At 35.8% G+C, this 72089-nt stretch overlaps 4 protein-coding genes and 2 long non-coding RNA genes across 13 annotated transcripts in view; 2 read left to right on the forward strand and 4 right to left on the reverse strand.

Annotated features, from left to right (window-relative positions):
* Nucleotides 1-27915: 27915 nt before the first annotated feature.
* LOC130465406 (protein FAR1-RELATED SEQUENCE 5-like) lies at nucleotides 27916-30554 on the reverse strand. The gene is made up of 3 exons (XM_056834148.1): nucleotides 29773-30554; nucleotides 28226-29684; nucleotides 27916-28128 (listed from the first exon to the last, which is right to left on the reverse strand). Exons 1-3 carry the CDS (start codon nucleotides 30552-30554, stop codon nucleotides 27916-27918), a joined length of 2454 nt encoding a protein of 817 aa, XP_056690126.1.
* A 913-nt stretch (nucleotides 30555-31467) lies between these two features.
* LOC130465910 (uncharacterized) lies at nucleotides 31468-35612 on the reverse strand. Its single transcript, XR_008925929.1, has 4 exons — nucleotides 35372-35612; nucleotides 35115-35192; nucleotides 34139-34899; nucleotides 31468-32345 (listed from the first exon to the last, which is right to left on the reverse strand). It is a non-coding gene; the product is annotated as an uncharacterized lncRNA (long non-coding RNA).
* Nucleotides 35613-50921: 15309 nt separating this feature from the next.
* Nucleotides 50922-54777, forward strand: LOC110776897 (uncharacterized). 3 transcript variants are annotated; one of them, XM_021981469.2, is made up of 6 exons: nucleotides 50922-51127; nucleotides 51947-52051; nucleotides 52751-52863; nucleotides 52950-53071; nucleotides 53342-53487; nucleotides 54134-54270. In XM_021981469.2, exons 2-6 carry the CDS (start codon nucleotides 51952-51954, stop codon nucleotides 54145-54147), a joined length of 495 nt encoding a protein of 164 aa, XP_021837161.1. In that variant the 5' UTR covers nucleotides 50922-51127; nucleotides 51947-51951; the 3' UTR covers nucleotides 54148-54270. The 3 variants fall into 3 exon arrangements, with proteins under 3 accessions (XP_021837161.1, XP_056685590.1, XP_021837159.1); XM_056829612.1 differs by lacking the exon at nucleotides 54134-54270 and adding an exon at nucleotides 54760-54777 and having other exon boundaries at nucleotides 50927-51127; nucleotides 53342-53658; XM_021981467.2 differs by lacking the exon at nucleotides 54134-54270 and having other exon boundaries at nucleotides 50930-51127; nucleotides 53342-53827.
* Nucleotides 54778-57597: 2820 nt separating this feature from the next.
* LOC110776898 (uncharacterized) lies at nucleotides 57598-62446 on the forward strand. Of its 5 annotated transcripts, XR_008921771.1 has the most exons (9): nucleotides 57598-57626; nucleotides 57732-57800; nucleotides 58034-58354; nucleotides 59211-60008; nucleotides 60117-60487; nucleotides 60907-60941; nucleotides 61379-61440; nucleotides 61553-61744; nucleotides 62092-62446. It is a non-coding gene; the product is annotated as an uncharacterized lncRNA (long non-coding RNA). The 5 variants fall into 5 exon arrangements; XR_008921768.1 differs by having other exon boundaries at nucleotides 60117-60941; XR_008921769.1 differs by having other exon boundaries at nucleotides 60690-61440.
* Nucleotides 62447-62679: 233 nt separating this feature from the next.
* On the reverse strand, nucleotides 62680-65649 carry LOC110776896 (calmodulin binding protein PICBP). The gene is made up of 2 exons (XM_021981464.2): nucleotides 64142-65649; nucleotides 62680-63851 (listed from the first exon to the last, which is right to left on the reverse strand). Exons 1-2 carry the CDS (start codon nucleotides 65289-65291, stop codon nucleotides 62869-62871), a joined length of 2133 nt encoding a protein of 710 aa, XP_021837156.2. The 5' UTR covers nucleotides 65292-65649; the 3' UTR covers nucleotides 62680-62868.
* Nucleotides 65650-66766: 1117 nt separating this feature from the next.
* LOC110776895 (uncharacterized) overlaps nucleotides 66767-72089 on the reverse strand; it is an 8434-nt gene continuing 3111 nt past the window's right edge. For both annotated transcript variants that reach the window (XM_021981463.2, XM_021981462.2), the window contains exons 7-10: nucleotides 71535-71627; nucleotides 70168-70226; nucleotides 68013-68106; nucleotides 66767-67233 (exon numbers count right to left, since the gene is read on the reverse strand). In XM_021981463.2, the coding sequence (XP_021837155.2) occupies nucleotides 67015-67233; nucleotides 68013-68106; nucleotides 70168-70226; nucleotides 71535-71627 (465 nt within the window). In that variant the 3' untranslated portion in view covers nucleotides 66767-67014. The remainder of the gene's footprint in view (nucleotides 67234-68012; nucleotides 68107-70167; nucleotides 70227-71534; nucleotides 71628-72089) is intronic.

Below are 72089 nucleotides of genomic sequence, written 5' to 3' on the forward strand. Positions count from 1 at the left end.
AAGGACTGAATAATTTGTAGATTATTGGTGCCCTTGATTAATTGCTGCAAATGTTTATGTGATGCATAATGTGATTTACTAACCAGCTATGTGGGCCATTCATGTTAATGAATGGGTGAATGGTATATATATTGTATATGTACTATTTTGCAGGTTATGAAGTGACTAGTATGGCCCAAATAGGATAGAAAATATGGTCTGCGTACCATTAATTTGAATGTAATTGGTCTAAAGTACCAAAGTTGTTTTTCAATTCAAATATGGTCTGCGTACCATCAAATAGTTGTAATTAGTTTTAATTGTAGCTTATTCTATTTGAAGAAAATGGTGCCTCCCACGGATATTTTCAAGACGGACTTTGAAGTTAAAGCTTCAAGATGAAGTCGGGCCATACTAGATCACATTTATCTTATGCATGTTTTAAGTTATTTATTGCTTTTAAATATGTCTTAAAATGCATGAGATCAAAGCTTGATTATGTTGCATGATTAAGGATTTTAGTTCACTTAAAATCTAACCAACATAGTAAGAGCCTTAAGTTCCAAACTTAAAAATTGAGTTAAAAGGTGTCATGCCAAAATATACACTTGCTTGGATATCCTTTACATCAATCTAGTAATAGTTTTCGCTCAGCGAGGTGTTACTTATTGGTCCTAAAGGGGCAAGGTACACAAATAATTGTGAGTACATGTTAGTTTTGGTGAAACTCGACGATATAAGTAAGGAGTCCTTTTATGTCGTGGCAAAATCGATAGGTTTACCTAATAAGTTCTTAGACGTACCTATCAACCAAGAATAGTTTCTAGACTATTAGCAAAAGGTTTTTGCTTACCTAAGATGTTTTAGGATTAAGTCGATAAACTGTGCTTAGTTCTTCAATGATTTTAGGATCTTGGAATCATTTTATTCACACCTGCCGGACCACATAACTTGAATAAAATGCTTAATGAACATTGAATTATGCATGTATAGAATTTAAGTTTATTAAGAGAAACTGTGAATGGTTATTTATTTGTTTATTCTTTTCAATTGTAGTTTTAATTATGGCAAACAACAATTCATTCAACATTTGGTCAATTCTCGAAAAGGAGAAGTTGAACGGGAAAAACTTCCTTGACTGGCAAAGGAACTTGCAAATAGTTCTTATGCAGGAAGAAAAGGAGTATATCCTGGAAGAGGCGATGCCCGAAGCCGCAGGCGACGGGGTCACTCAGGCAGCCCTCAATCGTTGGATTGATGCCAACAAGGATGTGAAATGTCTAATGCTCGCCACCATGAGTGCAGATCTGCAGAAAACGTTCATCAACTCAGATGCTTTCACAATCATCAGTGAGTTGAAGAACATGTTCCAAGATCTGGCTCGAGTCGAAAGATTCGAGACTCATAGGCAAATTCTTGAGACCAAGCTTAAGAAAGGCGAGCCCGTAAGTCCACATGTTCTCAAAATGATTGGACTCATTGAGAATATGAGTCGGCTGGATCAGCAATTTTCTCAGGAAATTGCTATAGACACCATCCTCCATTCTCTTCATAGCGGGTATGATCAGTTCAAACTGAACTACAGTACTAATAGTCTGGACAAAACGCTCACTGAGCTTCACGGTATGCTGAAGACCGCTGAAAAGACGCTCAAAAGTGATAAGCATGATGTGCTTATGGTGCGTGGGGGCAAGTTCAAGAAATCTGGAAAGAAGAGGAATGCTAAGAAAGGTGGCAACAAGGCCAGCCAGACTAAGCAACCAGCTGGCGCCAAATCTGAAAAGAGGAAGGTCAGTCAACCCACTTCTGAATCCGAATGCTTCTACTGCAAGAAGAAGGGGCATTGGAAGAGAGATTGCTTGAAGCTAAAGGAAGATCAGAAGAACGGAATAGTCGTTCCATCTTCAGGTATTTTCGTTATAGACTGTATACTTGCTAATTCAACTTCTTGGGTATTAGATACAGGTTGTGGCTCACACTTATGTTCCAATCCACATGGACTAAGAAGAAGTAGAAAGTTAAGCAAGGGTGAAGTCGACCTACGAGTGGGAAATGGAGCACGGATTGCTGCATTTGCTGTAGGAACTTATTATTTGTCGTTGCCCTCCGGGCTAGTTTTGGAACTGGAAGAATGTTTCCATGTTCCAAGTCTTACTAAAAACATCATTTCAGTTTCTTTCTTAGATGCTAAGGGATTTTCCTTTTTAATAAAAGACAATAGTTGTTCGTTTTATTTTAAAGAGATGTTTTATGGATCTGCTAGATTAGTCAATGGACTTTATTTATTAGATCACGACAAACAAGTTTATAACATAAATACCAAAAGGCTAAAAAGGATGATTCAGATCTCACCTATCTGTGGCATTGTCGATTAGGCCATATAAACTTGAAACGCTTAGAAAGACTTCAAAAGGAAGGAATTCTAGAACCATTTGACTTAGAGGATTATGGTAAATGCGAATCATGTTTACTTGGAAAAATGACAAAGCAACCTTTCTCTAAAGTTGGAGAAAGAGCAAATGAACTATTGGGTTTAATCCATACAGATGTATGTGGACCAATGAGTACAAATGCTAGAGGTGGTTTCAGCTACTTTATCACTTTCACTGATGACTTCAGTAGATATGGTTATGTCTACCTAATGAAGCATAAGTCTGAATCCTTTGACAAATTCAAGGAATTTCAGAGTGAAGTAGAGAATCAATTAGGCAAGAAGATTAAGGCACTGCGGTCTGACAGAGGCGGTGAATATCTGAGCTATGAATTTGATGACCATCTGAAAGAATGTGGAATTCTATCAGAATTGACTCCTCCTGGAACACCACAATGGAACGGTGTGTCGGATCGGAGGAACAGAACCTTGCTAGACATGGTCAGGTCAATGATGGGTCAGGCCGAACTTCCATTAGAATTTTGGGGACATGCACTAAATACAGCTGCACTCACTATAAATAGAGCTCCGTCTAAAGCTGTCGAAAAGACTCCATATGAGTTATGGTTTGGAATGCCTCCAAAAGTGTCTTTTCTTAAGATTTGGGGATGTGAAGTATACGTCAAACGATTAATTTCAGACAAACTTCATCCAAAATCTGACAAATGTATCCTTGTGGGCTATCCAAAGGAAACAAAGGGGTATTACTTCTACAATACATCTGAGAACAAGGTGTTTGTTGCTCGAGATGGTGTCTTTTTGGAGAAAGATCACATTTCCAAAATGACAAGTGGGAGAAAAGTAGACCTCGAAGAAATTTGAGTCGAACAACAAACTCTAGAGAATGCTCAAGATGACATTCAAGATGAAACTCAGAGATCTTTAGAAGAATCTGGTGAGAATCATGGTCAATCTAGAAATGTTACCCCGCGTAGATCGCAAAGATATAGATCTCAACCGGAAAGGTACTTAGGTATTTTGACGAACGAGAGCTATGACGTTCTATTACTTGAAAGTGATGAACCTGCGACTTACAAACAAGCTATGACGAGCCCTAGCTCCAAGCAATGGCAAGAAGCCATGCAATCTGAATTAGACTCAATGTCTGAAAACCAAGTATGGGATTTGGTCGATTTGCCAGATGGCTACCAAGCCATTGGAAGCAAATGGGTTTTCAAACTGAAAAATGACAAGGATGGGAAACTTGAAGTTTTCAAAGCTAGATTGGTTGCCAAAGGTTACAGGCAAGTCCACGGCGTGGATTACGATGAAACCTTTTCACCAGTTGCAATGCTAAAGTCTATTCGGATAATGTTAGCAATCGCTGCATATTACGATTACGAAATATGGCAGATGGATGTCAAAACTGCTTTCTTAAACGGCGTTTATGACACAGCCTGAAGGTTTTGAGGATCCAAAGAATGCTAAAAAGGTATGCAAGCTAAAGAAATCAATCTACGGATTGAAGCAGGCATCCAGGAGCTGGAATATACGTTTTGATGAAGCAGTCAGTGACTTTGGTTTCATCAAGAACGCAGACGAATCTTGTGTATACAAGAAGGTCAGTGGGAGAAAAATTGCTTTCCTAGTATTATATGTCGACGACATATTACTTATCGGAAATGACATTCCTATGTTGAACTCTGTCAAGATTTGGCTTGGGAAATGTTTTTCGATGAAGGATCTAGGAGAAGCACAGTACATATTGGGCATCAAGATTTACAGAGATAGATCTAAAAAGATGATTGGACTTAGTCAAAGCACTTATATCAATAAGGTGCTTGATAGGTTCAAGATGGCAGACTCCAAGCGAGGCTACCTACCCATGTCTCATGGAATAACTCTAAGCAAGACTCAGTGCCCAAAAACACTTGATGAGCGTAGACGAATGAATGGGATTCCATATGCATGATTGATTGGTTCAATAATGTATGCTATGATATGTACACGCCCGGATGTTGCGTACGCACTCAGTGCTACGAGCAGATACCAGTCAGACCCAGGAGAGGCGCATTGGACTGCTGCCAAGAATATTCTGAAGTACTTGAAAAGGCACAAAGATGACTTCCTGGTCTATGGTGGAGATGATGAATTAATTGTTAAAGGTTATACGGACGCAAGTTTCCAAACCGACAAAGATGATTTCAGATCACAGTCTGGGTTTGTCTTCTGCCTCAACGGAGGTGCAGTAAGCTGGAAAAGTGCTAAGCAAAGCACCATTGCGGATTCTACAACTGAAGCGGAGTACATTGCTGCACATGAAGCAGCAAAGGAAGCTATATGGCTAAGGAAGTTCATAGGTGAACTTGGTGTAGTCCCCTCCATTAAAGAACCAATAGCCCTGTATTGTGATAATAACGGAGCTATTGCACAGGCAAAGGAGCCTAGACACCACCAGAGAGTCAAGCATGTACTTCGTAGATTTCACCTTCTACGAGAGTTCGTTGAAAGAAAAGAAGTCGAGATAAGCAAGATTGGAACTGATGACAACATATTAAATCCATTGACTAAACCTCTGCCGCAGGCGAAGCACAACTCGAACACTGCAGCTATGGGAATCAAGCATATTGGAGAATGGCTTTGATATCCTTGTTTAATGTTTTAAAGTTTTAGAGTTTAAATCTTTGTAAAACATTATTGGTTAATCATTCACAATAAATGAAGAGAATTCATTTTTCCATTTAATTTGTGGTTTATTAAATGATGAGTCCCTTCAATTTGACGATATATTCAAGATAGACTGTCAGGACCAGTCCTGTGACTAAGAAATGTCTATCAAGTGAACTTGAATGTCAAAGGTTGAAAATGGTCCCTAGTCGGAGTTTTCTATAAAATTGGACGCATAGAAAACGTTAGACGATTAGAATGCAAGATGACTAGTAGTTTTGTTTCTTGAACTATGTGGACATGGCAATGTCATAATCATTTGCATAGATACTTACTTTGGGAAGACTAGTATCGGACAAGACCTATGAAACTTTACTGTAAGAGATGAAAATCTGTCATAAGTAAATTTCATTAAAATTATTAGACACTAAATCCTCAATACCTGAGTGATTTGAGATTACTTGTTTGAGAACTGGTTGCTTTGACGTTGACCAATCGTCGCACCTTAAAAGGAGGCTATAAAGGCAACGCTCAGGTAATCACCTATCAAACGAAGTCTAATCTCAAGATCGCAAGATTGGGATTGTCCTCCCATAAATCGGGTTGAGATGCTTAAAAGTTGTACAAGGCCACTCGGAGAGCTAGAAACTGTGAAATGCATGGCCGTGCTCGGATGAATCATAGGCTATGATTATCTGTTTATTTGATCAGTTGAACTCTGAAACCGAGAAACACCTCTGGACATAATAAGGATGACAACTCTTACCTTATATTCAAGAGCAAGCATCGAGCGACAAAGGAATTAGGAAATGCACACTTGTCCCTAAGGACAAGTGGGAGACTGAAGGAAATAATGCCCTTGGTCCAAGTATGCATTCTATGTTAAGTCTAATAAGTGCGGTTCAGTATTAATTAACAAGTTAATAATTCAGTGAGATCAAGTGAGCTGAATGCCTAGCTAGAGACCGCTTCAGTTCAAGTGGAATTAATGATATTAATCCACAGCTTACTCTTGACTGAACCCGTAGGGTCACACAAATAGTACGTAAACGGATCAAGTATTTAATGGCATTAAATACTCTATCTATGGATATTCAGAATCGACGGATCTTGGTTTCAGTGGGAGCTGAGATCGTCACAAGCAAGAAATGAATACTCCGGAAACGATGATATTGCCGGAAACGGAAATATGGATCGTATCGGAAATATAAATATTATCCAAATCGTAGATGTTGCCGGAAACGGAAACATGGTACGCATCGGAAAATATTATCGGAAATGGAAATATTGCCGGAATCGGAAATATTGCCGGAAACGGAAATATTGTCAGAATCGGAAATATTATCGGAATCGGAAAATAATTCCGGAAACGGAATATTAAATATTTGTTCGAAACGGAAATTAATTCTGGAATCGGAAATATTAAATATTGTTCGTATCGGAAATGAATTCCGGAACCGGGAATTTAATCGGAAGCGTATCGTACGAATAAGCATCGGACGAGGCCTGCCGGACGAGGGCCCAGCACGAAGCCAGGCCATCGCCCATCAAGCCAAGCGCGCCACACGAACAGCCAAGGCCACGCCAGGCCCAGCGCAAGGCCAGGCCCAGCAGGCCATGGCAGCGCGCGCAGCACGCGCAGCAATGGGCTGCGAGCTGTGCTGCTGCTCGCATGGGCTTGCGGCTCGCGTGGGCCGAGCGGCCGTGTGGGCTGTGCGCGGGCATGGCCTGCACGCTCGTGGGTCATGTTCGTGTAGAGTTTGTGTTCACATACGAAACCTAAATTGTATAGGATTTGTTTGATGATTAAATTCCTAATCCTAAAAGGATAAAATTAATTAGTTAGAGTCCTACTAGGATTCTAGTTTCACTAATTAGTATCCTAATAGGATTCCAGTTCCTTTTTCATACCTCTATAAATAAGGGCCTAGGGTCATTATTTGCAGGAACAATTGAAGTATTAAAAGGGTAAGTTTTTGAAAGAAAAATCAGCCATACACTTGCAAACACATAGCCGAAATTCCTAGTAACCTTAAGGGCGATTCTAGTTGGTCTAACTTGAGGCGGATCCAGACGTACTGTGGACTATCTACGGAGGGACGACATTTGGAGTCCTAAAGACTTGTTCTTGTTCGGTTCGGGCGCAGCTAGGGAAGGCACGCTGCAACATGTGTGCATCTATTCTATGCTAAATGATTATGTGAAAATAATATGCTTTCCTGGCTTTATGGTTTTTCCGCATGATTTATGAATTGTCATATGTATCATAACCTAACATTAGCAGCAACTGATTATTTCTCTAAGTGGGCGGAAGTCGTCCCTCTCCGCGAGGTCAAGAAAGAAAATGTCGTCGATTTCATTCGTACTCACATCATTTACAAGTACGGTATACCTCGACGGATCATCACTGACAATGGAAAGCCATTCTTCAACACATTGATGACAAGTCTTTGTGAGAAATTTAAATTCACGCAACATAAATCGTCCATGTACAACGCTCCTGCAAACGGCCTAGCGGAAGCCTTCAATAAAACACTTTGTAAATTATTGAGCAAAGTTGTTACAAAATCGAAGCGCGACTGGCATGAAAAGATAGGGGAAGCTCTTTGGGCTTACAGGACGTCATATAAAACAGCAACACAGTCAACCCCATATGCTTTGGTGTATTGTGTCGAATCTATTTTGCCTTTGGAACTTCAAATTCCATCATTGCGAGTAGCTATTCAAGAAGGGTTGACTAATGATGAAAATGACAGACTTCGTCTAGCAGAGTTAGAGGCACTTGACGAGAAAAGACTGCATCACAACAGAAATCGGAATGCTATCAGGCTCGTCTGTCGCGCGCATTCAACAAGAAAGTTCGACCTCGCTCTTTTCAAGTGGGGGACATAGTCCTAGCAGTGAGACGGCCTATCATTACTTCTCGTAAGACTGGAAGTAAATTCACTTCAAAATGGATGGTCTATATGTCATACAAGAGGTATACACTAACGGGGCGTACAAAATTGTTGACGCAGAAGGATTGCGAGTAGGGCCTATCAACGGCAAGTTTCTGAAGCAGTACTACTCATGAAAAGTGAAATCTTTGTAAACTCCTAAGTAAGAGGATAAACTGCTCGCTCGAAAAAAAAAAAAAAAAAAAAAACTGTTGAACTACGTTGGCTTGATCTTGCAAGGTAACCTATCAATTATTTTGCAAGTATATAGGCAGCTTGAATAACAAAAAAAAAACTATTCAAGTGCAGCCACACCAAAAATAAAAAATAAAAATTATTCATTACTACACTCCTGGCCCGCAAGAGTATAAAATGTGAACGGCTAAATAAATAAAGAAAAAAATTCATAAGATGAATAAAAAACCAAAACTAACCGAAAGGCATAATGTTCTACAAAAAGAGAACTAAAAATCAAAGAAAAAACTATGATGAGTTCATCCACTCATAAGGCTTGATCATGGACTGTAGCTCTTGCAGTTGCGCTCTCTGTTGATCAAGTTGAGCAATATCGTCAGCACTCAGAAAGGGAATTGCTTCTAGCTCATCAAGAGTCTGCTTTGCAACCTTCACGTCTTCTTCATAGGATGTCAATAAGGTTCTGCTAGTTTTTATCTCACTTAACAAATGACTTTTCTCATCATGAGCTCCTTTTAAAGCAGCTTCGAGGTCGTCTATCTTCCTCCCAATCTCAATGTCTTGCTCCTCAAGCAATCTCTGCTTCTCTTGCGCCTCAACAAAAACTGACTCGGCTTGCTTAACCAGTTCAGTTTGAGTCACTATACTTTGCTCCACTTCCTCTGAACGTCGGCGCCCTACAGCTTCAGCTTCCAAAGCAAGATATGACCTAACAGACCAATAATAGGAGTCGACTTGACGTTTTAGTGGACCTAGATCACCCTTGAGATGTTCTATACCCCTGTACACCATTGGAGCCTCTTCATATTTTTTTGTCACTTTAGAGAATGGTGATTGTTGCAACATTCCTAAATATTCTGCACCTATCTGTCGTATTGCATTGGCAAAGATGAAAGAAGAATTAGGGCCTGGGCAAAATGTACTAGCAGATACAGCTGGAACACGCACACCTCTTGTTGCGTTGTGAGAGATATCTACCACCTTAGGTTGAGCACTAAGAGCTCTAGAAGCAACCTCAAGAGAATTAGGACCATCAACCGACTGCTGACTTTGAGTTGGAGAAGACAAATCGACAGTCAAATCCTTCTTCAACGGGATCAAAGGACCATCGTCATCCATGTCCTTGGTGATTTTTGATTCTTTCCCTCTCCTTGGAGTCGACTTCAATGGAGGTAGATAAGGGTGATCGTCCTTTATACGCAAATCCTCGTCGATATGGAGTAATATGTCCTCTCCCATGTCGAGATTGACATCCTAAAAAAAGGGGGGGGGGGAGAGTGTGAGAATATACATATAAAAAAAAAGGGAGGTCAAATAACATGGTTTGTTTACTTTATGCATGCTAAACAATATTTATAAAAAAAATGGACCATGTCTCACATACTAGTTGCAAGTCAGTGGGAACAGGAGGGAAATTAGCTAAAGTGTCTCCATCCAAGCCACTATTCTCTGAATTTATGAGGGAAGGCCTCTGTTTACCGCCTCGTTTATGCTTATAGTTAATGTCAGACTCCGCATCACTAGAACTTTTGTGGTCTTGAGAAAAGGCATCAATCGACCGTTTTGAGGTTGGTCCACTTCGACTATCGTCCGCACCCTCAGAAGGTAAAGCACCTTTTTTGGGTTTAGACGGATCTGGTTCAACACTGGAGCAAAGGAGGCTGACACTCTTTCTAAGGTCGTTAACAGTCACGCGAGACCACCACTCTTCGAATTTCGGAGTCACAAGGTAACGCCAATCCAGAGAATAACTAGGAGCCCACACTCGAGACTGGCTTCCCACATATAATAACATCTTCCAAAATCTTAAGGCTTCATAACTCGTGACCTTTCGATCAGCAATGCCACGATGAAACACAGTCGGTATACCTTGACCAAAACCAAATTGTCTAGCAAAACGGTAAGGAGCATAAGGTTCGATATAGAAAGAATCGACACAACGCAAAGGGAGATAGCATGAACGAAGTGAAACAAGATAGCTGAACTGGAGGAGTTCAAGTTTCCCATCGTCAAACAAAAGTTCATTCTTATTTTTGTTCAGAATGGTACAACCAACTTTCGCTTGCTCCCCACCATGAATGAGATCGCGCGCCTGCACATCAGTAAAACACTTTGAACTTTTAGCTCCCGAAAATAAAACCATCAAGGGACCCGGAGGAGGGGGTTCTACAGCATGATGAGTGCTAAAATAGTGACCAAGCCAGCCATACACATAATGAGTGGGAAAACAAGATCCAGAGTACGAAGGCCTTGAAGATCTCGAGATAACGTTCAACCCATGATAGATGCTAGCAAGTACTGGTACCCCAAGACTGTAAGTATCACCGCGCGCCATCAAAACAGCAATCCAAAAATTCTAGGTCGTATGGGTCTATCTTCGCCCTCAGGAAGTATAAATACGTATAACCAGCAAGTAAGAAAAGCCGCAGTATAAAGAACTTGTTTCCGGTTGGCTCCAGAGACTCCCAGAGAAGCGAACACAGCTTCTTCCTTTTTGGTCCACTCAAGAGGTCGATCCTTTATTTCACCATCAGGATTATGTGTGGATTTCGGGCAAGATTTAGTATACCTTCGTCGCTTTGCGGGAGCCTCATAGGTTATGGCCCCTTTGTACCAAAAGTTGATCCATTGTCGAGCTAACACACCCTTTTTAGACTCAGGTCGCTTCGCTAGATAGTGGTAAACTCCATATAAATGATCACAAGCTCGGGAAATGACTCCATTACCTTGGTCATCTTGTTTCAACAACTCGTTATGATGAGGGATTGTTTCATCATAGATCTCTCCAACAATAGGCAAGCCACCAAGCCTATAAAGATCCCAAAGTGATATAGACAACTCCCCAGCCACAGTATGAAGCTTGTTTGTAGTAGGACACCAGCTCTCACAAAACGCACGCATTACATTTGGGTCTTTGGAATAGGAATATAGGGAAGCGTAAACAGCATTATGCACTGAACATGCGATAAGATCTTCCTTAAAGCGAAATAAAACATCTTCAGTCCACTCCCAATATCCTACAATAAAACGAGAATCTCCATGGAGTTTATGAACATGTGACCCCCACCTCACTGATTTAGAAATGATTAAACGACCGAGCATAGGGTACAACTCACCAGTGGCTGACTTTTCTTGAAGACTGTTTCTAAGAGTATAAAATGTGGAACCGCCTTTTGTAAAGGGTCCTGCCCTCTTGGACATCTCACTCAGGAAATAGTTCGTACAAAAGGAGGGTTCTGTACCCCCCAAACGGCGCAATGAAGGACGAATGGTTAACCAAGTACCAGACTTAGGATCATTTTCCTCCTCGTTAGTAATGCATAAGTAGTTGTGCCTTTTATCATGAATTTCCTTGATATGCACCATGCTCGCGGATCTAACAAAAAAAAGAGGTAAAAGTAGTTAAATAACATGACAAAAGGGGGCAAAGGAAGAATTGTAACAACATTTGTTAATGTTTATCGCAAACTCAAAAGAGAAAAGAACTATCATAAATAAGATGTCAAGTTCACTGAACAAGCCATGTGACCTAACATCCCCGATAGGTTCATCCGGAACGGCCTGGTGACCTATCGTGACAGTATCATCGTCGTTGTCTCCTCGCAAACACAAGAAAGGACTGTCATAAATAAGATGTCAAGTTCACTGAACAAGCCATGTGACTTAACATCCCCGATAGGTTCATCCGGAACGGCCTGGTGACCTATCGTGACAGTATCATCGTCGTTGTCTCCTCGCAAACACAAGAAAGGACTGTCATAAATAAGATGTCAAGTTCACTGAACAAGCCATTTGACTTAACACCCCCGATAGGTTCATCCGGAAGGGCCTGGTGACCTATCGTGATAGCTAGTATCATCGCCGTTTGTCTCCTCATAAGCTCAAAAAGGGGACCGTCATAAAAGATGATAAGTTCACCGGACAAGCCAGGTGACTTAACATCCGATAGGTTCATCCGGAACGACCTGCTGACCTATCGTACCATTGTTATGCATCTCGCCTGCAAGATACCTCAAAAAAAAATATGCAAAAAAAAAAGCTTGGACAGAAAAAATTGTTGAGAAAGTGCAAACACAAGTAATTACCTCAATAGTGTAGAGCTTGTTATGTTGTTGCCACGACGTCAAGGTACAAACGAAGGCTTTACTGTTTCAAAAAAAAATCACTCAAGGATTCGTTACCCTCCAATTTGTGGCACCAAATTTACAAGAATTCAAAATTGACTATCAAAATAAAATGCGACGCTATAGTGCTGCAAACTGAGCAAGAAAGATAGCAATCATAACTTGCTAATTAAACCCCACTATACAATTAGACACAGACAAACAATTTGCAATAAATCAGTTGTTGGATCATAGTGCATCATATCATGTACGCCAAATCTCGGTGCTAATCAGCAATACTTAAACGCAAAGGCTACACATACCTTTGGTGTATGTGGGCCAGCTATACCTTGCTCTCTTATTTGCCAGATCCAACTCAGCAAATCCAAGTCAGCATCCAAAATTTCAGCCAAATTTCAAATCTGATTTGAATTTGAAATTCGAATTTTTTTTTTTCTTATCTCTTTTTTTTTTCTTCGATGTTTCCTAAGTTTTCAAAAAATACCAGATCTTCCATGCTTGATTTACACATATCGCGATTTACCAGATCTACAAATATCATTTTATTTTCTGACATTTTTTAAATTTGTTTCCTTTGTAGACTTTTTTCTCGTTTAATTTAATTTCCTAAAAAAAATGATATTTTGATTTTTGATGATTGTTAATTAATCATAAGTATTGTCAATTGGTTATTTATTTGTTTTTTATCAACTTAATTTTTTTATTTTTTGATGAATTGATGTTGCAGGTAGACGAAGGTAGACGAAGATGAAGACTTCACAGCTGGGCGGACATTACAATGTTGGTTTGAGTATTTTTTTGTAACTATTGTAGTTAATAAATTTAAGTACTGTATGTGTGTTTTGACATATTGTTGCTTATTAAAAATACTACTTTTGTAATTATTAATAATTTGCAATGAATTTTCAAATGTTTGTTTTTAATGAATGAGTCTTACTCCATAAGCCAAGTTATGACACAAATGTACAATAGTCATGTGTTTTTATTTTGTTTCACATCTAAAAAGTCATGTGTTGAATTATTTGCCCACACAAGTCAAGTGAATATACTTTGATGATTTAGTTCACATTGAAAAATTGCAAAAAAAAGAAAGAAAAAAAACGGGGGGGGGGGGGGGGGGTAGCAGAAATTATTTATCACCCTTCAATTCAGCGGAATCGAACCAGTGACCTCCAAGACCAAGTGAAGCGCTATTTTAAGGCATAAGCAGTAACCAAGTTGACAGTGAGGCTAATCCATTGGCAATTATAATGATTTAATTTACTTAAAGGCTATTATTGCTATTGTTGTACTCGAAAAACATTTAAATGTAAACCAAGTAGACAGTGAAATAAGAGAAGTGTAATTACAATTAGCTTAAGTAAAAAAAACACAGAGTAATTAGGACTAAGAAACTCTATCCACAAATGAATAAAACAAATCAAATTTTTTAGTTGATCAATTGATTTTTGTAAATACGCAAATAATTGTATTGACTAAAATCAAATTGTTTACTCCTATAGTCATAACACGACATTATTTTTCTTACATGCAAGTACATAATTGTACCTTGTTCACTACGGAGTTCACTGCGGAATAACTAAAATTAATTTGCACCATTACATTACTTTCAAGTATGAAATGGCTTTTTAATCTATTGTGTTATACGGAGTATACATTACTAAAATTATTGTATATACCAGGATTCTGTTAAATAAAATAAAAGACCGAGTTGTTAGGATTCTGTGAACCAGGTCGGGACTCGGGAGTGGTGATTCTCGATAGGTATCCCGTATTCATAAAAGACCTTATAACTTAACGGTTTAGGGTAAGTTTTTATAAATGTTTGTTTTTTATGAATGAGTCTTACCCCATAAGCCAAGTTATGACACAAATGTACAATAGTCATGTGTTTTATTTTGTTTCACATCTAAAAAGTCATGTGTTAATTATTTGCCCACACAAGTCAAGTGAATATACTTTGATGATTTAGTTCACATTGAAAATTTGCAAAAAAAGGAAAGGAAAAAAAACGGGGGGGGGGGGGGGGGGTAGCAGAAATTAATTATCACACTTCAATTCAGCGGAATCGAACCAGTGACCTCCAAGACCAAGTGAAGCGCTATTTTAAGGCATAAGCAGTAACCAAGTTGACAGTGAGGCTAATCCATTGGCAATTATAATGATTTAATTTACTTAAAGGCTATTGTTGCTATTGTTGTACTCGAAAAACATTGAAATGTAAAACATTAATTAAACCTTTTTACTTGGTTTAAGCAAGTTAATACTACTATATAAAGTTAAATTAGAGTCGTTACCAAAAGTAACACCAAAAAATTACACATTAGTAGTTACGTAATAAGCCGAATAATTGTAATAATACTACATCGCCCCAAAACTAAAAAAAGTCGCTTATATAGCCTTCAGTTGTTGAAAAGTCTATTGAAAACCTCGTCGTTTGGTTGTTCCGGGTCTCCTCCAGAAATCTGTTGGATGATCGTTCCGATCACCCGGATCAGCTTGATAATTTGTCATTATTTAAAATAACCGTTAAAATTTTATTTTTATTTAGTAAAGTTTTAAAAGAAAATCAAAAATTAATGTTAATTTAACATGCAATTGTTTCATAAATCTAAGTACAGTATATATTACTTATTTTTTATCTAAAAAAAATTACGATAAAAATTCAATTTTGATTATGTTGTTGAACCAACTTAGAACACGGAACAAAACATGGTCAAAATATATAACGCATTATTTCATTTAAAATATATTCAAATTTATTAAATAACGCAATGTTGTAAATAAATAAGAAAGAAATCCATCCTAAAGTTTGTGTGGTCTGTGGAAAAGCAAGCAAATTCGCACCAAATAAATAAAATTTGCAAAAAAAAAAAAAGACTAAAACAAGAGAAATTACCAATTTGAAGATCATCCAAGTAAGATAAAGTGCATAGATGACATTTTCAAGCAATTTGATGGGCTTCATTGTTGAACAAAAGCAAGGTAGAATTCTTGTTGTGGAAGAGAAGAGAAGTTTGTGGTTTTATGAGGAAGAAGGATGGACGTTTGAGTTTGTGTGAAATGAAAAAGAACTTTGAGTATATATAAAGGAGTACATAGAATGTTGTGTAGCAAGTTTAGTTGAGTAAGATATGTTTGCATGTCTACTGAATTTAGAGACTTAGCCTCTGTTTTGTTTGACGTTTGGAATTCCCAATTATTTTCGTAAAATTTGAACTGAAATTTGAATTAACTGTATATTATTTATACATTGAATTATATTATTTATGCTTAGTGTTGTGTTACAGATCAATGCGTTTTTTAAATTGTCATCTGGGTTAAAAAAAAAGGAAAAAAAATTGAAAATTGCATGTCATCATTACATAATGGCGTGTGCAGGTAAGTGTGGGCTTGATGTTTTTTTCGATTAACGAGAAAAATTCAGCAAAGCTACTTTAGCTTAGTTGTGTAGGTTTAGTAAATTATCAAGTGCATATGTTCAAGGGGTTTAGTAGTAGATTCAAGGGCAAAAAACAAGCACAATATTGGCAACGAAATGTTCCAAAAAAATCGTATCCCATATACGATCCCATTTTCCGAAAAAATAAAAGTTATCGTTCTTTTTTATTTTTACGATAATTATAACATAATACAACCATTTTTTCTTTAAATTTGCAAAGTAACCTTCGTTATATTATTGAACGATAAGTACAATCCCAAACACGATACCATTTTCCCTACACAAATCTTTTAGTATGTAGTGTGTTAGTCAAAATTGACTTAAAAAAATGATACGATAAGTTGCACAAGACTCATAAAACTGAGATAAGGAAACAAAAGGGGTCTAAGTTATCAGTTTCTTCACCGTTTGGGGCCTATGTTTTATTTTTTCACCCATTAGGGTCTATTTTCAAATTTTAGGCAAACTAACTTTTATTTAACTCACCTTAAACCATACATGATTTTTAAAATAATAAAAAAAGTTATATAATTCTATCTTAATTAATTACAAGACGTTTTTTTTAAAAAAAAGTTATATAATGCTTAATTAATTAATAAATAATGAAGTAAGCCTCCCATTAATAAATTACTACGTATTTACCAAGGGTCAATAATGCCATGTAAGCAATGATAAATAGAGCTTATGGGTCGAGCTTAACTAAATGGGTCAGCACGATATGGCAAGTTTAATTAAAATGGATCGGGTTATTGTTGTATTACATAGTTGTTAACCTACCTATGTAATACTTTTCAAAAATGAAAAATAAAAAAATTTACCAAATACTCCTATACTTTATGAAGCACACTTTTCTTCAGCAAATTTAATTAAAATAATTGCGTAGTAGTACTTTTTTATTTACTTCATAAATATATTACTTACCAAAAAAGTTAAATTAAATTAAATTAAGAACCTAATTAGAGGGAAGAGTAGGATATTGGTAGATTTGTCAAGAACAAAAAGGGAGTCACTGGAGTAACTCAAGCCAAAAAACGAAGTATAATTGTCAAAAGATTTTTTCGTAGGTAAGCCATTTATAAAATTCAAAGTCGTATATGTAGTCATTATACTAAGTAGTTCTTTTGTTTTTAAAAAAAACGCGGTAATAATCTAACTATTACTCGACCTATCAGAACCGAAAAAACCCGATACCCGAATAAGAGGGAAACGGTAGTTCTAGATACTGTTTAGGGTGGGCAAAAGTGTAACTCGAATGAAATTGTTACCCGAAATAAATTTCTATTGGGTAACCGAACTCCTATATGCACACCCGTGGGAAATAATAAAGCTAATTGAAGGCAATGTACCCTTTAGAGACTCAAACTTGACTTTTTGTGGAGCATTGTCAGTTACTTGAGAATTATTTTTGTCCTTGAAAATCACGTGGAATGAACAACAAATTATATAACACAAATCAAAATATTTTAAATAAAATGAGATATTAATAGGATGCAATGTTAGTGAGTCCAAAGTTAAAACTTAAACGAAATATTGTGTCATTCATTTAATTGGAGACAATTCAATGGTAGTTGACTAATCGTACATCTTTCCATAATTGGGCACTAGATCAACATAGTACATTTACCACTTGTACAATGTAAGAATGATGAAAAAAATTGCCACACACAAACAATTCTTATAAATCAACTTTTCGTTATTCCTTGCTTCAAACATTTCTTGCGCCATATTATTCTTCCTATTTTCAACAAGCTGAACCCTTTCATTCATCAACAAATTCTCCAACTTGAGTGTTTCGTTCAAGCAAGTCAACTTCACTAGTTGTTCCCGGAGTGTGGAGTTCTCTCTTTGCAGATTGTTCATTATGTTGCTGTTGACCTCGTCTTCCCAAAAAAAAAACCGCAAGTATCGTCCTGCATACAATCGGGTAAAGAAATTCTGAACAAATCATAGCAGCAAAAATTTCTTAAAGACGTGTAGAAATTAGGTGCTCACCTTCCAAACAGGGCACGAATAAAATCTTAGGCCCTCATTTGCAGTGTGTTTGCAAGTTTGTAACTTCGCCGGGTAACCATGATGACAACAAACATTAGTTTCACTTACAGGGGTGTTTCTTGTTGCGCTTCCTTGAGTTCTTCTTGTTGATGAAGCTTAGGTTGGAGTGCTTGGTTCCCTCGCCATATTTATTTTTTCTGAAAAATGTAGCTTACAATTGATAGTATGACTATGTGTTGTGTTTGAAATGATCTGTTTTGTGTCAATATTTATAGAGAGTAAGATGTTACCGTTAGACAATATGGCCAGTCAGGTAATTGCTGATAAAAATAGTATAACGAAACTTCAAATAAATTGTAAATATTTGGCTTGGAGGGAAATGATTAATAAATAAATCAACCTCAAATAGTTTAATTTATTACAATTTTTAAAACAAAATAATTGAAATAATTTAATACAAACTACATAAAAACATACATTGTAGTGTTTATTAAAAAAGAGTGAACTACCTACAAATACTACGCACGGTTAATGGTACGTAGTTCTCTTTGAAGTGTTCATTAACTTACACAAGCGACTAAACAAATATTCAACTAATGTTACAAAAACAGCAACGAGATGTGCTGTTTATATATCTCCGTACACAAGGTCGTGTACAACGTCTGCGTATCCGTAATCACCATCCGGACCTTGATCGGATTTTAATGCCCTGCCAATGCTCTCTTGATCCCAAACGCGAAGGCGACAAGCGTTTGGCATGATGTTCAAATTCAGTGCTGACGATGCGAGCCTATCTATGTAGATTATCTGTTCACATGACACTAAATCAGTTAAAATAGTTCACAACACTATATTGGCATAAAAAAAATTGTACAAGTTTGAGTACTTACGAGCAAAAGTATTGTGCATCCACCGTACCCCTCTTTTGATGTGTCCATTTTTTTTCACGGATTTCACCAGCCAGTCTAACACATACCTCGCCCAATTAAACTATGCCGCGTTAAACGCTTTGTCTAACATGTAGACATGCAACGGGCTTATAAAACCACATCTTTCGACTGGGCAAAGGATCGTACCAAGGACGTACAACAAAAAGTGTTTGGTGAAGGTATTCTTATCTTGTGGCTGTTCTATTAGTTTCGCAAACACAGCATCCTCAGCCATATGACTGCACAACGTATTTTGGTTGTACTGTCTAATGGTTTATAAGGCAATGCTCCTTTCTGATTTCTTCGGGATTGCCAAATTATCACCGGAACGTAACCCTAATACCCAACCTACCATCTCCTCGTCTATTACTACCTTATAATCATCTCTAATTTCAAGTTCTAATTTGCCAGGATCAAATCTAGAAGTAATCCAATACCCGAAGGCGGGATCAATATTAGTGATCTGCGTAAACAACAGCTCTTCGAATCCCATTTCCTTAATCCACTGTTTTTGCTCATTGGATAAATTCTTAACAAAGTATGAAAACTTGTTCAGACCACAACCCACTCCAGAAATCTGTATTAATGTGAAAACGGTTTACTAACTTAAACTGATCAAATATACCTGATAAGTTTGCAACATATGTGTCCGTGACTATCAATTTACTGAAAATTGTCAATCAGATAATTTGTCAAATATTTATGATGGCATACAATTGAGGTGTTATTGAACTAACCTTTGTTGAACTTTCCCCTTTTTTTGACTGGCCCGTACTACGTTTATGCAATGCAATTTTCTGGAAAATATTTTGGTATATAATTTTAACATTTTGTAAAATAAACCCAATAATAAATGAACATAGATTGTGTCACCAATATTAAAAATTAAAAGGGATAAACATACCTTTCCCTTTTGTTCTTGAGGACGGCTCAAGGACGAACGCTTCCGATTTGAAATCGATTTCTTTTCCTCTTCAATTTCGTCATTGCAACAGTGCTGGAATATTACGTTTAAATAGTTCCTATTGACCGCTAAATCAAAAACCCTATCAAATTCGGCTTCAGATTCTGCCAAAAAACCTTCCTCCCCAAATCGAGTTATATTGCCCACAGACCAGATCTTGTAATTTTTGTGACCCAATTTGTTAATGATTTTGACTATTTTCTGCCAGGAGATTAGACTTCGCCTCATAAACATCATCATAGTCTTCCCATTTTCGTATTCCCTTTTTGGATGGAAAACAATTTTCCCTTTATGCCAAAAAGTCATAACAACCAGTTTATCATCCTTCTCTGTCCTATTAGAAATCAAATATAAACAATTTCAATTTAATTAAAAGGGGGTAATCTAGAAAAGAAATCTAAGTATGAATCACTTACATAGTTGTGGTTGTTGTAGTCGCCATTTTCAGATTTTTTTCGTTGCCACGGATTGTAGATCTATAAAAATGCTGTTTATTTTATTTTTTTGAGTATGTGTTTATCTGGTCTTTGTTGAAGATGGCTATGTCTTTGTTGCTAAAACCTAATTCTTTGGTTTGCTGGTGATGTGAACAAAGTTAATGACTTAGAAAATAAAGTACGGATAAAAAAATAAAACTTAAATATAAGTCGAATATAATACTGAAAATATTTTGGTGTTGTTACCAAAAGTAGATAAAACTTTTTAATACATAAAAAAGAAAGTACATAGATTGAAATACTAAAAATGACAAGAGGAACATTAAACACAATCACATTTTAATACAACATCATAAGCTAGTCATCAATGGTTAGATCTATAAATGTGATTTTCTTTTGTTTCCCATTGCTAATTAGAGATTCATCCTCTTCCATTGGCTCCCGTTTCACTAGTCGATCGTCAGCTTTAGCAACAACAACTATACGTTCACCGTTTCTGTTTGGTTCAATGTCGTTGTAAGACCAATTTTCCAAAATATACGAGTCTCGCTCTTCCATGAACACTTCGCTTACATTTGGAGCGTAGTATAGTTCACTTAGCATTTTTGAGGTTTCGGAAGGGCCAAGTCGTTTGACAACCAATCTCATGAATCTCCTCCAGTCCACCTTGAACCTCTCTTGTTGAATTTCAACAGCCATGTACTTAGACCACCTCCTTGTCGGGATAACATCTGCGTATCATATACAATGCAAGGATTTTAGTAGTTAGTTTCGTTAATCGGATAGCATAGTTCTAAAAGGGACAACGCCAAAATGTAAGTACATCATACCTTTACCATTCACTGTAATTGTTGAATTTTGACTTGAAGATGATGTGGATTTGCCTTTGGCTGCCCTCTTAGTTGCTCTAGTAATTGCCATAGTAAGATTTGTATGCCTTTGAAGTTGAAAGAGTGGTGAATGTCGATAGATATTTGGAAGTATGAGCTGAGTGATGGACTAGAAACCTAGATTGAATAAATTTATATAGATGCATGACATTGTTACCACGAAGGAATCTGGCGGGAAATCAGTTGTAGTGGCCATAATTGTAAACAATAAAAACGTAATTTGTAGTAACTGGGATTGTAGTTGCTGTTTTATTTTAATTGAGTGAACATAGGTTAACGAATTAACAACAATTATTTTCTTTAATGTTCACGTTTTCTGTTTTTCCCGCCAGATTTTAGTGGCACCTATAACTATAAGTTCCCAGCTTTATTGGGCTAAGTAATGTCAGAAATTGTTGGCAGTTGTCTGCATTTATTACTCACGTAATTTACAGTCAATATTACTAGACAGATATAATGTGAAATTTGGTTTGTATTATATAAAATTCTTTTACAATTGCTTTATGAAAATGACGCATGACTTTTCGGGTTGCTTTTCGGGTTCGGAATGTGACCGTTTATCCTAAGCAATACGGGAAATGTGACCGTTTATTCTAAGCAATTGAACCTCTTTTCTCAACCAATCATATGGATCCCTATATTAGGTTAGATTAGTTTAAATGTGACCGTTTGTCCTAAGCAATACGAGAATGGAACTTCGTAAGTCGAATAATGTAACCGGTTGTTCTAAGCAATTGAACCTCTTTTCTCAACCAATCATATGGATCCCTATATTAGGTTAGACTAGTTTAAATGTGACCGGTTATCCTAAGCAATACGAGAATCGAACTTCGTAAGTCGAATAATGTAACCGGTTGTTCTAAGCAATTGAACCTCTTTTCTCAACCAATCATATGGATCCCTGTATTAGGTTAGACTTGTTTAAATGTGACCGGTTATCCTAAGCAATACGAGAATCGAACTTCGTAAGTCGAATAATGTAACCGGTTGTTCTAAGCAATTGAACCTCTTTTCTCAACCAATCATATGGATCCCTGTATTAGGTTAGACTTGTTTAAATGTGACCGGTTATCCTAAGAAATAAGAGAATCGAACTTCGTAAGTCGAATAATGTAACCGGTTGTTCTAAGCAAATGAACCTCTTTTCTCAACCAATCATATGGATCCCTATATTAGGTTAGACTAGTTTTATTGGTTGATCGGTTATCCTAAGCAATAAGAGAATTGAACTTCGTAAGTCGAATAATGTAACCGGTTGTTCTAAGCAATTGAACCTCTTTTCTCAACCAATCATATGGATCCCTAACATAGGTTAGACTAGTTTTATTGGTTGACCGGTTATCCTAAACAATAAGAGAATTGAACTTTGTAAGTCGAATAATGTAACCGGTTGTTCTAAGCAATTGAACCTCTTTTCTCAACCAATCATATGGATCCCTAACATAGGTTAGACTAGTTTTATTGGTTGACCGGTTATCCTAACAATAAGAGAATTGAACTTCGTAAGTCGAATAATGTAACCGGTTGTTCTAAGCAATTGAACCTCTTTTCTCAACCAATCATATGGATCCCTAACATAGGTTAGACTAGTTTTATTGGTTGACCGGTTATCCTAAACAATAAGAGAATTGAACTTCGTAAGTCGAATAATGTAACTGGTTGTTCTAAGCAATTGAACCTCTTTTCTCAACCAATCATATGGATCCCTATATTAGGTTAGACTAGTTTTATTGGTTGACCGGTTATCCTAAGCAATACGAGAATCGAACTTCGTAAGTCGAATAATGTAACCGGTTGTTCTAAGCAATTGAACCTCTTTTCTCAACCAATCATATGGATCCCTATATTAGGTTTAGTAAAATTGTTAGTGTAGTTTTAACGTGACCGGTTAATCTTGACGACGACCATATGTGAATACGAATGACTTAAGTCTCTAATTTAAACCTTTCTATCAAATGATCAAGTACGTGTGACAAACGTTTTGTGTCGTGAATTTTCGTTAAAGATATATTAATTATTTAACTAGTTTAGTACATTTATAACAATACGATAATATATTATATACCAAAATAATTGTGAATAAAAAACTAGTTGTAATCTAATTTGGAACCGGTGTAACTTTTTCTCAAAAAGGTCCTAACCCACGCTTTCCTAAAAAGTCGAGAAGGTTTGAAAATGAAAAAAAAAAACACTGACATTGGTTTTGTAAAAAGCTGGTGTCAGGCATTAATGAATAAGTTTTTAATTTTTTTTCGTTTTTTTTTAAATGTGAAAAATTATAACTAATAAATTGTAATGTGAAGAAGTATTGACTCATTTCACACTATCACCGTTCTCAACATTGTTAGGAAAAAAAAATTGCAAGGCTACCAAATCCTCCAAGCCAACGCTGTTCAACACCAGCAATTTCAATGTAAGTAAAATCCCCAACCCTTTCAACTTGGCTTGAATTCGACTTAGTAATTTCTCCCCAGAACCAATATTTGTTGATTACCCTTATGAAATTGCGCTTTGTGATATTGCTGTGAAATTTAAAGTTTGCATGTCATTTTTATAGAATTAATCTTCAAAGTTTTTCCAATTGTATGTGAACAGGGAAATTGATCCGCCGATCAATCAATTCGCAGATGTAATTGAGATTACAAAGGAGTTTGAATATGAGGGAAATATTGAAGATGATGAAAATGGGGAAGGGGAGAATCCATTGGACGAAACAATGGCAATGGAGGTATTTAGTTTTAATTTTGATTTACTACAAATTTTTTTGTTGAGATGATTAACTGATTAAGTAATAGTTAGTCCTAGAAATTTATTTGTTTCATTGTTTTCACTCGTAGCTTGAGAAAAATAAAGGAACCAACGAAAAGTTAACGATTCCAATTGTGGCAAAAGAAATTAATCAGGTATTAATGAGTGTAACGAAGAAATTAGAGTAATAACATTGGTTTTTAAACATAAAGAACATAAATTTTAATACAAATTAATATGTTTGTAGGATACATTATGGAATGATGTTGACAAAATTAACATACCATCTGGAGTGTTAAATGAACAAAATGTCTGCTTAGTTGATTCAACACAAAATGAAACTGACGAAAATCCAATCAATCCCGGAGTTCAATCACAAAATCCTGAAAATTCAATGGGATCAGACCCTGTTGTTTACGATAATGATCCCGAATCTCGGTCAAATGAGGACCCAATTCACACAACTGAACACTCTAATGCGGCTGAAACCGTAGTGGGTGAAACTGTTGTTCAGCCAAACAAACCCCATCTTGGGCCAACTGCTGATGTGATCGCGGGTGATAAACCAACAGAGCAACGAGTTAATGAACCAGAACGCAAGAGGAGGGGAAGGCCACCTCTTGCCCCGGGACAGAGTAAGTCTAAGAGAAAGCCAGGAAAGCCGTGGGTTGCTGGTGGACCAGGCAGACCACCAAACTCAGTAAGGGGTGGTGACCCGCCAAGGGCGAAGGTATGATTTGTTTTCATTGATGTATTTATAATTCAAAATTGAAAATTAGTAGAATAATATAGTTGGTGTATCCTTTGTTGCAGCACAATTCTTTGAGGGCGTACCCTGGTTTAGTGACAGAATTGGTTGAAACCCTAAGTCCTCCGCGACGTAGTTTGGTAGAAAATGCTGGTTTCGGGTCTATTTTAAATCTACTAGTTGACAAAGTGGATAGGCTATTTTTGACCTGGTTAGAGAAAAGGTGGGACTGGGAAAAGAAAGTGTTGACAATTCGCGATGGGTATGAGTTAGTGATAGACGAGAAGATGATTGAATGGATTACTGGCGTTCCAAATGGGGGGTACAGGTTCCATAAGCGGAAAACAGATGACAAGGAATTGCAAAAGATGTACGATGAATACATGACTAGCACTGGGATTGATTATATCAGTGTGTACAAGAAATGCTTCTCGGAAGAGGACCCTATTGCCTTCATCCGGCATTTCATCCTCTTGGTGTTCGGTTGTCTTTTTTGCATGAATACATATAATTCAATCACCCCTAAGCTATTGCCTGTCCTAAAGAGTGTATACATGAGGTGTCCAAAAAAGTGGAACTGGTGTGGTTTCTTGTACGAGTGGATGGTTGGTCGAGATGGAAAGAAAGGAAGGGCATCAGCTTTTATTATTTTGGTAATAATTTTTTTCTATTCGTACATCTTTTGAATTCAGTTTTCAAATGCTTCACATGTTCAACTCTTTCAACTCCTTGCAGATTGCCTATTTGGACAGGCTAAAATTTTCTCAGACACCCAAGAAATGGAATACCAATGAGCCTCGCCTAGGTGCGTGGACACCAAATGACATTACAGAGCTCATACAACAGGATACGGGTCCAAACGGAGAATTCGGTTACGCAGAGGTAACAGTAACTCTTTTAGTACGCTCCTCCTAAAAGTGGTGTAATTTGTTTGATATGAATTAATTGAACTTGCTGTTCCTGGTGTGAGTTTTTATCTAATTAGGTAAGTGACTATTAAATTAAGTGTGTTTACATTTTATATATTTAAATGATTGACTTTAAATGTAGGTGGTGGATAATGTAGTGTACGGGGAACCATACCCTGCTACACCAATTGTTCCGTCAACTCCATGGGTGTTGCCAAACGAAAAAGAATGCATTGGTATAACACGACTACAGTCTGATGATGTTGATGATTGTACGCTAGCGGACCTCCGTCATAGGAGAAGAAAGATAAGAAGAAGATGGGTGCAGGATAATGTAACCTTGGATCACACACCCAATATGGGGGATCATTCAAAGTCCGCCGCCCCGACAAATGCTTCAACTGAGCCAACCCCTGAACCTAATGAGAAGCATGACGAGGACGAAGTAGACCAAACTGAATCTGATGATGATTGGGCTCTGAATGCTGAAGGTGGTAACAGGACGCGTGTTAATCCTACACAAAAGAAGTTTTCCGATATAATTCTTCAAAGGAGGAAATTTGGTGATCAACAACTATTTGTCAAGGGGGGTTCCATACTTAGTCGGGATATGCTATACGACACCTTCAGGATAAAAGGAGAGGTGTCATTGGAGGTATGATTTACAAAACTAAATGTTGTTTGCATTTTTGAACAAATTGCGTAATATAAACGACTTGTATTTCTTCATTCGAATAGGTGATGACTGCTTGGTGTGAATGTTTGAACCACGACCTCTTCCAAATGCGCATGGACGTTCATATTATCCCCCCGAAAATCTCGGTGAGCAATAATTTTTTATTTTCAAACAACTTTAATACAAATTTCATACTAACGATTTTTTTTTTTTTGAAACTAGTGTGAATTTGCAAGGAGTGATCTGACTGATGCAGAACTTGCTCTATGCACTGAGGAACTTGAAACGCATATGAAAACTCAAAGTGCCAAGGGTCTAGATTTTGCTACAACTAAGCAGGTTATTAATGTCTACAATAGGTGTTATTATTTGCAGCTCTGGTTACCATTTTGCTGAAAATTTAGATTTTAATTTCTTATTTGCAGCTTTACATACCGATTTGTGACGAGGGTCGTTGGATTGTCTTTAAGGTTATCAAAAAAACTAAGGTGTTATTGTATCTTCATGACCCAAAACAGACGTATGGGTTATCAAAAAAGAAGTCTGCTACTCAGCAAGGTTGTGGTGAGGTTTTAACGGATGTATTGATTCAGCTGGTAAGTTTGGAAATGTTGTTTTTGTTTTTGGTGATCTTTTTCTATGTAATTGGTTGTAGGATTTTAATGCAATTATAAATTTTAAATCTTGTGTAGGATGATGCATTTCGTAAGCTGGTTCCAAAATTTGGAATAAACAACAAAGTCTTTCTATTTAGTGTAGGGAGCGTGAAATTGTATGAGGGTCCTTGGAAGCAAAGAGTAAAGCAAGATGGGGGCTTGCTGTGTATGGTTTACTTGCTCACGAGCCTGGAAAGTGTCGGACAGTGGTTAAAGGTATTTCTAATAATCTAGTAAAAAACGTCTACCAATGCGTGCTAATAAAAATCAAAGATGCATTGACATTGCGCTGCGTGCTTATATTGCAGGTTTATAGAAAAAATGCGAGGGACCTCCGCGCTTACATCCTTGGACGTCTACTTGGTCACGAAGTCAACACAATCATTCCAACTGAAGTTCTTAGGATTGTCTCAAATGCTGCTGGATAAGGATCAAATTTAACGTTCCAAAAATAATTTCAATGTTTATGTCGTATTTCGGATTTTTGATTTCACACTATTGCCAGTTGAATGTTCAACTTCATTTTGGGTTTTGGATATTGGAAGTTGAATGTATTTCGTCATTTTGTTATGAATGACACTTGTTTTGAACAATCAGATTGTCAAACAAAGAATGGTTTTCTTTTGTTTGCTAATGAAAATGGCTTCATTTCTATGCTAATGAAGTTGGTTTTAAAGAAATTTGCAAGTGCGTTAACAAACCGTTGTAAAAACAAATTGTACGTTATGTAAAATGAATACTCATATTAATAATAACTCAATAATAAATGAATCTTTAAAATGAATACTCATATTAATAATAACTCAATATTAATTCTAGGAATTATAAAATACATATGTAAAATAAATCTTTACTACTCCATAATAACAGTAATTGTAAAATTTTGGAAAAATTCTGTAAAATAACTTGCAAATTGAACGTTTAACTACAATTGGTATTCATAGTTGCCACTGGCTTTGCCTCACTGTCAACTTGGTCTCACAACATGCCTCAAAATAGGTCGCGCTTAAGTCAATGGTCGTGGGTTCGAATCCAAGCTGAAGCATTGAAAAACTATTACTACCCCCCTCCCCCAACATTTTTTTGCTGCATGACTAGTAATAGAATTTCGATTTCGTTTTTTTGAAAATAATTCAAGTAACAAATTAGAAAAAACTCAAAGTAATATATTTAATTTAAATCCTTGCATTACAAGACTGAAAATAATTCAAGTAAGGTACATTAGTCTTGAGTTAGGAAAAAAACAAAAACTACTACATTAGTCTCGTGCACCATGGGTAACTCCCAACATTACTTAATGGTTGTGAATTATCTTGAGAAAAGTTAATTTGGGAGCCTTGAGGAATATCTTCGAACAAAACTCTGTTGTTCAAGCCCGTATCCAGACACGGTCCGGCAACGTTAGTTGCGTGCTCACGCCTAGCACGATAACTAGGAATGTTACCAAATGCGGAATAAATTAGTGCCTGTAATAATCAATAACAAAATTAGCCAGACATACAATTTAATAAATTCTGGAAAAAATGTATATTTTCAGTTCTAAGTTTTGCACAAAGTAGTTACCTCTTTTGCGACTAATTCCTCTTGTGTTGTTGTTTGGTTCTTCTTCGACGGGCCAGCAGCACTCTTATCAAACGTAGAATTTCTTTTAGTCTTTGCCCTTCCAGTATGCCTCTTATCAACGGGGGTTTTTAGGACGTCATCGTCAACAACCTCCTCAACGTGTATCCTTTGTTGAGCCCTTTCGTTGTATTCTCTTGGTCGTAGCCTACGACGACCAAAAACATTACGAGCATCGGGATCCCACCAAAGTATTGAATCGTCACCCGTGTCACCCGTTTTCCTGATTCCGATTGCATCCTCCATTTTAAGACGAACCACATCCATAGCCTCTTTGTACAATTTCAAAGCTACCTCACTACGCATGGCCATCTCATACAGATAATTATGCCTTTGTGACAACTCTTTGGCTTTCGCTAAACGAGATGACTCTAATGGGTCAAAGTAAGAAACCTGAAGACTTTCATACGACCTCACTTGTTTCATCCAACGTGGTAAAATATATTTTTCAGGAAGAAATTGAAAATCTTCAACGTCCATTGCCTTCAATATGTGCCTACATAGTATGCCCGTGAATTCAAACAAGTTACACGAGCAATGTAATTCACCCTTAACCTTATCCACTTTAACGTTGTAGTGTTTGAACCTTTTCCGCCAGAATGGGGATGTCAATTTCTCATCTGCTCTATAGAATGACAAGGTCCCAAGAGCATCGATTTTAGTGACATTAGTGTGCGTCAAACCCTTACGCTCGGCCACCACCTCCGCAAACTTCTCATTAGTGTACGACTTAACCAACACATATTCAACTAACACACTCTTATCCGGCTCAAGCCGGGGAATCTTATCAATGCTATCATAATTATCCTGCTTCTCTTCCTCAGCTTTAATCCTCATGCACCACTCATAATTTTTAATGAACAAAACCAAACCGCATTCTAAGTTAACATGAGTTTTAAAGAATCGGTTCATACCTTCACTTCTTTGTGTAGAAGACATACCAGCCCAAAACTTTCCTCTATTGTACGCGGGAGCCCACTGACACCTCAGTTCGTATGCATCCTTCATCCACCCAGGACCGGTTAGACCGTATTCTTCCATCACATGACACCATGCTTCATCAAACTCGTTAGGATCAAGCAAATCATGTATTGCAGTACGTATTAGGGTATCAATCTTCGGCCAGTCCTTACGGCTACCAAGCGCTTTCGTAGCATTTTGGAGCATGTGCCATAGACATAGTCTGTGTGGCACGCCAGGGAAGACTTGCTTAATTGCTTTACCTATTGCCCTGTCTTGGTCCGTTAGGATGCCCGTAGGAGCCTTACCCATACACTTCATGAACTCTTCGAACACCCAAACAAATGTTGGCGCATCTTCGTTGGATATAAGTGCTGCTGCAAATATAATTGACTTCCCATGGTGGTTTACACCAATAAATGGTGCAAAAGGCATACGGAACCTAGTACAAAATTGTTAACTAGTCAATTAAAACAACATACGTAACAAAATCAAAATAGCAATTACAAAAATCATAATTGTATAAATACCTGTTGCATGAAAATGTTGTATCGAATGTGATTACATCTCCAAAATACTTGCATGTCCCTCTACTTCGCGCATCGGACCAAAATGCGTTTGTAAATACACCATCATCATCTTTTTGGATGGAGCAATAAAACTCAGAATTCAATTCCCGTTGCGCCTTAAAATATTGATCTAATCCAGCTGCATCAGAATCCTTAAACCTAGACTTACGACGTTCAACACTTATCGCATTTCTAAGGTCCCTCTGGTTGAATGCGATATTGTCAAACCCACCCTTTTCAATCAATTGGGTACCATAGTTTTTGGTAATGCTAACACCACCAATGTCATTAATCATCGCTCTTTTAAACGTCGTACTATCAATATTCCTATAGTTAACCATCATTCTACTACAATCTGGATTTAGAGCATGGTTGTGTTTCAACTTATCATCCTTATTTTTACCATAAATGAACATTTTACAACCAGTTACATTGGACCCAACGTTCGTGCCTCCCTTCTTACATTTTAATCTAATGAATTCCATCATGTGAGGCTTTGGCTCAAGCTCTCCAACACCTTTCCTATTCACTCCTATAGCCTTATACTCTTGTTTCAAAGTATTACTTTTCATAAACATCTCAAAACCTTCCTTAAACGCATACATATTACAAAAATCGAAAAATTCTTGACCCGTTAAAAAGCACATGCCTTCGGTAGGGGGATTGGAGTTCGTTTCAGTTGCACCAGTATCCACAATACAATCTTCAATTGTTACAGTTTCATTAAGGTCTAGTCCTTCCATGGCACTAGGGTATAGCACTGTAATATTTAACGGAACATTATTAAAAACGTGATGCATTTAACATTTAATTTAATATAACGAAATATATTTATTACTATGTCAGTAAGTTTTACATTAATATAATGACATGTTTTTTTATATAATGAAACGCATTAATTATTAACTAAAATCTATTTCACTGAATTTTCAATAAAATACGTACTACAAGTTTTAATACTACGTAACTATAAACCCTAAAATAATAAAACAACTTCGTAATATCCGCCCAATATTCACGAACTCGGATCTGATTTTCACTACGCAGCAAATAACATGCATTCATTATGTATCACAAAATCATAATGTCATCAAAATATTCTCAGGATTTACATTAAAAAGATAAAACACTAAACTTGGTTGAAAAAATTACCTGAGCTTAGTCTTCAATGCAAATGTCAGTTACGAACTACCACTTCGTCTTCACCTTCACAAAATTACCTGAGCTTCATCTTCAAAAACCAGACAATTTGCGACCCAGCCAAAAAACGTTGAAGCTCAGATCTATTTTTTAATTTTTTTTTTTTTTTTTTTTTTTAGAAATGTGAGGTGAGCTGAGCTGGAAATTTTTTCCAGGAATTAGGCGGAAATTCTACCGCTCAGCAAGAGTGAATGGCGCGATTCCAGCCAAAAATTTTCCCCCCTGTTTTAACCCAATTCCCCCCAAAAATGAAAATTATTTTGCTGAAATGGCCCAATCAAAAGCCAGGGTATGATGATACAACATACCCCACGGTATGTGTATCATCTTCCATACTTAAAAGAGTTGATCATTATTATTTCAAAAAAAAAAAAAAAGTTGATCATTAAGTCAAGGTTTGCGGTTTACCAAGAGATAAAGAAGCTAAAGGTGGCCAATAACATTTGTTTTTCGTAAATCAAGATTAACGGAACAATAAAGCAAAGAAGTGTTTATGGCATCACAACTTTGTTGGTGTAATTCCAAAATCTAGATTAAATGCCTAACTGACAGCGGCCATATAAATACAAAATACGAAGTATGGAGTACATGACAATGGCGATTTTCATCAACCTCAAGCAAACTATGTAGGTTCTGATTTGATATCCTATATTACAGTGGGCAATCTGATTGAAGAAAATCAGTTACAAGGCAAAGTATCACCAAATTAACAAAAGCATACAGGTTATTATGCTGCTGGAAAAACTAAATTACTTGAAGTTCCCTCCGTAAGCGCGACATACGAATATCACACATATATCACCCCAAATTTTTGGCTGCATGCATATGAGCTACAAATATTCCGTTTTAGCAGTTTTGTGTGATTTCTCCTTTCTTTTTTTAGTCCATTATTCTGTGTCCTCCTTTTTTTTATTTTTTTATTTTTTGAATTTTTTATTTTTAAAAACTTTTTTATCACAGTTGTTTTCCTAAAAAAAAATCTGAACATTTGAGTAAGATACAAGAAGCACACATAAAAAACACACAAATGAACATTTAAAGTAATTTAATGAACATTCATGTTTAAAAAATGAACATTTCATTTATTTACTTCTATTTCCTATTTTCTCTTTCTATATGCTTCTAATTTTTCTGCTTCCTTCCTTTCGGCTTCACTTTTTATGTACATCGGTCTCTTTTCTCTTTCTATCTGCGACCTTATTTCCAGATTCTTTTCTTGTTGCTTCTGCCTTCAATTCTTCTTCAATTCTTACAACATCTCTTCATACCATATCTTCCATTTCTAAATCAACTTTTTTTCTTTTATTGTCGCATTCTTATCAACATTTACCTTCCTGCAAGAAAATCGTAATGTTTTTAGTTGAACATTATTCTGTTTAAGGTGAATATAAGACTTGAGAAACTGAACATCACACAAAAGTGTTTTTTATTTATGAACATATCATAGTTTTATAAGTTGAATTTAGTTGAACATGATTCATTATAAATTGAACATGAGACTTGAGAAACTGAACATCACACAAAAATGTTCTTATTTGTGAACTATCATCTTCTATAAGTTGAACATGATGAATTATAAACTGAATATGGCAATTTTTAGACAACGCCACTTTTGATATTTTAGTAAAGAATAATGAACATCTGCTTATAAAATCTGAACATTATTAAAGAATAATGAGCACCTACTTAAAAAATGCTTTTGAAAATATCATACTAGTTTTATAGGTTAAATTTAGTTGTACATAATTCTTTATAAGTTGAACATGAGACTTAAGAAACTGAACATCACACAAAATTATTGAACATATATTAATTTTATAAGTTAAATTTAGTTGAACATGATTTTATATAAGTTGAACATAAGACTTTAGAAACTGAACATCACACAAAGGTATTGAACATATATTAGTTTTATAAGTTAAATTTAGTTGAACATGATTTTGTGTAAGTTGAACATAAGACTTGAGAAATCGATCATCACAGAAAAGTATTGAACATATATTAGTTTAATAAGTTAAATTTAGTTGAACGTGATTTTGTTTAAGTTGAACATAAGACTTGAGAAACTGAATATCGCACAAAAGTATTTAACATATTATATTTTTATAAGTTGAACGTGATTCTTTATAGGTTGAACAAGAGAGTTGAAAAACTGAACATCACTCAAAATCAAGACTAACAAAGTAGCAAATTAATCATTTCTAAAAGAAGAAAATATTTGTTCAGCGATATTATCAACGTAAATAGATGAAGCTAATACTAATTACTATGATTAATGAAATTAATACATATCACAAGCAAAAGTTAAGCAATGCAACTTGAGTTAACATTTCACAATTACACAAATTACATAATACGATAGATGTTTTTGGTGCCAAACATAATTGATAGATAATCGAAACTGAACATCACACAAAAGTATTGAACATATTTTGCCTAAAATTGAACAAGATTCTTTATAAGTTGAACACGAGAGTTGAAAAACTGAACATCACACAAAAATGTTGTTAGTTGTGAACATCACTTTTATAAGTTGAAATTAGTTGAACATGATTCTTTATAAGTTGAACACGAGAGTTGAGAAACTGAACATCACACAAAAATATTGAACATATATTAATTTTACAATTTAAATTTATTTGAACATGATTTTGTGTAAAATTGAACATAATTCTTTATAAGTTGAACAAGAGAGTTGAAAAACTAAACATCGCACAAAAATCTTATTATTTGTGAACTATCATACATAACAACAATCCTAACCACAATACCACCAACAACAACAATATCAAAATTAACAAATGTTGTTCATTCTAATCACACTTATAATTCTTTATCAAATAATCTGTCACCAAATCATAATCAATAATGAATAAATTGCAATTTCTCTATCAAATTAAAATTCATAAAATTGACACTTAAATCAGAAAATTATTTGCAATTTGACTTTATTAATTGACGAAATAAGTGAACTATTCGCACACAAAATTGAATACATGAACATGAAAATTCTCAATCAAATTCACACAAAATCTAGGGTTAACAACTAATTACTTTCAAAAAAATTCGTCCGAAATTAGTAAATTCAAATTTAGTAAGTTATACAAACGAAGGAGATAGAACTTACCAGATTAAGAGAAGGAAGGATTCACGGTTCTTAGTTGAGCATGAGTCAGACAATGCCGAGAGAGACTTCGATGTCGGCGGTGAAAGAGAAACTTCCAGAGAGCGGAGCATCGATGTTCGGCGGTGGAGAATGTCGACCGCCATGGCACAAGATCACAGAGGCAACGTCGCAGGGGAGGAGAAGGCTTCAGCGACAATATCTATGGCGCAGTGTCGCGTGGATCTAACACGATTGAGTAGCTGCGCGCAGTTGAGGAAGTGGCGGTTGTTAGATCGAAGGGAGGCGGCGGTGAAAGGCGGAGGGAAGGAGGTCGGATTGTTTGGGAGGAGAGAGAAAGAGTGACTTCAATGGAGGAAAGAGAGTTTGAGGTTTTGATGAGAGAGAAAATGGTGAGAGGTTTTGATGAGAGAGAAAATGGTGAGAGGTTAGAGGAGAAAGAAGAATGGTGAGAGAATAGCTGCGTGCTTTTGTTATTGATGAAACGCAACCATTTAATCGCGTATGCATGTACAGATAGGTGCATAGCTATCTATATATTAATAATTACATATATCACCTAATAAACAAGAGCAATCGCTTACAAGTACATAAGGGTGTAAGACGAGCTTGCTGGACAGGAGTGAGGGATGACATCACATAAATTTTATAGATGTTATTTAATGTAGAGAGATTAAAAACAATATAGTTACCGGTTGCGAGTCGAACGATAGTCTACTGCAAATAGTTACCGGTTGCTTGCTGTTGATATCAAGAAGGGTCTGCTGCAAAATACAAACAAAAAAAAAAAGTCCTGATTAAATAATTGTTGATTTATTGATGTTATGGCTAAAATAAAGAGAGAGATTATGAATTGCATCGACATTGGAAGACAAAACACTCATTATTTTCTCCTTCGGCCTAAAATAAGTCTCAACTGTTAAAAAAAAAAGGGGCAAAGATGCATACACAAGCGGTATCAAAGGAGTAAAATACTTACCGGTTACGAGTCGAACAATTGATATTTTGTGAAGAACCTCTACTTGCGGTTGATATCAGGAAAAGGGTATGCTAGGGCCTATTAAAAAATAAGAGAGGAGAATTAGTTTTAATCATGGCCTAATCTAATAAAGAGAGCCATCATTATTCAAAATATCAGATGCCTTCTTAGCAATTTGTCCGCATACTATGAACTCAGGGGGTTAAATTCAAAAGGGTCGGCGCTACAAAATAAAAAATATAAAGTCTTGATCTTACGATGAAATAAAGAAAGCCACCGTGAATTGTATACACAAAGGAGGAATTCAGAGAATACTCGCCCTTCACGAAAAATAATAGGTTATGTTGGGTTTGTTCGTTTTCCGCTCGACTGCTACTCCGTATTTCTTTTGTGCTAGAAGGAATATGGTCTCCTTCTTTTATAACTTGAGGTAGGCAAATATTCTAATAGGGTTAGTTATCTTGGAGTTTAAGGCTCTATTAAAATCGTATACGATGTACAATCTTTTCCAAGTTATCAAAAACTCTAAATAAAAAAGGTTACGGGGTATAAACCCTTCCAGCAAAATACCTACGGAGTATGAAATTTTATTATATTTTTAAAAAAAAAAAAAAAAAAAAAAAAAAGAGAAGTCTAAGGAGAGTACTTTAGTTGGGGTGATACGCAGGAGTAGTACTTACACGATTGCTTCAATCAATCACAAATTCACAACCAATCACGTAATTAGATTATGTGTGTTTGATTATGTGTATAAAGTCAATTATAAAATATTATATATACATAATCTAACAAAATCAAATTAGAGGAATATATTTTGGGCAAACTTTACCTTAGTTGGATTAATTACCAAGTATTTGATTCCTAATGTAGCTTTACTTTCATCACCAAAGAGTTGAGATTGTAAATCTACCTAAGTTTTACACTTGACCAGTTTGTGTTAGAGGGCTTAACCAATAATTATTATGCTACTCATCAAGGTCGCCTGTTAAGTCAATCACTATGGTTCGAGACCCCGTCACGCTCAAACACTTCAAGTCGTGTATGTGACATGGTCTCGAGGGGGAAATTTGTGGGCACTGAAAATTTGTTAGTGTATTAAATTAAAATAATTAATTTGGACCGAAATCATATTAAAATCCATTTTAATTATTTAAGCCCACATAAACTAAATACCCGAATCAATCAAATACAATTTGGGTCATAAACGTTTGGGCTAGTCAATGTTATTAGCCCAAATAAACAAACCAAGTGGACCAGGTTAAAGACTCTCAAGTCACAAAATGGACCTAAGCCCAAACCTATCAAGTCCAATAAAGGAGTCTCCATCTCCGATAAATATTACTCTTCTACTTCAGTAGCGGGGACCAGAAATTCATTATTCTCAAGAGCCCATAAATTCTCTGGGAATTCTCTCTGAAAGTAGTCAATAAACACATCAAATTTGTGTCGACTGCTTAGCCAAACTCAAACTCAGGTTGACGTCATCAGACGACTGTCACCCTAAACTCAAACTAATGTTGACGTCATCAGACGACTGTCACCCTAAACTCAAACTAAGGTTGACGTCATCAGACGATTGTCACCCTAAACTCAAACCCAGGTTGACGTCATCAAACGACTGTCACCCTAAAACCAAATCCATGTGTCATACACGTGTCACCGTCAGCTGCGGAACAGAATCAGAGGACTTAGTTTATTTTCTTGTAAACTTTCAATTACAGAGATTGTACCCAAACATTCAAATATCAATAAAATTACTTTGTTATATTATTTTCTATCTTATTTACCTAGACTAGAAAATTTGTGTAAACAAGGCATTTCACCAATACTTAAAACATTCATGGAACTCAAACTTGATTCCATTTTTGCATATGAATGTTGTGTCTCATTCAATGTAGAGGTTTAGTTTACCATACTTTGCTATTCTTAGCATCCTTTCTATCGAAAGCCTTTCGATATAAGATGAAAAGATCTTTGAATATGTTTATAGAATGATCTAGTCTTTCATTGCTGTTAGAATGATTCTCATATTCAAAATAAAAAATCATTCAGATGGCAGACTTGTGATCAACCTGAGTTCATTGAAGAACTCCCACTAGAAATAATTCCCTTTCATTGCTTCTTAGGCAATAATGAATTCATTTCAATTATGTAGAATTGCAAATGGTGCCATCCTTTTGGAATACTCCAACCAGTTCACAGAGATGTGGGAGATACATCTTTCAACTGAGAACTTGGAAACTAATCATTGATTCAGTTTCCCATGCATCACATATGGTATAGAACCTATGTTACCAACCTTTTAATCACGACACCCAATTGCCCGTGTATATATGTTTGTGGTTTGCCTAACAACAAGATTCAACTTTTGCTTAGGCAAATGCATGTAGCATCAAAACTTTAGTTCATCTTCACTTCCTCTTATCAAGTGCTCATCCTACATATCCAAATGCATGTGTTGGATGTTCTTGATATTGTTCTAATGATATTTGATCTAGATCAATAGAGATTGGTATAAACTCGTCACGATCCAATGTTCACGAGTTATCTTGGCGATCTATATATCACATCATACATGATTGATTGTAATGCAAAAACTATTCGCATTTTAAAATCTATCCATGTAACTTTTAGCTTTATTCTGTTTCAAGAGATACTGAATCTTGCTAAAATCTTGGCATTGCCATGTGACATAAGGTGAAGGCACCTCTTCAAGGTCCTTCATGCTTAACTTTAGTGATAACAGCCTAGCTTTACACTTAGTTAAAGAATTCATAACTTAGACTTACTCATATGGGTTGAGAGTCTCTTTTGAGTCTCTCCATTGTGTTTGATTTAGTAATTACTTTTACAGAATCCAAACAACGCTTTAGATCCTATCCAATAGATCTTTAACCGAGTATGTTCTAAGTTTTGCCATGGTTCTAATATTGACAAATACTTTCAAATCTAACCATTTAGAATTTGAATGTCATTTTCAATAGAGAGATATGTATCTCATATATATAGAACCAATAAACTTGACTTAGCTCCCACTAAACTCCTCATCTACAAGATGATCCATATTTTCATAAAGCCATGATTGCTCAATAGCCTTGTTGAAAAATATGGTCCAATTCCCACTTGCATGCTTTAATCTACGAATAGCTTTCTTAAGCTTGCTCTTTTATCTAGCATCCAAAACTTTTACATTGTGTGATGTACACAATTCCTTTCTACAAGTCAAATTGAGGAAGGTGTTTCGTTTTCCAATTGCCATATTGCCATATGAAATGATTGCTAGATTTATCCAAAATAGTTCAAGCATTCCGACTTGGTGAAAAAGATTTCAACATTATCAACGCCGTGAAGTTGTTTATAATCTTTAACCACCAATCTAGCTTTTATTTTGTATGTGTATACAATATCATCTTTGTATGTTTTGAAAACATGTTTGCAACCAATGGGAGTTAACCCCTTATGCAAATCAACGTTGTATGTTTAGAAAACATGTTTACAACTAATGGGAGTGAACCCTTTATGAAAATCAACGTTTTATGTTTAGAAAACATGGTTGTAACTAATGGGAGTGAACCCTTTATGCAAATCAACCAAATCATAGATTTGATTCTTTAAGATGAAGATATTTCGGATAAAATGGCCTCAAACCATTTTGTATGGCCTCGAACCATACTTATGTTTTTGATGGCCTCAAACGATACTTGGGAATTTTTTTAATTTTTAATTCGTCGTAGCTAACCTGTAAGTCGTATATTCTTGAAGCACTTTCTAAAGTCTTCACAGTTTTCATTCCTCAAGATATCTATGTATCTATCTTGGTTGAATTTTATTCCTTATACGATTTATCTAGGTATTGAACATCAAACGTTAGTGTCTATAAAGACATTACTCAAGTCCTTTGAGTATTAGGATTCTCTTGAAGCACTTCTAAAGTCTTCGTGAAGCTCTTCCAAAGGATTCTGAGTATGGAGCTTTTTCAAAGACTCATAAGTATCCTTCATTTTTTTGTTGCTTGACTCGAAGTTCATTCGAGGTCCTTTTTCTCCCACTTGCCTTTTTGGAAATATGATGGTTTTCTAAAAGACATTATCTTAAGCAACAACCATATGTTCTCAGATTTGTGGTAGAATCAATACCTTTTGTTTCTATGAGTCGCTCATAAAGAAACATATATCTTTAATTGAGTTTGTTTAATGTAAACACTAACTCCCACTGGGTTTGACAACCCTAGATATATATGTACTGAAAAAGATGTATTGAACCGAAATTCAATCCTTATGACATTTTATCCTTTTCTTTTCCTTTTATGGATATTTTCTTTACCCTTTCGAAGCTAATTCTTATTAATCTGTGAGTTAAGAGTCGTGTCAAGAGTCGTGTCAAGTGTCGAGTCTTGTCTCCATGATTACTTGTTATTAAATGGCTTTTGCATGTGGATTATTATATCGTTGAGTGAAGCATGTTAGACTAGGATTTCATTCTACCTTGTTCGTACTCAGCTTTCGTTGACTTCGTGCTTTCATGTCTTTTGGTCATGGCCTTTGCCTTAATGACCCTATGATGATCCATCATTGCATTTGCGTTGTTGGGGAGTAGATTTTGAATAACAGGTTTATAGAGATAACTTACGGGAGAAGTTATCATGGGATTGAGTTTGAGAGATTATTTTCTCTTCCGCTTTTATAAATTCTATTTTCATTTCTAGTCATGACTACAGTATGTACTTAAACTTTAGTTAATGGATTTTAAAACTATTAAATATTTTGGTTTGGGCCTTAATGGTTCTGAGTTGTACGATGGCCATTAACTATTTATTACGGAGTATATTTGAAAGTTAATTAAATTCCGCTGCGTAATTATGGTAAATATCCTTAGCCGTTATCACAATGGCGGTAATATCTTGGTAATTCTTTTATATTAAGTGGGAAATTTGTTTTATAAATATAATGAATTATTAGGGCGTTACAAAGTGGTATCAGAGCTCTAGTTTAAGAGCTGCTTTGCATTAAATAATAGTGCAAGGTGGTAATTCCTTAAACTACGATTTAAGAAGCTACTTAATAGTGATTCATACTATCGAAGTGGTTTTTGCGGAACTTCAGGATGTTTTGAAATTTTATTTTCCTGAAGTTAAAATGTTATTTTTAAGTACTCAATATTTTGAATAGTCAAATACCAATTATTTTGAGTTATTTGAAATTGATTAAAATTCCGAATTTCTTTATTTTAATTTTAAAATTTGGTTCGAATTTTTGTATAATTCGAATTTTTCGAATTTTTTTTATTTATTTTCGATTTTTTTAATTTATTCCGAAATTAATTAATTAATTAATTTTTTAATTTATTCCGAAATTAATTAATTAATTATTTAATTAATTATTTTTCGGAAATTCATTTTTTTCAAATTAATTAATTAAATTGTTCGATTATTTATTTTAATTTTCGATTTTAATTTTAATAATTTTGTTTAAATTTGAAGTTATTCATTAAATTACTTTTCGAAAATTATTAATTATTTCTAAGTGATGAAATGGTAGTTTAAGAAGGGCATTTAATTTAAGTATGCATTTAATTAAGTGATGTGTGATTTAGTACCGATTATGTGATCTTGTATTTAAAGTTTGATCATGTTTTATTTTTCTTTATGTGATTAATTGCATCATAATCCATGATTAAGCATATATTGTGCATTGAATGTGTTGAAGCTTAATTATTTGGGGGGAATTGAATTATTTTGTTTGGGAACGCATTAGTAAGACTCTTAAGTTGTGTATTTTCAGGATTTAAGATGTTGCTTTCAAAGTTCTCTAACCTAAGACACCTAGAGAAGTTAGACTATGAGACTCAACACATCTATGTGAAGAAGATTGAGTTCGCTTGCAATTATTTTGCTTCGGTCCAGAATTTGCCTCAACTAAGGAATAAGGATGTTATACCTGAGATGGTTATTCATTGTTTGCCTCATAAGAATCCATACATAGAGCTTAAGAATCGATTCCATGATATGCATTCCGACAATGGTACTCCTAATTACTTTAAGTATGGTACTCCTGATGGTAGATGAAGGTATGACATGGAGGTGATGACCACCATTTTAGAGGTTGCAGAGCAATGTTTTAAGGATGGTAAAATGGTAGAAAATATCAATCACATGGAGGATGATAGTGATGTGGAGAATCCTATGAATGAGGATAGTGATGAAGTTGTGGATGAGGGTAGTGATGACGATGTTGTTGAAATTGAGAATCCTATAACGTACCCTACCATTCATGAACCCACTATTGAGATTTCTAGTGATACTGAGGATGATCATGAAGCCAATGATGAAGTGAGTAGTGTGATACAACAAAATGATGAAAATATGGAGTACGATTCTGATCCTGAAGAAGACATGTATGATCCTGAAGATCAAGATTTCACCCCAGAGCACTACAACGAAAGGAATTATCGTTGTGATGCCTTTAGCATTTGAGTATTTTAATAGCTAGTACTTATTTTTGGTTGAATAATAAAGTAGTAAAGCTACTATTTATGGTTTTAGTAATTCATTTTTATGGTTTAGCGAATAAAGTATTATCCAAAGGATGTAGTATTCTATCATTAAAGTAATAAAAGATTTAGATTATTTTCATTACCCTTAATTCTAAGTTTTGTATTTAAGTTGAGTGATTATCGCAAAGGAATTTAATGTTATTTCTTCAATCAAATTTTACATGTATGATGGTTGAATTCTCTACCACTTAAATTTTGTGATGCAAACGAAAGTGGGAACTGGCCCAAAGTAGGTGCCACTTTCCCATTAGGGTCCAAAATTTTGTGACCATTTGTGCTATTGTTTTGACTTGTTTTGTTGGTACAATACTTTAGTAAGGTCGTGTCCAACCCAGTCTTTTATTTTATTCAGGAGAAGGGACATGGCTAATCAAGAGATTGCGGATGTGGTTAGGCAATAAGCTGAAGTAGTGCAAAACTTAGCACAGAATAGAAACAACCCCGTGCCTGATCCGGCTGGGGAAATGTTTAAGAAGGTGGCTCAGAGTAAGCCTCCTCTGTACCAAGGGGAGATTGACCCAAGCGTACTTGAGAATTGGTTAAGGGAATTTGATAAGCTAATAGTAGCTGTGAACTGTCCGGAAAACCTTATGGTGAATAGTGTTGTATATTACCTTAGAGGAGAAGCTGACCTATGGTGGCAAAGATGTGAAAATGCTTTGAGAGCTACACCTGGATTCGGGTGGGAATCGTTTAAGGTTACATTAAGAAATAAGTTTTATACGGCGTATCTGAAAAAGCAGAAAGCTCGGGAATTCACCAAATTGAAGATGGATAGGATGTCTGTAACTGAGTACTATTCTATATAGAGTTGTCTAGGTTTGCACCGGAAGTGGTGGAAACGGAAGAGCTTAGGGCTCAGAGATTTGAGAGTGGATTAACTATGGATCTGCAAATGATGCTTGCTGGAGAGACTTTTACTTCTCTCGATACCTTGTATGGGGAAGTTTCCTATCTATATAGACTCCAACAAAGGAAGAATGGAGTTGGTGAGAAGAGGAAAGATGTTGGGAACCAGAATCAGGGTGGTAACCAACAAAACCAAAAAAAAATTAAGAAGAATAAGGGGAACAATCAGTTCTAGTTCAAAGGGAATGGCAGTGGAAATCAAAACAACAATTTCCACAACAATAGTGGCAATAGGAACCAGTCTGGAGGCAATGAAAATGGAACAAGAGTTAATGAGTGCAGACGTTGCCATAGTAATCACCCAGGGGAAGATTGTGATGGAAATCCAGTGATATGTAGGTTCTGTGAGAAGCCTGGCCATAGGAAATTTGAATGTTGGGCCGAGAATGAGAAACCTAACCAGAACAACTGTAACACCCTAATAATTCCTTGCTTTTTATAAAACATTTTTCGACTTAAAACACAGGAATTACCAAGATATTACCGCCACCGTGATAACGGCTAAGGCTATTTACCAGAATTACGCAGCGGAATTAACTAACTTTCAAACATATTAAATAAATAGTTAATGGTCATTAAAACAAGTTGGAACCGTTAAGGCCCAAACCAAAACAAACCATTTGAAATCCATTAACTGAAATAGTAATAGTCATGACTTTAAAATAAAATAGAGTTTATAAAATACGGTAGAAATAAACTCTCAACTCGAATCCCATGATAACTTCTCCTGCAAGTTATCTCTACAAACCTGCTTTATTAAAAATCTACTCCCCAACAACGCAAATGCAATTGATGGATCATCATAGGGTCATTAAGGCGAAAGCCATGACCAGAAGACATGAAGCACGAAGTCAGAAAAAGCTGAGTACGAACAAGCTAGAATAACACTCTATCCTAACATGCTTCACTCGACAAAATAGATAATCCACGTGCAAAAGCCATAAAATAAACAAGTAAACATGGAGACAAGACTCGACACGAGACACAACTCTTGACTCACAGTTTAATAAAAAGTAGCTTCGAACGGGTAAAGTAAAGTATCCTCAAAAGGAAAGTAAGGGTGATGGGAGCCAACCATACACCAAAATAAGTCGGGCAACTACCGACAGTCGGGCCATACCGACAGGAATTCCAATGCACAACAGCATAAAAGATAATGAAACAACGTCTTGTATCATTCTAGGAGTACAAGTTTTCCGGCAAGACTCCCCCCATTGTTCATACTCAAGGTATATACGTTCCAAGAGTTTTGAAGCTCTTTGGGTTGCACTTTACGTTAATTAGTATATTATGTTCAAGGCGACTCAAGACACAACATACAAACAATTGAACAATTAAACAATTCAACAATGACTCTTTAATATTTTACTTCTTTAGGACTTGTGATCAAACAAGACTCAAGTGAAATTACTCCCATTGTACCTTCTCAAAAACACTGTTTGAGATAACCCGACATTGCCTATTAACAAGCGGAGTGTGCCCTTAGCACGAATTGTCCTTAATTCAATTCACATAGACTCTCTAACATATTCTACCCCTTTGGTAGAATATATATTGCTCACTAGCAATATTCGACTAGCTCAATAATTATGCTAGACATCATGTACTATAGCATAATAATAATAACAACTTGCATGCGCACTACTCATACATGCAAACCAACTTGAACAACATGCTTGACATAATTCAACGATTATAAAGTCCATAACATGAAAGTTCAATAGAATCTATAAAGCATAATTCAATTCATAACATGCTCGTTCACATAGATTCAACAATAATAATAACATGCTTGTTCTCAACATTAAACATGAATTTATAATAACATATTCATTCCCAATCATCAAACATGAATTTCCAACATATAAGTTCACATGATTCGCATTCAATACACTTCATAAAGTCCTCAAGGATGGGTGGTCACCCTAGTCTTGTACGTACCTGGAATACCTAAGTACGGGGGCTACTGTGCGAATCACGACTCACTAGAAATCAACTCCTATAAACAAAATAAGAGAACTAAATTATTATCCATGTTTACTAAATTTCCAGCAACTATTTAAGAAACTAAAACCCTTAGTTTAATTAAAAATCATTCATTAATTGGTAATTTAATAGTCTCAAATAGTCAACTCAAGTCCTAGCATAAAAACATTGACTTTTTCGCTTTAAAACCCTTAAAAACCAACCTTTTAAAGCTTATAAACATTCTGAAAATTTAGATTGGTTCCCATAATTTAAATTGTCATTAAATTATGTAAATCAATCGCTCAATCAATTTGAAACCAAAACCCTAACAATGGTTTAATCCGAAAACGTGTTTTGACTTCAAAAATCAATACTTAATGAACATATAAAATCTGAAAATTACAAAACCAATCATCAAAACCAATTTCTTTAATTAAAACATACTACTAACCCAATACGGTGTTCATAACCGTTTTAATTAATCTAAACAATCAAATAATTAAACTTAATCACAATAATTAAATCAATTTAAAACTGAAATTAAAGTTCAAAAGTATACAATGGATTATCACCAATCAACAACACACACACACACACAACAATTAATGTGTTGTGTGTGTGGGGCATCGAGCAACAAAACACAGCACACGCAACACGCCGCACGCGAGCAGCGCAAGCAGCGCGCAACGAGGCAGCAACGAGGGCACGCGAAGTGTTGGGCGAGAGGGGCGATGCACGCGAAGTGCTGGGCAAGAGAGGGAGCACGCGAGTGCTGGGCGCACAAGGCAGCAGTAACACGGGCGTTGCGGGGCTGCGGGACGAGGCAAGGCACTCGAGCAATGCTCGTGCCTTGGGCTGCAAGAAAGGGGACGGTCGAAAGGGTGTGTGGGTGTGCCGCAAGGAGAGAGGAAGTGAGGAGAGAGAGGGAGTGCTGAAAATTCTTGTGAGGGTTTAATGAGAGGGTCTATTTATAGTTTTTCTCTCCCATGTGGGCTAGGTTATGGTAGTTTGAGTTGGGCTTATTATCGGGCTCAATTCATTAAATCCCTTGTAAGCTTTGTTGGGTTTAATTAAAACAAAACCATCGGGCTTTAAGTTTATTAAATTTGTTTTTGAAATACGACCCAACAATTCCCGATTAAATAAATTCCTTGAATTTATTTAATAAAATCCGAATTTAGAAATAATTAATATTTAAATTAATTAAAAATAAAAGCGCATTTAATTCTCATTAAATGAAATTAATTTATAAAAATACACGAAATGTTTTATAAATATAATAAAATATATTTATAATTATAAAAAAATACGAGGTATTACAACAACTCTCAGAACAACCGTCAGAACAACAATCGGAATAACCAAAACCGGAATGGAGGGAATATATATAGTGCTAATTATATAAATGTGCAGCTATTTTTTTAATAAAATTAAAAAGTCATTTGTGTAACATCAATACCTAGTATTTAAAAAGCATAACCATCACCATTTCAATGACATATAAGCAATACTATTTTGATGACACGTGTCTGAATCTTATTAATCTTTCTATTTACTTTTTGTTATAAAAAAAATAATGGTCATTCATTATTCTACTTTATTGTCATTAGTTATTACGTAGTATACTACTAATTTCCGTCTCTTTAATTTACTAGAATTGTACTGCATCCATCCCATATTTATAGTATTATTTGACTAAAAACACGGGTTTTAAGAAAAATGTAATATAGTACACGAAAATTTAGAATATAGTACATTGATAATTTATTTGTATGAGAAAGTGAAATATAATACATGGATAAAGGAATGTAGTACATGGAGAAGTTGTGTTGTGTTTTCAATGCATTTTTAATTAATATTGTACATGGGAAAGTGGAAAACTTAATGGCCAGAAATAGAAACATGATTATAATTTTGGGACGCTTAAAATAGAATCAGGACTACAAAAACGGGATGGAGGGATTACCAAAAATTAGGATCGATATTCAACTTGATTATGCCTAAACTGCCGTCCCCTACTTCATCTTCCCCATTCTTCACCTTCCCATTAACTCTCCAAGCTTAATTATTTTCAATGTCAATTTAATTCAATCCCCAAATCTTCTCCATTCTCCTGTAGCATTAATTCAAAATTTAACCTTACTAATAGACATTTTGACTGATCCGTTTTGAAACGGTAGGAGATTATAGGGTGCTTTAATTCAACATTTATATTGTTTATTTTCATGCATGCAATTCAAGCTGTAATACCACCCCCCCCCCCCTATCTCTCTCTAAGCACGTTGTTCTTGATTTTTCTTAACCACATTGGAAGCATGTTGTTTATTTTTCTTGCTTAATTAGTTGCAATTCATTTTGCAGAGAAGGATAATCTTATAATGTATGGTTTCCACGCAAATGATTAAGGTGGGTAAATCGTCATCGACATTTTGAGACTTTTAGGTGGATTTTATTTGTATATTTTTGTTGTTAGGGGAACTTACAATTAGTTTTAGTTCTCCTATAAGAAAAGTTTTGTCAGTATAGTTCAATAGTTAGACTTTGTTAAGTCTTTTCCAAAATTGGATAACATGAGTATAGTCGTAAGCTGTAACAGTTGCAAATTTGTTTGGTCTTTGTACAAATGATATGTTATTGGTGGTAATAAGTGATTTAAAGTGGATCTATTTTTTCAGGGAAGATGAACATAAGCAGAAAAATGTAATGATTAAAAAGACAAGACTTCATATGTTAAAGTTTTAATTATTGTCATTTGGTTTAAACACCTTCTAATACCTACTTAAGAACAACATAACTTCTAAATTCCATTACCCGACCAACATATAACCAGCCCGTTTGTCGAACGGGCCCAAAAACTAGTTTTTATTAAAGAGAGACGCAAATGACTTCTCAACCTTTTCACAAATTTGCCATTTGTGCCTCTCTTTTAATGAAAGTGCTACGCAAATGACTCTTAATTGCGTTGGTGCGACGCAAATGCAACTTAATGTGCGACGCAAATGAAGCATTTTCTACTAGTGAATTGTATCCGACTGCTCCATAGAGTGATTATGCATAATTCGAGGTTCATAAAACCCATTATCTCTTGGAGGAGATAAAGGTGTTTGATTTACATCATCATTACCTTGGCCATCAGTATCTCTTTCTAAAAAATTATCTGAAGCAGGATGAATGTCACCATCTGAATCCCCATCAGAAGAGTTGTTGTTATTAATGTCATTATTTCCATTTCCCCCATATTATTGTCACCCCCTTTCCCATCACTACCATTATCATTATCATTATCATTATCATCAAAATGCATGATCCATTTAGTGATAGTGTAAGAGATTGACCCTAGTGTTTCGATTTGCAAAACGGTCAACAAGACCCTTAATCAAATTAGAGTAGAGAGGCTCATGAATAGAACCATGGAGAATGGTGGAACCTGTTGCTTCAAATCTATCAAACATGTCTCCTATTCTTTTTGATCATAAGGAAACAACCTGGTATTAGGAAAATCCACAAGAACTAAGGGTCGAATATCAGATTCCGGCCGGAGGAACATCTGCATTACCTCCATCAACTCGATTAATCACCCCTACATGACGGGGTGCTTTAATACCCCACTACAAGTCAAGATGACCAAGAGGAAGACCATGAACGCGCACTCATAATGGAGGTAACTTTAGTAAAATCCAGATTCTTTAAAACAACTTCACGATGTCCACGGCGAAAGGTAATAACAGAGTCATCCATAATAGTAGTATCAGTATGAACTTGAATAATAGCTTCCCTATCCATCAACTTGGAACATATAAACCCAAAGAACTTCCCAATTTTAAGAACTCGAATTGGTCCCCTCTTTATCGATTTTTATCCCTGATATTTTGAATAGCAGACAACGGGTGAGGCCATACACAACCACAAAACAAACCAATAACTGAGGCATCCCAATTAAGTGGTGGTCCTAAAAGAAGAGGTTGCGGGATAATGATATCGACCAATAAACCAACTATGTGATTCCTCCAACCTTTATTTTGTTGATGATTTAACATGTTGTACGATAGAAAATAGTAGAAAGGAAGGTGAATTAACAACACAACAAACAAGTTATCAAAACGTAGAGTTGTATAAACTGACTCCGACTTTATTCTATTCACCATATTCTCGTTATTTATTAAATCATACCATAAAAATTACACCATATTAGACCAGAAAAACAAAAAAGCACTCACAAAAACATTCACATAGACCAGACAATAAGACCACATGCATTCTTGATCCTTGGTCAAGTGTAAAATAATTTCTCTTTCATACTTCCCCTTATTCCACTTCATTTCCCACTAACATAACTTACCTCTTACTTTAACCTCTTCTTTTTTCTACAATCTTATCCTAAAGCCACGAGTCTCTATCACCAACTTTCCATACTTCATATATAACTATTTTGAAGGTACTTTTCATATATATCTCACCTCATATTATCCCCTCCTGCACAATTACTAATTAATAACTATAACTTATTTATTGAATTAGGTTAAGTAAATATAAAAAATGTATTTTTTTTTGTTATTAAATATTATAATGAGTATGATAATATATAAATACTATTATTTACGTATTAAATATGAGTACAAAAATTAAAACAATTTAAGGAAAAGTGCAATTAATTTTATAATAAAAGAATTATGTTGTCAAGGGGCCAGATTTTTGGCTGCTGTCAAGTGTGAAATTAACTTGACATAAAGCAAAGTTAACATTGTGAAACTTTTGGGAGGGCAAATAGCACTTGACAACAAGTGTTGGTCATAGTTGCTGAGGCTCTAAAATAGAAAAATCAGTCTAGATTAAGTGATGGGAACAAGGTGTCAATCCAACGAAAATACAAAATCTTGTTTACAAAGGGTATACACTAAAGAGCTCCGTCAAGCCAATCTCCATGATTGGCGAGTGAAACATATCTATGGGTATTTTTGTAAATAAATTGTCAAAATATACAATCTATATATTTAGATATACAATCTCTTTTTATATTGAAATTATTTTCTTTTATTTTTATTTTTTAAAATACTCCCTCCGTCCCTTAGGCTCTGTTTGGCGACATTATCTGAAATTGAGCTGAAACTGATAAGGTAACTGAAACTGATAAGGTAACTGAAACTGATAAGGTAGCACCTGATACTGATAAGGTGCTGAAACTGATAAGGTACTTTTTAGATTAACTGTTTGATATAACTAGTTTATTAAGTACCTGAAATTAGGGGAAAAAATAAATAAATGTTGTTTTAAATGAGGATTTTCTATGCTTTCCCTTGTGTTAATATCCAAACCAAAGGAGGGTAAATTAGCGAGGAAATTATTTTGTTTCAAATGAAAATATGGCCATGAATACTTGTTTAAACTAACAACATAATTGGGATAAGAGTTCGTCATTTTTCCCAATAAAACCGTGTATGTGTAAAATTGGATTATTATAAGTATACCACTACAAAATAAATTGCAGGTCAAAAGATCAAAACAAGAAGGGTAGCGAGATAAACACAGATTAATAAAACAAAAATATAGCCCATTAACCACCAATTGACTGTTGGTTCAGTGGTGATTGAGGCTGAACTTGGTAGGGAGGACCTGTGTTCGATCCCCCGCAACAACAATTGGGAGGGGAATGGAACCTATCCACTCAGAACTCGCCCCGAATCCGGATTAGCCCTAAGGGTGAACCGGATGGTACACCAAAAAAAAATATAGCCCATTAACCGCAATAGGAGCTTGAAGGAAAATTAAAGTCATACCACATAATGCAAAAGTACTGTGATATAGAGAAGAAAATTTCCAGCTACTAGCTAACTGATTGTGAGACGTTAGTTTTATTAGCGTTTCAATTTCAGTCTATTAATCCACCTTAAATTTTATTTCAGCTCTTTGTCAAACTCTCCTAATCATTTAAGTTGACTTAAATTAGTAGCAACTAATCACTTAAGGTGACTGAAAGTGGTTGCCAAACAGAGCCTTAATACTCGACCTGTTTTGACCAGACACGTTTGCCAATGCACAACTTTGACCATCAATTTCTTTAACTACATATTATAAAAACTTATAAAAATATTAATATTTGAAAATATATATTAATATGAAGCCAACAATATATTATATACTAACATTTGTTTCATATACTATAAATAAAATATGGTCAAAGTGAATTATGTGAATAGTGCAAAAAGTCAAAACAGATCGAGTATTAAGGGACGGAGGGAGTATCAAATATATTGTACATCGAAATTGTTTTGAAATTTCTCGTGCCCTAAATTACTGTACACCAAATTTCTCGTACACTAAATTGCTTTGGGTTGCGTTGGGCTGGACTTACCCGTGTGGCCGTGTGAGTATGAGACCTCGTTCTTCCTTTCTTTTTTTTTTCTCTCTTTATTCGTCATTCTCTGTAGTCTGTTCATTCATTCTCTCCTTCTCCTTCTCCTTCTCCTTCTCCTTCTATATCTGGCGATTGTTCTGCGATTTTCTTTGATTTTTGCTGCGAATTTTTCTGCGATCTTTTGCCACGGTTTTTCTGTGGGGTTCTTCATTGATTCCACTCCTTAATCAAGGTTAGTTTTCTTCTTTTTCCACTGAGTTTTTCTCGCCTATCGCTTCCCGTTAGGTGTAGCTTTTGCTTCATAGTTTCTTACGGAGTAGTAATATAATCTCCCTCCTTGTATCACTATGTCAGTAAGATAGTAACACGATTCATCCTTTTTTTTATTTTTCGAAAAAGAAAACTTTGAGAAACAACTGCTAATGTTAGGAAGGAATAGGACATTACGCATTAAGTTTGGGTGGTTTTAGGATATTAGGCCTAATGTTTATCAGATAATAAGTTTTCTATTAGCGTGCTTCTTTGGGTAATTAGTTGTCTAAGTTTATGAATATGTACCACAGGGGTTTGATCAAGATTGGGGATTTAGGGTTCAGTTTAAGGAATGTTGGTACTTACCTTGGAAGTTTGTGGTTGGAAATTGACCATTTCCAGCATGGAACATCTTAGTGTTGTACTGTTGCTTTTGATCTGGAATATGTATTTGAGTTGTTTTTATGACTTTACATCCTGGTCACAGAATAGCAGAATGCTCTTTATGGTACAATCCTAAATTGTTTCCGCAATACTCTGTATCTAGTTTCTAATATACGGCATGTTGGTGATTATCGTGAACTCATTAAAGTGAAGCATATTCAAGTTTAGGTTAAAGAGAGAAGTTAAAGAATTGACATACTTGACGTTGGTCTTCGTGCAGCTTTGGGTCTTTGGTGACTGTTGCCTTGGAATGTGAAGGCATACTTGGTTCATGTTATTACTCATGTAACATTAGATTTATTCTATATATGAACAGCATTATCTTGATTCATGTTTCTATGTTTGTGTTGAATAGCTGACATGGAGGAGGGTAAGGGTGTAGCCGTTACATCATCATCATCTTTGGCAGACGCTCCCGTTCCAGATAATGCAAATGTCGTTGAACCATTGGCTACTGACAGTAAGTTGAGTTGCTATAATCCTACATATACTGCAGTATCCCTATGTTTTTTGTAAGAAACCTGTGACTGTGCTGAACACAAATTTGAATAATAGCTTTATAGATTATGCGTTCTCGAATTGGAAATTGTATGGATTTTCTCACAGAAGGAACTTGACTTAATTTTCTTTCCCCAGACTTGTAGATTCACTGCTATAAATTGTTCAAGACATCCATTATTCTATTGTATTTCTAGAATTTTAGTCGCCAATTACGATGCAAGAGCTTCATTTTCCACGAAAAATGATAGTTGGAGGGTAATAATTAGATTATTTTCCTTCAGCTTTAGGTTCTTACAGTGAGTTTTAAGAGGAGGACCAAGCAAGCCTGCCTTACCTAGGTATAAGATGATTCATATGCGTCAAAGTCTATAATTAAAAGTGGTTGCTTCCTGGCATTTCGGCAGTATGTGGGTTTTTATACTTTTGTAACGTTTTCATGCAGATAATAAGGATCTAGTGTCTCCTGCAGTCCTGCTCTTTGAATCTCAAGATTTATTAAGATCAAAGTCCGTAAAAAGTTGGACTAAAATGTTAAAGCCGATTAGGCAATCGCGCATAGAGAGACTCATAAATTGTTAATGTGGCATTATTGTAGTCTGGCATTTTTTTGGAACTCACCTTGTTGGAGACTAAGAAGGATTGCTCTTGCCGGTTTCAGATGGAGGTAGCTTATCAGATGATGGAATTTGGTTGACTGACTGTGATGAGGAAGCAGATGAAGCATTTTATTTAAATAGGGAAGGGAAAAGGAGACATGAGGAATTCTATAATGTATGACCAATTATTACCACTTCTTGATTCTACTCTCTTCCCCTTTTGTATTTAGCTGCGTGAAGTTCTTTCTATTGACCTGCTAGGCTGGATATCGAGATGGTTTATCAGCCGGAAAAAATGATGCTGCTCAGGATGGGTTTAATCAGGGTTTTAAGGACTCTGTGATGATTGGTTACAAGTGGGGCATTAATAGGGGGGTAACCAGGTAAACAACATCTATGCCTAGCTGTTAGTATTTTGGTACCCTATTTTGGTGATGTTTCTAATGAGTTGTTAGATCCCTTGAATATCTTAAAAACTATCTCTCATTATCAGTCCTCCTAAATACCAATCCAATAGTTAACAAGTTATTAAAATGTGTCCGTGTCCTCAAAAGACATAGTTGAACCAGTGGAGGATGTATTGTTGTGGGCCTTGTGCCAGCATTTTTTTAAATCTTTTCACTTCCTTTCTTTATTCTGCAATCTTGTTGTAGTGCCTTAGTTCATATCCCGAATGAGCTGAAGCTGAAACTTGTTGGAACTGAAGAAAAGAAAAAAGAGTTTCAGAACTTGTATGAAGCTGTGGATTCAATTGGAACAGAAGATGCATTGAAGCTCTTCTATGATGATATCCAACGAGGTAAATCAGTTGAAAGAAAGAAAACTGTTGAGTCTGATTCCTCAATCTCCCATCCAAGTGGTTCCGAACATGGTGATTTGGAAAGTTATTTTGAAAAGCTAGACCTACTGCTCAGAGAATCTCCCGAGGTTGATGTGCATCTGGAAGTAAATAAAAACAGAGTGTCTTAAGGTTGTACACTTATAGTTACATTATATAAGTTGAAATTGGCTTATAAGGAGTAGAATTTTATCAGCATTACTTGGTGTAAGACTTAACAGAAATGTGGATATTCACCAAATGGAATGAATTGTCAAGTTATTACTGCTTTGTCAGAATAGAACATAACATAAATTGTCTACTTGGTGCCTCAATGCTGCTAAATTTCCTCAATATTTTTTTTTTTGGAATGTATCACCCTTTCAAAATAATAATGATTTAGGATGGGTTTTCCCGAGACTTCTACTTGCATTGCATGAGAGAGTGGAAATGACTAAAAAGTTGTAGAGGGCTTTTTTTTCCCTAAAAAAATCATGTCAATATCCTTAATTATGAAAGATTAGATAACAGCTATTTTTGGAGGGAGCATAATTTATGATCAACTATTGAATGTTTAATTTGTATGATAAATATTTTCTGATGGCATTTATAGCTTAATGATGAGCAGGACCTGAATGTTGAGGTAAATAGCAGAAAGTGTCAGACCTCTGTATCGCGAGCTATATCTTTAGGGTCCTTTAAAGAAGCTTGTTGTTGATAGGTGTTTTTAGAATACCATATCAAATCAAAGCAGAGATGGAACAGGTGAGACAGTTTCTGCAATCTTCCATTGGAAATTGACTGTACTAAGTGTATAATTTTGTCTGGTGAGTTTGTAGAAGGATGCAACATGTATATAATCCTACAACCTTTAAAAGCAAGGAGTTGTGTTTCACTATTCATTCAATAGTGGAACACCTAAAATGCCCTTCAATTTCTACCGATTTATCGTTTTTGCCCTCTTAACATCTTGCTCCTCCACGTTGCTTCAGCCTTAGACCCTCTCTTTACGTTCAGCCTTTGACCTAGGTCTTTCGTCCTCTTCCTTTTGCTTGCTCGAGCTTCCCCTTTCTCTTTCCTCCTGCTTCTCTTCTTGGTATAATCTCATCCCCATCTCCTACTGAAATTTTGTCGACCACACAATTCACGAATGAAGGGAGGTAAATATCGCAAAGATTCTCTGCCTTTGAATTGTAAGCTCTTCAGATCTGAAATTGTTATCATTTTCAATTGTTTTAAAAGTTTCTTATGCAGAAAGCTGAAACGGCAGCAAGTGAGACGAATAGGGCATCGGTTGTGGCGTTGAATGCTGAGATTCGTCGACTTAAAGGTTGATTGCAGCGATTGGCTCAAAAAAAGGGTGAGTTATTATTCTCAATTTTGTTTTGTGATACCACTGAACTTGATTTTACTTCAACATTTAATTGTTTGGTGCCCAAATTTCCCTAATTTTGTCAGGTTATATTCGGTTGTGGCGTTGAATGCTGAGATTCGTCGAATTAAAGGTTGATTGCAGCGATTGCTGCATATTTGTACAAGTAAGATCATCAATTACTCTTGTTCAGTATTTTAAAGTACGTTGGATGATAGTTTAATTTCCTCTCTTGCTCAAAATGTAGGGGAAAAGGAGTAATTTTTGAATGGTGCTTTTTAATGTTTAATCATGATTGCATATAAACTTGAGAAATCGTCGAGTTTTTCCTTTTGTTATTGACATATGCTACCTAGGTTAAAAGTAATGGACCACATTTTGTCTTTGTGCTCAAGGCTTGTTAAGCTCAAGTGAGTTGCAATGTGTAAACCTTTTGTGAAGATAAAAGGGTATTCTGATGTACTGTAATTGGCTTAGAAGAATTAGGTAATTTACTTTGAAGCGATAGTGCATAGATCAATAATGTCTAATTGCCCAAAATTACCCCCCAAAAAAATCGCGATTTCAAATGTTTGCTCTAATTAGTAATAGGGTTCATGATTACATACTGTAAATTGTAAATGGGCAAGAAACAAACAATTCTTGAATGAGAAAAAATGTGAGTGAAAGATCTCATGCGTTGAGATAGGTCCATGAATCTAAGATATTGTCCTAGCACCATGTTTAGGGTGTATCTATTTGAGGTTTTTAAAAGCAATTAGCCGCTTGAGTAGAATTTGGTACTTGAGCCAAGTCCACAGTCTCTTTAATGTCTAGGTGTAGGCACTATACTACGAACCACTATAGTTGTATTGAATATGTCATTAGTGGGCAATGCTAGAGAAGTTTTCAGTCAACTATACAACTTCTTTGCTTAAATTCCTATCTCCGTATCCACGATTTTATGTTTCTTCACTGTGTGCACTAAATTTGGGTGAAGATTTGTTTGCCATTCCACGACACACCATATGAACTTAATCTAGGTGGAAAAGGAGTTTTCTGGCTTATACAGAGAACTTCAATTTGATATTTTCCATTCACCATGTTTACAACATTGGCTACTTTTCCTAATAAATTCCGCAAATTCACAGACTTGGAGAAGATCTCGTAAGTCTATGCTGGAAAGAATGATCAGTGGCATGATTGTTAAAAGAGCTTAGCTACTAAAGGAAATTGATGATCATGAAGCAAAGGTGGCAACCATATGTTCTGCAATGGGAGAGAGACCGTTGCATATTCAGCAGGTAAATAATTCTAATACTTGGAATTTCCCATGACTATTTGTCTATTTGTGAACTATTTGAATTGGTACATTTTGTTTTATTAGTTGTCATTGTAATCTTCATGCCCTTATGTTGCTTTTACTTGGATGCCCTTCAGCAAAGCAGTTTGCGGCTTTATAGGGTGTGATGTCGATGAACTCCATCAACTTTCGATAGTAGAGTTCACAACTTCTTTTTTTCGTTCAGATATTGCAAGAGGTTTTTGCAGCCAACAACATAAGGTAACCTGATTTTTTAGCTTATTCTGCTAAGGTGTTGTATATTTTAATCTGGTCCTCGTTGATTTCAGTAAGGAGATTCAGTTATCTTTTCCTGCTTATGTGCAGAAGTTAACCTTAGGTAACTTTGCATTCAGAACCTACGGTCTCCGTATCTTTTCTGGATGATCAGCTAGAATAGTAAAAAAAAAACGAATATTTGATTAAGTCTCAGGTGGGATTGTTGCGTATATACTGCTATGTTTTGAAACCAGAAAAAGGAAAAAAATTGTCATCCCTTGTACATATTATGCTATCCACATCTTACATTAAGTTAGTATGAGACCTTCTTATATACTATTATGCCCGTGTACTCCTATTCCTCAACAAGACTTTGTGAAACGGTCTTCTGTTAGTCGTCACTAAGCATGCTTAACTTCTGGGTTTTGACAGTAGCAATTCTCAGGTTTTTGTCAGAATCTCTTTTTCCTGATGTACAGATGATTTCGGGATCAATTCCAAACTTCCGTAATGCTGAGGGACAAGATGTGCTGCTCTTTATTGACAACATTTTCCGTTTTACCCAAGTATGGTTTCCTGTCAAAGAACTTCTCTACTCATTGTGAATCTTCCGTGGATTGATCCTCTTGATTATGCAAACCCTTTTTTTTGTTGATTCTAGGCTAACTCAGAGGTGTCTGCTTTACTTGGATGTATTCCCTCGGCTGTTGGTTACCAACCTACCTTGGATACTGATCTTGGAGGTCCACAAGAGTGTATTACAACGACCAATAAGGGTTCTATTACTTCTGTCCAGGCTATCTATGTGCCTGTTGATGATTCGACAGATCCTCCTCCTGCTACAACTTTTCCTCATTTGGATGCCACTACTATATTATCCCGACAGGTAACTTACTTGAAGCTTATTTGATATTTGCAAAAAAAAAAAAACTTAGATAAAAGGATTTGTCATACTAGGTTCTTGTCTGTGTCTTTTGAGCAGTATGTACCTTGTGTTGAGGATCTTTGTTTAATATAACTCAAATCTCTCTCTTTCTATCTCCTAACATAACTCAAAACTCAAGTCACTGTCACAATTCTCATTATTATTTGTCTTGTATGCACGTCATACACAAGGGAACTCTCCTAAGCATATAAATTTCATGTTTTCAGGGACATTTCGAGCTGCCAAATTGGTATCTGTAGCACCTAAATAGAACTAAAGAGCTGGTTTGTTCTCTTTCCTATTCATGTCCTGTATTGTTTTCAAGCTTTTATTTATCACCGAAGTCCATGTAACTGACCTGATTGCTTTTTATTTTACCCTCTATTCAGGATGATAATACGAGCTTCTCACTGATCGTCCTAGGCTTTCTTCTCGCGTCGAGACATCTTGATCAAGAGGTGTAATTTCTATTTTTGTTTGCATTTTAATAATTTTGATATCTAGGGTTGGGTTTTTTATGTATTTTCTTTCCTCTTTTCCCTGTCTATCGCTCTTTTTTTTTAAAATGATTTTTCCATCTCCCGCTCTTTTTAAATTTTTAAATGATTTCATGTATTAGCAAGAACAGGATCCTGTGTTCACTTTGATGTAATTATTAGATTGATCTTTCTTGTTGCATATTTTATTGCAGTTCATATTAGTGGTATAAGATTTGGTATATAGTATCTGGATTGTTGGATGAGGGTTCACAAGGTCCGCACTGTCAGCAGTAACAGTTCATGTGACAAGTTTTACGAAGTTCCATGGAGTTGCAAAAACTCCAACAAAGACGATTGTGCGTAATCTGAAAGAATACATGGAGAAGAAGGGCTTACCAAAAGGGTTGGCTCTAGAGAGCTGCAATATTCTCGAAACTGCAGGACATGGGGTAGTTGCTCCTCTTCACCAGACGCTGCAATCTGCCATTAATGGGAATGATTCAGCATTGCCAAATTCTGGGACAGTTATTTGGGTCAGTTGCTCTATATTTTCTCCTATACAGTTTGTGGAATAACATTAAATGCATAATAGCTGTCTGGGATTCTCTACTTTCAATTTCTGGCATTTGTTTCACTAAAAGCTCAATCATTTGATGCTATTATAAGTTGGTATTCTGTCAACCGGAGTGTTTTTAACTTGTGCACTTTTCTTCTGCCTATCTGACAAGTGGAAATCATACTCCGAGTACTCTTTTAAGCTTCACTTGCTGAACAAGTTTTATTGAGCTTTCACTATACCACATCCCATGCTTAGTAGTGATACCAACCAATTAGAATCCAAAATTTGGTGGGAGCTTGCCATTGTTAAGACCCATTATGTTTCAGTGTCAGCACATTGACGTTGCCAAAGCGATCAACCTGATTTTTCTTCTTTTTTTCTCTATTCGTAAAGAAATGATATTAAAAAATATGAAGGACGTGTCACCCCTTTACGAAAGACGGGCTAAAGCCAAAAAGCCCATGCTTCTTCTAACGTGTATAGTGCTGATATTTTTTGTGGTAATCTAGGGACAAAAAGTTTGAGTATATTTGTGAAATTTGAGTATAGTGCTGAAGCATTTGCCTCAATTTTTGAGTATATTTCTAACTATATTTGTGAGTATATTTCTAACTATATTTGTGAAATTTGAGTATAGTGCTGAAGCATTGCCTCAATTTGTGGTAATCTAGGGATTTTAGTTGATTTCTTGAATACATCTTGTCTCTGGAACACTCGAGCATAAGCTCTGGTATCTAGGATTTGTTTAATTAAAAATTATTTTGCAGTCCAATTTTTAGGGTTTTGTTTGGTGTTGTCCATTGTTCTGAATTTCTGTAATTTTCTCGCAGATTTGAGGGAGATCGCGTCAGCTTTTGAAAACGGGTTCTTATATTAAGGAAGCACATTTCTGGTTTAGCTAATTGTCACTCACATAGAGCGGGAGGTTGAGCAACTTCTTTGGAAAAAAATCTGGTGGCAAACAAGAAGAAAGGAAAGCTCGAACCATCTGGGTGTCAGAAGCTGATAGAAGAAGCTAACAAGAATTACATGTTGTTACTTGCGTGAAAATCTTCTTAACTGTGGAATAAAAAAGAAATTTGGTTCACTCTACATTCTAAAATTATGGGACCCTGAGTTGATTTAAGTTTCCGAATACTCTTTTTCTGTTTGCTTCATCTGTGTCCTATTCGTCCGTGTGTTTGTTTTGTTGCCTTTATAGCAGAAATGGGGTTTTGTAATCTGAACATGTTTTCAAACTCAGGATGTTCATAGAGATCGTTCGGGATTCTCTGGCCAAAATGTCCATCCCCAGCAGTAGGTCGCAAGAGGTCCTGGGATCTTAAGTTCCCTTCCATCGAACTTCAACGTGTATGCTTGTCAAAGTGCCGGGGATAGCTTTGAGAGGCCGGGGCAATTTGGTAGTAGAGAGAGGCAGGGGCAATTTGACAATAGAGAGAGGAAGGGGCAATTTGACAATAGAGAGAGGCAAGGGTGGGCAGGACACAGTTTTGGTGAGGAAAGAGAAATCACCGAAACTCAATCCAACAGAACTCGGGAAGCATTTGTGTGAGCTTGGAGATCAGTTGTTTACAGGCACCTGTTACTCCAATCCTAAAAACCACAGAACTAAAGAGCCTAGGCCAAAGGTTAGCCATTTTCGATTTCTTAGCTTGCTACTCCTAACATTTACCAATAAAGTTTTCTTTCGCAAAGTTGATCGCGTTCTTACATGATTCTTTAACTTTGACTAACAGGTACCACCAGCATTCAATATCTATCAGCAACAGGCAGTTGACTTCTTTCTGATAGTCTTTCCAAGATCACCTAGAAAGATGCAAGTAAAGTCTGCCGAGCCAATTCACTGGCAACACACAAATTCGGTTAAGTTTCTACTGTGGGAAAAAACATCTATGGGAAAATATCATCACAACAATTTCAGAAGTTACAGCAAACATCGTTGTAAGAATCCTAACAGTAAATCTACAAAAAACGCGTAAAGCAGGTGTGAGCTGCAGAAACTGGTAGGTGGCATGGACTTGATGTTGTGTTCCCAGTAGCGCGTTGCTACCTAAAAGAATGCTTAACAGGGACTACAGGAAGAGGATGACTGATGCCCAAGCTTTGAGTAAGTGTTTTCTCATTATGTTCTTTGGCTATTCAAGGTTCTGAGCTGGTGTACCATATATTTTAATCTGTATTTTGACTTGAGCTTTGAATTTACCTAATTTGGTCAAATAATGAGGCTTATGCGTACTTCATGTAACATTTGCTTAAGGAAAAGCTTTTGTAATTGATAGCCAAATCACATGTGAGTTCTGTCCTCACAGCTAGGGGCGCAAATTGCATGCTCCTCGGCATTACAAACACCCATCTTCTTCAATCTGCTTTTAAACTATAACCTATTATGAGCAGCAAACCATTTCTCTTTTCCCTACTGACAAGATCTGCTGCCTCTCTTTGCTTTCTCTGAGATTTCATCCCTTCCATTTGCGAACCCTACCTGTCATCTCTCCTCCGCCCCCTTAACTTTTCTCTCCTTTTCAGTATCCTTGGATCATCAGGAAATTGGTTTCATCAAGGTAATTCTTTCTCTTTCTTTTAATAATTCAGCCTGTAATTAGTAATGGTGGTCTGAAGTTGATTGGTTGGGAGTACTTGATCGATCGTCTGTAATTAGGATTTATTTCACATTCGGAATTTAAAAAGTTTAAACCTGTAACAAAACCTGTAATAATCATCAAAACGATTAAAATGTGTGGGTTATTTGGACGATTGAACAATTGGAAAATTTGAAGCTGTTTTTGTTAAATCAATTTTTGGCTAACGATTTTCGGAATTTAAAGAGTTAAAACCTGTAATAATCTTCAAAATGATTAAAATGTGTGGCTTATTTGGACGATTGAACAATTAGAAAATTTGAAGCTTTTTTTGTTAAATCAATTTTCGGCTAACAAATTCATAGCATTTCTGAATTAAAATCCGACTAATTATGTTTAAATTTCTTCAATTATTACAGCTGTTTACCTCAAAATCGATCAATTTCTTCAGTTCCCTGGATGAATTCGGAGAGAAGAACAGGTAATTAAATTCATGCGAAAGAGTGGGAAAACGACTGTCATTTCTGTTCAATTTCTGGTTGAATTTTCATCAAATCATTGTTAACCTTGTGTACATCGAATCTGCATTTCAGCAATTACAAAGCTCAATCATACAGAAAGAACAACAATATTGAAGAAAAGGAGGAAGAAGAAACTTCAATTACTGGTACTGATCCTTGAAGTCGTCGCAACACCCCAATGATGAAGAATTAAAGTATCAAAAGTATCTATTATTTGCAAGATCTTCAAAAGTACCAGTAAATGCTAAACTTGACCACTTAAAGGTACTTTTCTTTTACTTTTAGTTGGTTATTTAAAGCATATTATAGTCTGAAATATAAATTACCCACAGCAAATGAGTTCCTCCAAAATTTTGCTTCTGAATTGTGCTGTTTACAAGTTTGTGTATGCTTATTAATGCTCTTTTCGTTGGCTTCCTTAAAGTCTGGCATTATTTATCGGTATAGTGGTTGATCATAAGGCATATGAAACTGTTTAGCATGACTTCGTGTTTGTGAGGTCAACACGAAATAGAGAAGTGGGGAAATAGTCGCGACAGCTGCTTGTTTTTGAGGTAGTAGGCTTGTTGAGTTGTTTTATGCTTGCTATTCTGTCTTATTCTTTCTCTCAGGTTGGATACCTTGATTATTGCAAGAAACGAGGCTTTGTCACCTGCTATATAAGCCCCTGTCCACCAGCGAAGGGAGAAGAATAATTTTATATTGTCATATAGAGACACAAAAAACACCCAGGCGAGTATTTAAAACATCTGAATGGCTTCCTTACATGGTTTGGGAAGGTAACAAGCAACTACAACTTTCTGAAGGCATTACGCAAGTAGTTCATTCTATGTCGTCTAATTCGTAAATGAAAAACGTATTTAATACACTTTTCGATTTCATATGTAGTAAGTGTTTTTTCTTGTAAAGTGACTTTCAAATTGTAATTATTATGACTAATAATTTAATATTTTTTTATTTTGCTAACTTGGGGGACGGCGCGCGTTAGCGCGTCGGCCAACAACTAGTTGAACAAAAAGCAGAGAGCACATGAGTACAGAACAAGCCCAGGTGAAAGGATTAGAGAACCTGTGAAGCAAAACATATTTGACACAAATACCCTCACAGATAGAAACTCAAATTTCTTCAGTTAAATAGTTAGATAAATTACTACAAAGTATCTGCTAGGCCAAACATCTTTGACCCAAATCCCTTCACAGTTTAGATACTCAAATTTCTTTCAGTTAAATAGTTAGATAAATTACTGCAGTACATGAAAAGTTAAACTGCTTTATATTTTGGTTGCCCTTTTGCAATGCCAATGAGCAGCAGATACATTTTCTCATCTATATACAATGTGAAATAAGTAGATGGTAGAATTTAAACATCATAAACTAACTAGAGGAATGTTATTGAAGACAAGCTTGAATGAGTCTTTCATGGTCAAAACCTGATGAATTATTCCCGATGGAAGACTCAACCTTTGGTAGAGGCAGTACAGCTTCAAAGGCTTCAACTAGTAGTGCTACCTTCCTCTTTCGTGCTGGAGTGAGTTGGTTGACTGTCTTCTGTAATGCATGATCAAGCATCCACTCCTCCGCATTTCTCCTATCATCCATCTCTTGGTGCCTCAGATCCACTTTTTCTGCTTCTGGGTCGGGTTCAATCTCTAAGAAGTTTGGTCCTCGTGGATTGAATCCTCTCTCTTCATCATATTCGTCTTCTTTCTTGCATCTCATCCCTCTCTTTAGATTGTTGCAGCTTTCCTGGTTGGCATCAGATTCTCTGTTGTTGGAATTGCATTTACCCACTTCTTCTGTCCTTTTACTATCTTCCATTCCTGCTGTTTTTTCTTCTTCAACATTATTCTTGGAGTCAAATTTGAACTCAATTGAATCACTCTCTTCTTCAGAATTTGCAGCCTCAGTCTCTTCTTGTCCTGCAAGGGTTGCGACATCTTCACTTTGATCAGTACCGTCTCGATCATCATTATTGTCCATGCAAATTCCTTCCTTTGCATCTGAATTTTCAGTTATTTGTGGTATGCCTGTAATTTCCTTGATTGAATCTCCTTCTCCCAGGACAGGATCAGCAGGATTGTCTTCTCTGATTTCTGCATTTATGTTATAGTTATATTTGTTTGATTCATCACCATCTGTTCCAACTGGCTCCTGATAAGAATCAAGGTCTTCGTTTTGAGCTTCCGGAATTTTCTCAACGAGGTCAGAAATAATTGTGCCCTGCTTATCAGCAGACTCGTTTTCTTGCTCAGTGGCATGTACAGTTGCTTCTTCTGCCTGGGTAGAATCCTCTTCAGCTACCTCATTTTTTGGTCCAGAATTCATTTCATACTTTTCTTCTACCATAACTGGCTCTTCTATGTTCCTTTCACCTGCACCATATGTTACTAAGTCAAGCTGCTACAATTACCATAACAGAACTTGATATCTATCTGAAGTGGGGCTAAGAAATTACTCCTCTATTCCTGATGAGTTGGTTTTATGATCTTTGACAGCAGACTTTTCGTAAAACTGGAAATCTTATACCACCTACTCACCTAGTATCTTTTAAGATACAATATCTAACATCTAACTATTATTTTCATATTCCAAACAACATGACTATAGTCACCAAGCTATCAAAACGTGGAGACTAGACGTTTATTTTGGATGAGAGAAGTACCTGTCTGAGTATCTGGTAAAGAATCAGCATCACTGAAACATAGGTACTCCACAATTTCATCATAAAAATATGGTGGGTATTCATAGTCAACACTACTGACTGTCTCAAAATCAGGTTTATCTTGATCATTACTCTGATTGCTCTGAACGTAAGTTTCACCGCTAGTACAAATTGTCTTCTCTTCTTCCCACTCTCTGTCAGAGGTTTCACAGAAAAATGCATCTAAACTGACACTAGTAGCGCTCTGAACAGGTGTTGGTGGATAATATTCATTTGTAGGACAAAAACTCAAGTCTGACAAATTAGTTTCTTCACTTTGATCAATCTCAGAGCGCGGACCATCTGATACGCTTTCAGACACATGTGTATCAACCCCTCTATCCGGAACATAGATTTCAACAAAGAAATCCTCATTTTGATCCCCTACTCCTCTCCCCTTACACTCAGAACGCTTTGCTTTACCTTTACGAGGTGGAAGAATTTCCGGTCTGTTAACCTTCAGAGTCTTCAGCAGCCTGCGTTTTGAAGACATGAAACGCTTCAAAGGAGGTGCACGGTTATGGTGATCACCATTAAGAGAACAATGGTTATATGAGCAGACTCTTTTTACTGATCTTCCTTCAGATTCAGTTGCTCCAGGCTTGAGTTTAAGGTAAGGAGGAAACTTTGCATCTTTCAGGGTTGATGAACAGGTTGTTGTTATTGTTCTTGCACAGTGCTTAAAGCTGGGGGCCTTTGATAAGGTCCTTACTACTTTAAAACTAGATGTTTTCGCTACTTTGTGCTGTTTTGAGCAGCTGACCTGAGTTGCTTCTTCCTTTCTTGCCTCAAAACTACTTGTACTCTTCATATAATTCGGCCGAGTACAAGGAGACTTACATGATGATGGTTTTTTGAGGCTTGCTGCAACATGGGTAGGTGGTTTTCCGGGATGGCGAGACACGTCATGGCCGCTTTGACGGAGGCTAATCTCGATCGGCCGAGACTTCTTCATCATCTTGATGGCCTTCAAATCCGCCCCTTGACCCATATCATCATGGTTATTATGGAAGGAAGGTTTGGTGTTGTCTTGCTTTTTCCTAGTTTTGATGGTGGTTTTATTACAAGGTTGGATACCAAATTTATTGTGTGTCACCTTTCTTTGGACCATTTTCAAAGATACAAGTATGAAAGATTGTTTTTTGGGTTTTTCTTCTACTTTGCTTAAGGTAGGAAGTTCGTTCAAGGCAAGACAAGATTTTACTAGTTTTTCTTGAATTTCCTATCAACCAAGATATGCTTTTCCAAGTTTTTTTTTATTTAATTTTTTTTTTTTTGTTAATTTTTTTTATTTCTATTAATTTTTTTTATTGAACTATTTTCACGCCCGGCAAGTTTATTAGACCTCCCAACACAAACTGAACTCTAGAACTACTCAAAAATCAAAAAAACAACAATAATAATAATATATTAGCATTTAGAAGATGGGTCACACAATATGAGTTCTGAATATTTTGCTAACTTTCACACGGTCTTTGATAAGAATTAAAATCCCAAATTTTAGTGTTTTTTTTTTTTTTTTTTTTTTTTTGAAATAATCCCAAAATTTAGTTTGGTATATTAGTTTTAGTCGGTGGACATATTTTGTCTTGAATTAACAGAATTTTGATATTCTAAAGGTGTCAACTTTAGAAAATGCTTAAGATAAGGAGCATGACGCCGACCTTCACTAAAATGGGATACTTTATTTCTTTCAAATGGGGTCATTTTGGTGCAATTTTAGCACTGAATGACATTAAAAATGCTGAAATGAGGCCATCTTTTGTCTTTCTAGAATTTTCAGAATTTGGTATGATGGAAAAGGTGGGCTGGTAACTAAAGTAAAGTAATGGTTGGTAGTGCTGCCTTTTGATGACCTATTGTTACCTCTTTACGACTTTACCATGGTTTATTCTCATAAATCAAGCATAATCTTTTTTACTATGTTTTGTTTTATAAGAAATCAAGCATCATCTTTGTAATTAAGCCTCTGTTTATTTTAGCTTATTTTAGATTTAAGTAGTTCATATAAAGTATAATCCGAAGTAATAAATTTGAATTTAAAAAATTCAAATAATTTTATATACTCAAGTTCACGGGATAATTTAATATACTACGTATAGATTTCGAACCCACGGTGATAAAGGGACTAGAAAAGTTAAGTTACGTCAGTCCCATCACTAGAGAGTAGAGAGTAGAGACTAGATGGGAAAATTGAATTTACTTTAGTCCCTTTAATTTGTTTTAGTAAAAAAAAATCCTCCTACAAAAAAGTATCCTCCAATAATAATTTTAGTTTCCTAAAAGTCCGTTATAGACTATAGTACAGTACATAGGCTTGTTTGCTTCAATTATTTGTCTAGAATTTTCAAGTCAATCGATATACATCATCTTTAAATCCATACCAACATAGATAGGTAGTGAAATGAGTGAACTTTGTGGAGTTGAAGCTTTTTCAAGGCACAAAAAGAATGTGATTGGATCACGAGGCCATCGGGTTCCATTTCCTGACAAATGTCTTAGGGAATTACGAGCCTTCAATCAATAAGTGTGATCTTTGTTCGTAATTAGTAGTCACGTACATATACTTTCTATATTTCACAAATGTTGCATCAGAAAACAAGTACTATAAAACAATATAGTAAGAATTCGACAGGAATTACAGTTATAAATTGTAAACTATAAACATCATAGTAAGCTTCAACTGTGGTTTGCGGAGGACATACAGATTGCCCAGCTGATCCTAGCATAGGCAGTGACAAATAACTTACTTCTTCGTTCACGATAGGTATAAAAGAGACAAAGATTTACAAGAAGAGGAACCATCAGAGGACTTGTTTTGGCATGGTCAGAAATTAAAATCTATGGCCTTTTATGGCTACCAGTAGTAGTACAAGTAATATGGGAGACGTGAGGAAGACGACATACAGAAAAGCTTGATAAAGAGCATCATCCTTCTCTTCAGCGCTTCCTAAGTTATAATCTTCTTTATCTTCAACAAAAGCTTCGAAGTAGCTCTCATAACCAATGTTCTTGGGTGGAGCACTTGATCTAACTTTCATCATCTCCATGGCCTGCCATATTAACAACATAAATAAAGCTGCTTATATTTCTATTTTAAATCGTTCCTAAATAATGGAGCAAGACGCTTTCTGTTTAGTTTGTTAATTTTTTATATTTCTAATATTACCCTTCCCTTCCTTGATCATACCTTGAACAGAGATTTCAAAGAAAAACTACATTTATTTGTCCATGTAACAATTTAAATATTGAAGATGTCAACTTAAGTCCTTATAAAGAAACCTAAACATAAATGGCCTATTATTTAAGGACGGAGTAAGTGTAAGGACCTAAAGAAAACACATTCAGAACTGAATCTCATTTTCAATTTTTATGTCAAATGGAAATCAGTTGACAAAAAACTTCATTTCACTTTGTGGTTCCTTGTTTGAAAATTTAGAGACAGAAAATGGGGAATAGAGAGGAGAGGATGAAAGGATAGGAGGACGAAGGTGAGGAATAGAAAGGAAAATGTGGCCGTCTTTCCGTAATCCTTACAAAAGGAATATATATATTCTACCCTTGGGAAACTAAATTCAACTTCTCATCCCTTCAGAAACCAAGCAAACGAATGGCAAAACCAGGTTTTCTGGAAAATGATTTCTGCCCAACAAATCACAACCTAGGATCGTTTAGTAAACAAAGTGTCGTATGTCAGAAAGACATAAAAAATTACCAACCAAAAAAGTCAATTTAGTTGACAAATAATTCACAACCAATATTCCTAGCTGCAGATGAATCGTTTAGTAAACAAAGTGCAACATGAAGGAACACTAGGAGAAATACAACTCACCTCGAAGCTAAATATGAACTGTCTTGCCTTTTTGCTCACTTCAGCAGCAGGGTGTGACTGAAGCTTCTCATACATAACTCGAGCTTCTTCTGTCCTGCAGAACAAGCCAAAAATATAAGAAATAAAATACTCGGTATATAAAAATTTGAGGTGTTGGAAGTTTACCACATAAACAAGAACCTAGATCCTAGACTCTTCATAACAATGAAGCTTTCATTCATGAAATATGAGCACAACTAAATTCCTGCACTTCTTTCTATTCTCTTTTTTTATTAACCTATATTTCCTTTGCTCACAATAAAGAATTCAAAATTATCCCATCAACAATAGCAGTAGTAGGTTAGCAGCTTGTAATATCTCTGTACGGAGATCATGAAATAATAAAACTTACGAGTTTTTCTAAATATCCCCAGATGTATGTGAAATAGTTTTCTGTGATAAGCTTGATATCTACGAGTAGAACAAAGGGAGTATTATGTAATATATTATCTTATCTTCAAAATAATTGTTTGAACACTAATGATTGTGTAACTTTGCATCGAAGTAGATAATGAACCCCCCCCCCCCCCCCCGCCCCCTCTTGAATCAAGGTGCAGACACCTTTACGGCTTCACATAAACCATAATGCTTAAAAATAATCCTATGAATGGCGAAGCATAAGCAATATATATAACATATTACAGCACCAGGAGTTCATATAACATGCCCTAATTAGAAGTTTCTCCCTGAATATATTTTCAATGATACAAAAGGTCACAAGAAGAACAGAAACCAATAATGCTCCAGTGCCGAGTTTTAATAATGGCAGGCATGGGACTTTCACATGAGGAGATCACCCCATGACCGAGAGATAGAGGAGCTCATTTCTATATATAACCATTTGGATATTCATTTAAAGGATGTGGAGGATTCAAGAGTATTGAAAGGACATTCTTCCTGGGTTTTTTCATGTAAATCTTTTCTTAATTCGTTGGGTTTTTTCAATTAGCGAATTTCATTCTCAAATCAAAGGTCCCCTTAAGGTGAGAGTTTTCTGGATTTTGGCTTTAAGGAGGCTCAATATGAATGATATACTCCAAAAGCTGTGCCAAAAACGGCTATATCACCTGCCATATGCTTGCGTTGGTGGGCAAATAATGAGTCATGCTCACATGACTTCCTTCACTGTGATATGGTATGCTACCTTTGGAAACTAGTGTTTGCATTTTATGAAGAATCTTGGATTAGACCTTCGAGTATTCAGGAATGGTTGCAGATTCTCTTTGTAGGTTTTGGTGCAGGGAAGGAGAAGAAGGTGCTTCGGCAAAATGCGATTATGGCAATTTTGTAGGGTGTGTCGTTGGAGCGAATGGTCGTATTTTTAATGGTGTTGTCGTCCCATGTGATCTATTCTTGGATAAATTTACTTTATTAGTTTCTTTATGGGTTAAGGCGATGGAGGCTTTCCCACATTATTACTGCATTAAAGATATACAAGGGAATTGGGCAAACTTGTAGTTCTGACTTTAGTTCTCTTCCGACATCCGAGGACACCTTGTCATCTGATGTACTTATAATTTTGATTGAGCAATTTTAATAATAATTTTCTTCTTATTAAAAAAAAGAGTAGAAACCAACAATGTAGTAGTAGGAAACCATAATGATATAATTTTTTCATCATCCAATCCACTTTTTTTTTCTTTTTTTATTTTTAAATGATCATCTGAAGAAAAGAAGTTTAAGACCCTGCACTACAATCTTCGTCTTTGCAAAGTATGTATTGAGCATCTAGTCTAGTCATAATAATGTAGACCCAAAACGTATCCCTCCTTAACTGAACAGCAATCTTTTAGTTCACTAATATTCAGCAGGCAAAGATAATGATAATCCGCTAATAAGCTCAAAAAGAGAACCAGGGTAAGGCTGCTTCATGGAGATCTTCCATATTATACTTCTCAACCGCATCAAAAACTGTTTTGCTAGGCAAACCAGCTGATGGTTGACAAACATGCTGCAATATAATTATGAAAAAGGTAGGCTACAAGGGGACTGCCAATAAAGGTTTCATCAATCGTAAAACAATATTATGAAATTGAATGCATCCATTCACATCAACTAGAGCCATTATCAGCACAACAGATTGACTATCATAAGAGTAACAGATCTCTGAGCATACCTATTAAGTGAATCTTGACAAATTGACCATTGCAATGCAGCCAAACCATGAAGCTTAGTCTGCAAATAATCATTCAGAACATATGAATAAGGGATCAAAGAAAAGTAGCAAGTATTCTAGTTTCTAAACTAAGTCCATCTTACAACACCATGAAGTAATAATACGGCTTGTTATACAGCTTGTAATAATACGGCTTGTAATAATACACCATGAAGTCCATCAACTGTAGTATTCAGGATTTACGGCTTGTTATATGTTAAGAGGAAGTTGTTTACTGCGGTTTGACGTTAACCTTTATTTTCTGTAATGAAATCGGTAATTTTACAATTAAAAAACAAAAACCAAAAAAACTTTCGACTACTATTAGTGGTTGGTTCCCCTTAGACCACTGTTAACCATGGGCAACAAACAACTCCCCGCTCCTCTCTTATCCATGAGCAAAAGAACAATTCCCCACCCCTCTCTCTCTCTCCCTCTCCCTCTCTCTACCCACTAGCTGTAATTCTGTAAATAAGAAAATTAGAGAGAGAAATAAGAATTATTTTTCGTGTCAAAGTATATATATATATATATATATATATATAACAAAAATGGATGTAGATATAATATATATAGATCTCGAAATTTTATGACCGTTATTATTATTTTTGTAAATCAGAAATATAATATATGGCCGTTGAAAAACAACCATTACAAGATACTCCTGACATACCACGTGGCAATGCCACGTGAGGATTTCCCTTTTACCGCACTAAATGCAAATTTTCCCCACCATTAATGCTCCCATTTCTTTACTTTTCAGCAACATTTTACCTCTTGAGAAAATTTTTTCCCCACGATTAATAATGCTCTTACAGAAAATATATCTGCTTCCGGAAGTGTTTAAAAGAGAAGAGGTAGTACAGTACTAGCATCCCACAACAACAACCAATCTTCTTGGGTAATCAACTTCAGCAATGCAACCATACCTACATTTGTTATTGGATGCTATGTTTGCCTAGGCATACCAATCAGTTTAACCAGTACCCCAAAGGAAGCAGTAAAAAGATTTGTTGTTCACAACATTTTTCTTTCTTTCCTAGGTACCCGCTCCACTGAGTCTTACTCTGCTAAAGTGCCAACGTATTGTACTCTTCGGACATCAAAACAATTTCTTTTTTTTTCTTTTTTTGGCAAAATTTCTAATTTTGGTGAAGGATCAACATAGCTTGATATTCCACAAAGAGCATACTAAAAAAAGGGTCCAGTTTCATACTTTCAAACATTGTCTCAAAAGAGATACATAGTAACAAGGCATAAACATAGCCACCCAGAATGGATAAAAAGCAAGATGCTTCTACACATGACATACATAACTAAAAACTTACCTGGAAGGACAACTTATCCATAACTGTTTGATAATACGGTAGTGCGTCCTTCAGCCTTCCTACATCCATCAGGGAGTCACCGTCTTCCAATGCCTAAAAGACTATACAATCGAATTAAAGTACAGAGAAGAAGGGGAAAAAAAAAACTATCGTTCTTAAATATAGTGAGCTGGCAGAAGAAGGGAACAAAAAAAACACAAGTGATGGATGATTTAAATAAATCAGAATCAAAAGACTTCCTCATTTGTGTAAGATGTCAAAGGATAAATTCAATTCCACAGCATAGTAACTGGCGGGGTACAACACTACAACCTATTGCACAAACAGCTACTTCATGTGTTTCGAAGTAACGTGGTTATGTTAAAAATTGTTAGGATTTCCTCAATGTACATTTTCAAAATATCAACTTTTTATAAACTTACTAATTAGAAAACTGGAGATATCATAATAGTGGTCCAAATTGTGCATCGCAAACGTGGAAGTCAAAATGTTGTAACTATTTTAAAACAGAGGTAGTATAAACAGAACAAGGTTGCTAATGCCTTCCAAAGGGGG

This window comes from Spinacia oleracea, chromosome 1, assembly GCF_020520425.1.
Source record: "Spinacia oleracea cultivar Varoflay chromosome 1, BTI_SOV_V1, whole genome shotgun sequence".
Classification (NCBI taxonomy): domain Eukaryota; kingdom Viridiplantae; phylum Streptophyta; class Magnoliopsida; order Caryophyllales; family Amaranthaceae; genus Spinacia; species Spinacia oleracea.

Excerpts from the sequence above, each read along its gene's own strand:
- LOC130465406 (XM_056834148.1), bottom strand. The coding sequence starts at position 30,554 with ATGGAAGGACTAGACCTTAATGAAACTGTAACAATTGAAGATTGTATT. Across the intron at positions 29,685-29,772 it reads ACAACATTTTCATGCAACAG|GTTCCGTATGCCTTTTGCAC; the intron begins GTATTTATACAA and ends ATTTTGTACTAG. Across the intron at positions 28,129-28,225 it reads AGGAATTAGTCGCAAAAGAG|GCACTAATTTATTCCGCATT; the intron begins GTAACTACTTTG and ends TGATTATTACAG.
- LOC110776897 (XM_056829612.1), top strand. The coding sequence starts at position 51,952 with ATGGAGGAGGGTAAGGGTGTAGCCGTTACATCATCATCATCTTTGGCA. Across the intron at positions 52,052-52,750 it reads TGAACCATTGGCTACTGACA|ATGGAGGTAGCTTATCAGAT; the intron begins GTAAGTTGAGTT and ends TGCCGGTTTCAG. Across the intron at positions 53,072-53,341 it reads ATTAATAGGGGGGTAACCAG|TGCCTTAGTTCATATCCCGA; the intron begins GTAAACAACATC and ends ATCTTGTTGTAG.
- LOC110776896 (XM_021981464.2), bottom strand. The coding sequence starts at position 65,291 with ATGGTCCAAAGAAAGGTGACACACAATAAATTTGGTATCCAACCTTGT. Across the intron at positions 63,852-64,141 it reads TTTACCAGATACTCAGACAG|GTGAAAGGAACATAGAAGAG; the intron begins GTACTTCTCTCA and ends CATATGGTGCAG.